This window comes from Magnolia sinica, chromosome 19 (genome assembly GCF_029962835.1).
Source record: "Magnolia sinica isolate HGM2019 chromosome 19, MsV1, whole genome shotgun sequence".
NCBI classification, from domain to species: Eukaryota; Viridiplantae; Streptophyta; class Magnoliopsida; order Magnoliales; family Magnoliaceae; genus Magnolia; species Magnolia sinica.
The window spans coordinates 43099483-43171571 of record NC_080591.1 but is presented as its reverse complement, the minus strand read 5'-3'; the positions used below and the strand labels follow the sequence as shown (position 1 = coordinate 43171571).

The following is a 72089-nucleotide window of genomic DNA, read 5'->3' as shown; positions in this document are numbered from 1 at the left end:
GAACACACAGGCGAACCACTATAATTCTTTGTGTATTCTGTTTTGGATGTTTGCTTAATTTCTATACCATTTATCATTCAAAATGTGGGATGTATGTGTGGATGTGAATGTTGTAATATTTACATTTCAAGCACTGTGGGGAATGTTGTAATAGTTTAGATTTCAATTCTTGCTATTTCCTTTCTGTTCCTTTACATTTTTAGCTTTTAATTCTCTAATTGTTCTGGTAAAGTTGTCCTGCCATAAACCCTTGGTTTTTATGGTGAAATGTTGTCCTTAGAACAACTAGATTTTGTGATTGCTTTACATTCTGTATTATGAATAATTATCTTTCCTTTTCTTGACTATAGTATTATTTTATTCCACTGTTATTATTTTAAATTTGGCATAGCCCTATTCACCCCCCTCTAGGACATATAGCTAGGCCTTTTCAGATCCTCTTAAGGCATCGAGCCTTGTAGTGAGCTGTGCCATTACATTGGCATCTGTGTTATGTTCCCTAGTGACATGCATCAACTCCACTTCTTCTAAAATGTAAAGCATCTAGGTTGCTAGGGAATAATATGGAAATAAAGCCATACTACCACATTTAAACATCCCTACCATTTGGTTGATCATCAATTGTGAATCCCCTATAACAATCACGGTCCTTATCCCCCTATTCCAACAATAACTCTAGGCCGATTATCGTGGCTTCATACTCGGCCTGGTAATTGGTACAACTAAATTCCAATTAAAATGCAAATTCCTATCTATTGCCATTAGGAGCAATCAAGATTACACCAGCCCTAGTATTGGTAACCCCAAGTGCAGGGTTGCGTTATAACAATAACTCGGTGAGACTGAGGTTGAATTCATAGGGAATGGGGAACACGACCTAGAACTAATCTAAGTCTAATGAAGTATTTGGATTTTTAATCTGGTGATTTAGAAAACAAGTTTTAAATAATAAAGATAAAAGACTAAGGATATAGGAATCTACTCATAGAAATCTCGATATTCAATTTACTTGATTCGACGATAACTCGATTAGAATCAAAGTCATATCCTATCCAATTGGATGATGGAGCAATTAAAAATAATCTGAACTTTTCATTAGTTCACTCATAAGGCACCAATGTGATGATTGCAGGGACATCAACCATCTACCATGCCTAGGAGACAATGGTAAATCATGAATTTTATAGATCATACAATTGCATAATAGGTAAGAAGATATTAAAAGCTTCCCGAGCATCTATTGTAATTGGAGTCATAATAAACCAGAAAAAATTGAAAGCATTCCTTTAGTCAAACTAGAAATCAACGAAAGTTCAACCATAAACTTGAATCAAAGTAAAATAAACTACAATCTTCATCCCTTAGCCTTACCTAAGAGATTAGACTAACAAGACTAACTTCATAGAAGAAAACTAAAAAGATCAATTAGAACCCGAGAAGAAATCGAAGTGGAACAATTTTGTTGGCGCTCCACCAAGGCCTTCTCTCCCTTTCAAAGCCTTAGAAGATGCTTTAAAACATCTTAAGGACTCCTATTTATAGTTGTGGAGCTCCAACTTTCACACTGACTTTGATATTTCACAAATCGACCTTAGATTTATACACTTCTGTTACGCTTCGGTTGCACTGAAGTTGTCTTTGGTCGCATTGAAGTCACATTTGAAAATTTTGTGTAGACTGTTTTATGCAATTTTGGTCGGATAGAACCGACCTTAGGTGGGACCGAACAATTTGTTTTTTTTTCTATTTGACTTGTGATTTGTTCAGTCTTTTCTCCATCCTTTACACTTAGTTTTCTTGGATCTTTGGCATGTAAATTCTTCATTAAATACCTCCACATCTCTAATTCTTCATTACCTTCTTTTGAGCTATAAATCCATCCTTTTAAGTGCATATTCATCCTAGTCTTTCAAATTACCTCGCATGATAAAAACATATATAATTAAATCAAATTAATACTTAAATGCTAGGAAAACTAATGTGATTAAAGGGTTAAATATGCAATATTTGAGTCTTAACACCTAGATGCATCATGTGTTTTTGATCCATTGAAGATCAATTTCCATGGTGTTAATTGCACACAATATAAATCTAGGATGCTCGGGGGTATATGTTCCTCCGGATCAGAGGGGTGGTCAGCAAAACAATCGACTATGGCCCGACCCTTCACTGCCTTCTGTAGAACATATCATAGATCGAACTTAGATAACGCTAGTACCCATTTTCCAATTCGGTCATTTAAAATCAGACAATTCAACATAATTTCATTGAATCAGTTATAACTATTACATTCACTCTCTCGGCCAATAAATAATGCCTTAGTTTAGTGGCCATGAAATATAATGACAGATAAAATTTTTATAGCAAAATACCATCTTTCGGTGTTGAGTAATGTCTAGCTTAAATAATAGATAGCACGCTCCCTTTACATATCATCATCATGGTCTAGAAGAGCTCCAATCACGTCTGCTGAAGCCACAATGTATAGCTTAAGTAGTCGACCCTCGACCGGTGGCATCAGAACATGTGGCCTCATCAGATATTCCTTGATTTTGTTAAAGGCCAACTGGTACTCCACCTCCTAATTGAACTCGAATCCCTATTTTAGTTTTATTAATGGAGAGAAGATATTAGTCTTACCTGCACAATTAGATATAATCTTCTTATGAAATTAACCTGACTCATGAACCTTTGTAACTCTAATTTGTTCCTTGGAGGCCGAGCGTTGATGATAGCTCGAGCCTTATTTTGATCGACTTTGATTCCTCTCTAGTGTACAAGGAATCCTATAAAATTACTAGTCGAGACCCTGAAAGAACATTTCAAGGGGTTCATTTTCAAATCGTGGAGCCTCATTCGCTCAAATGAGTTACCCAATTGGGCTAGATGATCTCCCATATCAGACGATTAGATTACTACATCATCCACATAAACCTCTATGAATCGGCTGACAATATCATGGAAGATGGCATTCATTGTCCTTTCATACGTGGTGCCTATATTTTTAAGTCCAAAAGGCATCATTACCCAGTAGTAGGTTCCTGATGGACTAGGACATCTGAATGCAGTTTTTGGCACACCTTCCATTGTAACGTAGATTTGATTATACCTAGGATGCCCATCCATGAAGGACACAATTCCATGGCTAGTAGCTTGATCGATTAGTTGATCGGCTATCAACATAAGGTATTTATTCATACTTCTACGTAGCCAAATTCAAATTCCTTAAATCGATATAGATTCTCAACTTACCATTCTTTTTTATCACTGGCACTATATTTGACATTCATTTGGCATATTTGATAAGCTGAATAAAATCAGCTTTCAAGAGTCATTTGATCTCTTCCTTGATCTTGTATGTGACTTCAGCCATCATCCGCCTAGGCAGATACTTGTGCGGCCGATATCCTTCCTTTATGGGAAACCTGTCCTCAGATAAACACTAATCGAGCCTTAGCATTTCATGATATCCCATGCAAAATAATCAACAAATTCATGGTAAATCCGTCTATCGTTCATTCTCACGAGGCTTCAACAATCGCTGATGAACGTAGGCTTTGGATCCCATTTAGTCCCTATATTGACTTTAACCAATGAATGTTGGGCTTGGGGTCGAGAGTCTTTCATTTCATTAGTAGCTTCCTCAAGCCTGATGCCATCTTCTTTGGCTAGATCCTCCATATTGGCCAGATTCACAAGGCAACCATCATCCATTTCTTTCAGACTCTCCTTAAGCCTTTTTATTCTGGCCGTGAATTCGACCTAATTAACTTCATTCCTTAGTATTTTGATCATGGAATCTCTTCAATTGTACAACGTGGAACCAGCCAAAAAGGAACAATGTCCCTTGGCAGGGTGTCACTTTCTCGCGTTACTTCTGAGATAGCCTGCATAATACTCTCTGGGTTCTTTTTCACTGATATTCTAGTTGGGTGGCTGAACTTGTTCCTTCTAGTAAACCTAATCAGCCCCACTTCTTCCCCATAATAATAAGCCTAATTGGCATTCAAAGTTGCTAAGAAATGTTTGTTGTCAGTAAAGACTATCTTGACCTTGTCATGATTCTAGAAAATCACGAACTGGTGTAAAGAGGATGGGATGCATGGGATGCATGCAAATGAATGAATCTAGTCCCTCCCTAACAATGCATTTTAGCTCAATGAGGTATCCACCACGAAAAATGGTGCTAGGAATGTCTTAGTTCCAACAGTCAAATTAACTGGTAAAACGCTGTGGGTATTCATGATAAGACCAACGAAATTACTATTGGTAACTTATGATGGAATAAAATCGATCAAGGACTTTCCCAATTTTGCCATCATTCTTAATGGCAATAGGTTAACTGTGGCCCCATTATCAACTAAAATTTTGGTAATGGGGCACCCTTCGAGGTGAGCTGATATATATAATGGCTTGAGTGTTGCATCATACCATGGGTAGGTTTGTCAATGATCACCCTTTCAAACGTAGTCCCTACCTCTACTGTGATGGTGTTAATATGCAAGGTTTCATCGACAATGGATTCATTTCTAGTATCTTCTTCCATTGGAAAAGAAGCATGCTATATTATTACTGGAGGGGTTATTCTTCCATATTGCTCGCCATCCTATTCGACTGAGTTGGTCTAGCTTGGAAACAAGACGTCAATGTGAGAACCATATTACAATGGAATACAACTGGTGGTAATGTCCCAAACACAATTTCACCATTTGGACATTGCCTCCTTAGTGTTTCAAGGTCTGCCTATTTTAAGACATCCTCTGTCTGACTTGTGCATTCATCGGCTACAGGCTCAGCCAAAGCATCCACAGGTGAGGCGATTTTTAGCACTTTAGTGGTTGATGATAGCTCATTGGACAACCATTCATCTGTTAGGAAACACTCCTTGCTAAGGTAGTCCGACAAGTTATCACAATTGTCTACCTCTTTAAGACTCATTGACTGATCAGTCTGGTCGAGAACACTTGAGTTCCGGTTTTCTAACACGTAAGATAGTATTTCTCCTACTGTATTCACTGCCACCTGGCCCTCGAGTACTGGGATCCTCTAAAAAGGCTTAAGCAAGCTCACTTTTAACCGAGGATGTTGTTGAGACTCAAATTTGCATAATTTCCCCATTTATATCTTGGTTTTATGAACACGAATCAGCTTAATGTTCTATTTTACTTATGTATGTGTTGCAAGGAAAATATAAGAGCTTGAATTGAAAAAAGGGTGGTAAAAGCAAGGATTTGATGCTCAAGAATTGCCAAGGCAAGGGATGGATCTTAGGAGACTAAGATTGGAGAATTCACATGCCAAAGATCTAAGAAAACCAAGTGAGGAATGAAGAGAATCGAAGATTTGAAGTGAAGAATCCTGAAATCATCCTGAAAAAAAAATGTATTATGAAACTATGAAGTCATTTCGTTTGTTTAGTTTTCATTACTTATTAATTTTTCATTTGATTTTCTCATTCTCATAATTCATCTCCCTGTGGGATCAACCCTGTATTCACAGGATATTACTTACGAACCTCTGCACTTGGAGGCAAGTAATCAAGTTTTTGGCGCCGTTGCTGGGAGAGACTGAGATAGATTAGATCTGTGTAAGATAGTTAAGGTAAGTTCTTTTGTAAGGTAAGTTCTCTTCTAAATCCTCCAAATTTTCTGTAGATTTTCTGTTTTTTTTAAAGTAAATTCAATTGGGTCTTTCAAGTACTAATTATGATATAAGGTTGCCCTGCTTGGGATTTTATCACCCAAGTATTATAGTTGTCCTATAGTTGCTGTTTAATCACAAAGATCATCCACTGAATCTATTTTCCATTTTAGCATAGTTTAATTTTTGCATTAGTTTTGCTTTTGTTAATTTATTTTTTATTTTTTTCTTTGTGGTTTGATCCTTTATTGTCAACCCTGCCACCTAGGTTGTTGAATTATTTTGCTTTGTGGATTGAAACCTCATGGTCAGCCCTACCACCTAGGTTGTTGGTTAAGTTTTTGTTTTTATTTTAAGTATCATACTTGCTATTTGAATTAGCGGTATTTGTTATGTGGTTTATGTCCCGTTGGAGTAAGGATCAAAACAATCGACTCTCCTCCGAAGGTGGACTAGTTCTAGGCCTTGATCATTCACTTAAAAGAGACACTCAACATCACTTGGATTCCATAGTAGACCCAGTTGATAATCCAAATCTAAATCTGCCAGATCCAACTATAAATCAAATTAAATAGAGAAAATCAACCTAATCCTCCTCTTGAGGATGAAAATGAAGTTCATAGGAATGTGTTAAACCAACCACGGACTTTACGTGAACGTCTACACCCTGAGAGATCAACTTTACCATCTTGCATAGTGTTCCCTACTCACATAGGGAACATTGATTTTAAACCAGGTGTGATTCAATTGATTCATAAATTTCATGACTTGGATTATAAAAGCCCTTACTTACACCTTAAGGACTTTGAGGAAGTAATTGCAACATTACAAGTAAACAATGGCAATAGGGATGCACTTAAGCTTAGGTTATTCTCATTTTGGGCCAAAGCATGGCTCAACTCTCTAAGACCTAATACCATTACTACATGGCAAGCCTTAAGTAGAGAGTTTTTGAAAAAGTTCTTTCCCGAGCATAAAGCAAATGCACTAAAACAAGAAATCATGTCATTCTCCTAAAACGGGAATAAACTATTTTTCCAAGCTTGGTAGTGTTTCAAAGACCTTCACTTACTTGTCCACATTATGGTTATGAACCATGACACGTGATTGATGCGTTCTGAAAGGGGCTCACCGTGGATACCCGCCAGTTCATGGAGATGATGTGTGGTGGAACCTTTCTTGATAAAGATCATAATGAGGCTTAGGATTTTCTAGATATGTTAGCAGAGAATAAGCAAACATGGGATGTCTCTACTAAACCAGACCAAACTAGACCCATTCCTAGAGAGAAAGTGGGGATGTATGTCCTAAGAGAGGAAGACGACCTTAATGCAAAATTCGCTGCATTAGCTAGAAAGGTCGAAGCCTTGGAAATTGTGAATGTTGATATAGTTAAAACAAACACTTTCTTAGGCAATTTTTGTAACATTTGTGATGGTGCAGACCATAACATAAAGGATTATCCAATAATCCTACTTGTATAAAATATCATGCATGAGCATGAGCAAGCAAACGTTATAAATAACTACTAAAGGTCAGTTATGCAACCAATGGGAAACACGTATAATCCAAATTGGCGTAACCATCCTATTCTTAGTTGGAGGAATGGACCACAAATTAATGTGCCCAATGCACCTTAAGGCCCTTCATAAAAAAAAACTTCTTTGAGGCACCTAACAATGCACCATATGTGCCCCCACCAAAGTGATCATCTGTGGAAGATGTATTGACCGTATTTATGAACTCTCAAGCTTAAATGAATCAGTCTCTAATCCCATCAAATCAGAAATTAAAGCGGTCGTGGCTAGGGTTGAGACTCAACTAAATGCTGGGGAAAAAGGCACCCTTCCTTCTCAACCTGTGCCAAACCATAGAAACACATATTTCATTGGAGACTTAAATCCAAGTGAGATACATTATGAACAAGCTAAGACCATCATTACCTTGAGAAGTAGAAAAAGATCAATAACAAGATAATCTAACTGGTAGAAATACCGGATGATGAGCCACTATCTCAAGAGAATGATGAACGGGCCATGGTTCAAGAGTCACAAAAATAAAAGGATAAAGAGACTAAGTCACATGAGCCTTTAGTTCTATTCCCATCTAGACTTCAGAACTTGAATGTCCCCATGAAATATTAAGAGGTGTTGGATGTGCTCCAAAAGGTTACTGTTAATATTCCTCTGCTTGATGCCATTAGACAAATTCCATCATATGCTAAATATCTCAAGGATTTGTGCATTATAAAGAGGAAATTAAATGTGCATAAAAAGACCTTCCTTATTGAGAAAGTGAGCACTATCGTTCAACAAAGGGCCATACCTAAATACAAAGACTGGAGAAGTCCCACTATTCCTTGTATTATTAAGAATTTCTAAATTGAGCATGCTTTGCTAGATTTGGGTGCAAGTGTCAACATAGTACCTTATTTGGTTTTCAAACAAATGGGGTTAGGCGAGCTTAAACCAACCACGATTTTACTCTAACTCGCTGACCGCTCCATTAAGATACCAAGGAAAATTTTAGAGGACGTGCTAGTCCAAGTGAAGAAATTCTACTTCCCCATGGATTTTATTGTACTAGACACTAAACCATGTGTAAATGCTAGTGCTTAAGTTCCCATCATTTTAGGCCACTCATTCCTAGCAAATTCAAATGCAATCATAAATTGTTGGAATAGAATGATGAACTTGTCTTTTGGTAACATGACTCCAGAGCCAAATATTTTCAATCTATGTAAGCAGTCTATTAATAATAATGAGATCCATGAGCTGAATTTCATAGACTGTTTGATAGAAGAAGATGAATTGGAACCTAGTCTGACTATGGAATTGATTCAAGTCTTTGGGGACTTGAAAAATTCTGATTTACAAAAAGCGTTTGCTGCAATTTGTGTTGATAATGGAAGCACTACCACCCAGGACATTGGTATGTAGCAATGGAGACCGCGCACTCAAGTCTTATCAATCGAGGACTTGCAACCTCTGCCATCACCAACCAATGTTTAAAAGCTTAATCTAAAACCACTACCAAATAAGCTTAAGTATGTATACTTGGGTAAAAATAAAACTTATCCTGTGGTGATCTTGTAAGTGCTATGGTTTCCTGCTCCTTTGGTTGTCAAATTTTGTGGTGCCAAAACCTCAATCTATGTCTTGTGTAGCTCATAGGTATATATGTTCAAGACATTACGTCACCTCTCTAAACACTTTGCTTCAAGTCAAGAATGAAGAACTACTTCAAACCATTTCAAGAAATACAAGTACAAGATACAACAAAAGAAGTGATCTTGTTTAAAGACTCAAGTTAGTGTACAACACAAGATGAAGAGTAATTCAAGCTCTAGAAGATCTCAAGCTCATGGTTACATCAAGTAGAAAGATCGCAAGCTTCACAATCTTTAAAGGTCAATTATCATTTGAAGAAATGAAGTCTCAATGTTCATACCTCACTTTCAAGGTATGATTGACCTTTGATTGACCTTAGGGTAGGTCGTTTTATATATATAATTCAAATTGAATCATTTTATAGATGTTTGATATGTTCTAAGACTAGCCCTGAACTCTGTTCGACTAGTCTTAGCTCTGGCTCGACCAGTCTAAGAAATTCTTAGACCGGTCCTAAGTTGTTGCAATTTTTTAAAATTTTTTGGTTGAGCTACGACCAGTCCTGGAGACTGCTCGACCGGTCGTAGGAACAGTGTCAACTCGTTCTAGGACCAGTCGTGCACCTTCGACTCAAACTACAACGATCAAATCAGGTGCCTCATGACCAGTCGTAGGATGCTCACGACCAGTCGTGGAGGGCTCACGATCGGTCGTGGACACCCTACGACCAGTCGTGAAACAGTTTTATCTGATCGCGCTTAAAATTTTAAAAATTTGTTTAGTCTACGACCAGTCGTAGTGTTCTCAAGACCAGTCGTAGATACGATTTCTGCAACTATAAATAGAACACGAATTTTAGAGTTTTATAAACGCAATTCAAGTAAAATCAAGGCATCACTCTGAGATAAGTCTGTGTTCATTCTTAAGGTAATTGTGCAATTTAATATTCTCTTTTGTTAGCGTTTTCTTATTTAATTTTGTTCCTGCATTCCAATCTAATTTGAAAGAGGAATTGGGATATTCCACTTCTTGGAATCAAAATCAAATAGAGCTAGCCCTAATTGGATTTAATTTAAAATCAATTAGAACTTAGAACCATTTCAAAGTGAGTATTGGACATTGAACTTCCACATTCGAACTTCTACTCCGATTGGTTCTTTCGGGCTGCTACAAAAGGAGAAATCCAGGTATTTTACTGTATTATAAATTTCCTTCATTTTTGGTTTTTGTTTGAGATTAAGCCAGAAAAATCTCAATCTATTGGTTATCTGAGGAGAGCCAGGAAAACTTAGAAGTTGGGTTTTTGAATTGTGTATGCCCATTGAAAGACACATTTGTGAAGGTTTTAAGTGAACCTGTGAAACCTATTTTCATAGTGAACGTTGATATCCCATGTGTGAGGATATTAGGAGTGGAGTAGTAATCTATGTGGCTGTTGCTTAACAGTTGGTGAACACACAGGCGAACCACTATAATTCTTTGTATATTGTGGTTTGAATGTTTGTTTAATTTCTATATCATTTATCATTCAAAATTGTGGGATGTATGTGTCGATGTGAATGTTGTAATAATTACATTTCAAGTACTGTGGGGAATGTTGTAATAGTTTAGATTTCAATTCTTGTTATTTCCTTTTTGTTCCTGTACAGTTTTAGCTTTTAATTCTCTAAGTGTTCTAGTAAGGTTGTCTTGCCATAAACCCTTGGTTTTTATGGTGAAAGGTTGTCCTTAGAACAACTAGATTTTGTGATTGCTTTACAATCTGTAATGTGAATTATTATCTTTCCTGTTCTTGGCTATCTTATTGTTTTATTCCACTATTATTATTTTAAATTTGGCATAGTCCTATTCAACCCCCCCCCTCTAGGACATATAAATAGGCCTTTTCAAGTTGTATCAGAGCCTAATAGCTTGTTCTAATTCTTTATATTTGGATTTATTTCCTAAGATAATCAATTTAAGCTATTAATAAGATGTCAAAATTTGATAGCCTTTCAGTCACTAGGCCTCCACCATTTGACGGCTCCAATTATGCCTATTGGAAAGCCAAGATGATGATTTTCCTTAAATCCATGGATAAGAGCACGTGGCAAGCCACAGTGACTGAATGGAACCCCCTACCACTGAAGTAACTGGTATCGATGGTTCAAAATCAATAAAAGTTTCACCATATTTCACTTGGACTACAGTTTAGAAAAGTGAGAGTAGTACCAATGCAAAAGCACTAAATGCAATTACTTGCGCACTATCACCGAATGAATTCAAAAGAATTATATCCTATGCTACTGCAAAGCAAGCTTGAAATATTTTAGAAATGACACACCAGGGTACTTTAATTGTTAAGAAATCTAAAGTCCAACTCCTGACAACCAAATTTAAGGAAATTCATATAGAAGAAAATGAAATGTTTATGGACTTTTATATAAGAATAAATGACATTGTAAACTCTATGTGGGGTCTGGGTGATAAAATCCCAGAAAGTAAAGTGTGTGCAAAAATACTACGCTCACTTCCTGAGCGGTTCAATTCTAAGGTAACCGCGATCCAGGAACTTCGTGATACGGACAATATGAAGGTAGAAGAACTAGTTGGTTCTTTATAGACCTATATGTTAAACTTTAAATCTCCTAAAGGTAAATCTATCGCTCTTAAATCTTCTAAATGTATTTCTCAAGAAAATTCTGATGTAGAAAATTTTAAAGATTATATGGCTCTTTTAGCGAAAAAGTTTTATAAGATTTTCAAAAGTAAAAAGAGGGTTGACTTTCAAAAATCAAATGATAAGAAAAGATCTAAAACCAGAACTTGGAAATCTTTAAAAGATAGTCAATGTTACAACTGTCAAGAATATGGGCATTTAGCAAACAAGTGTCCTAAAAAGGACAAACCCAAAAAGAAGAGTATGTTGGCTACTTGGGATGAATCCTCTGATTCTGAAGCCTCTTCTGAATCAGAATATTCTGAAACCGAGTCAGGCAGTGAAGTTAAAGCCCTTATGACTCTAGCCAAATTTACTTTTTCAGATAATGATGATTCAACAAGTGAAGAAAATCTGAACAGTGATTGTGAAAATGAAGAAGATCTTTAAGATGCTTACAATGCCCTATACAAGAAAAGTTGTAAAATTGTCGTAAAATTAAACCTTCAAAAAGAAAAGTTTTTAAAGCTTAAAGAAATTTTTGAATCACTTTTTTTAGAAAAATCCCACATTTCAGATTGTTTTGAAAAATCAAAATGTGATTTAGAGTTCAAAACTTCCCTGATTGAAAACCTAAAATCTGAAAATGAAAAACTTAAACTTGAAGTCTCTTCTCTTTTGAGTTTAAAGGATACATGGAGATATGCCCAAGGTGATCCAAAATTCGAAATACTTTTGTCTGGATCAAGAAAATGTGGTGGCCAATCTGATTTGGGCTATGATAAAGTGTTCTTCCTAAATAGAAGAATACTTTTCCTAAGTTTGTGAAAGGAGAATCTTCAAACTCAAAAGGAAATAGTTCAAATTAAAAGTTTTCTAAAAATGTTAAAACTTTTCAATCATTCAAACCTAAAAGTAATTGAATCAACTATAAAAATCAGAATCAAAACCCTTTGGCTGAAAAGATAGTTGATTTGCTTAAGAAGCTCTTAAAATCTAACTCAGTGGGTCATTCCTACAACAATTATAAATACAAAAAGACCAACTATACTCCTAAACCCAAAACAGTTATGAAATGAGTTCCTAAGGTTACTTGCTTGGTTGCTCACATGGCTTTCAAAGCTTTAAGCCATTCAAAGTGGTACTTAGACAGTAGATGTTCAAGGCATATGACTGGTAATAAAGATCTATTTACCGATCTCAAAGACATGGCTAATGGTTCAGTCACATTCGGTAATGGCAGCGACTGTAGGATTATTAGCCAAGGTATGGTTCAACTTTCTAACCTCCCCTTATTTGAGAATGTTTTATACGTTGAAGGGTTAAAACATAACATGTTAAGCATTTCTCAAATATGTGATAAAAATCATAGTATTAAATTTTCTAGCCTAGGGTGTGAAATTGTAAACAAAAATGGTTCAGTAATATTAACTGGTCGTAGAACGTCTAAAAACTACTACATCGTAAGTGATTCTAGCTCATCTAATCAACTATGTTACATGGTCCATACCGATGAGACCGAGTTATGGCATAAATACGCTGGACATGTACATTACCGCAATCTCTGTAGATTGAGTGAAAGAGAACTAATAAGAGGTCTACCTAAATTGTAAAAAGTAGACAAAATATGTGGCGAATGCTAGATTGGCAAACAAACTAGGAGTGCTCACAAAAAGGTGGACTCTAATGCCACATTTAAACCTCTCGAACTTCTCCGCATGGATCTTGTAGGACCAACTAGGATGGAGAGTCGAGGTGGCAAAAAATATATATTGGTAATTGTGGATGATTTTACCAAATTCACTAGGGTAGCCTTCCTAAGGGATAAATCATAAACCCTTGATGAAGTAAAAATGATTATCAAATGGATCCAACCGAAAAAGGTTCTCAAGTCAGTAAAATCTGTAGTGATCATGGATCTAAGTTTGAGAATAGCAGTTTTGAAAAATTATGTAACGATCAGGGGACATTACATGAATTCTTTGCACATAAAACCCCACAACAAAATGGAATTATTGAAAGAAAAAATAAAGTGCTTCAAGAAATGGTTAATGTAATGTTAAATAGTATGAAGCTCCCTAAAAATCTTTGGGCTGAAGCCGTAAATACTGCATGCTATACTATTAACCGAGTTTATGCAAGTAAGTCAAATAATAAATCTGCTTATGAACTGTGGTTCGATCAGAAGCCTACTGTCAAATACTTTCGAGTTTTTGACAGTAAGTGCTATATTTTACGTGACCGTGAAACTCTGGGAAAGTTTGACACTAAAAGTGATGAAGGGATATTTTTAGAATATTCTTTAAACAGTCATGCATATCGTGTATTGAACAAAAGGACCAGTGTTATTTAAGAATCTATTAATGTGGTCATAGATGATCACTTGATTACACTTGCCCCAAGTTCAAATAATGATGAAGTTCTTTTAATTGACAAACCAAATACTTCATCAAATCAAACTGACTCTAAACTAAGGACTGTTAAAGATCATCCAATCACTCAGATTCTTGGAAACCCTCTCACAAGTGTACGTACTTATAGACAACTAGAAGACATATGTAATTACGTATGTTTTATATCCCAGATTGAACTGGCAAACGTAAAAGAAGCTCTTACTGATGAAACTGGATTGTTACGATGCAAGAAGAGCTTAACCAATTTATGAGAAATGATGTTTGGTATCTTATTCCTAGACCTAAAGATAAACATATTATAGGAACTAAGTGGATTTTCAAAAATAAGTCTGACGAACTTGGTAATATAATTCCAAATAAGGCTAAACTAGTTATACAAGGGTACACTCAAATTGAGGGTATTGATTATGATGAAACCTTTGCACCAATAGCTCGTCTTGAGTCAATCAGACTATTTATATCCATTGCTTGCTTTAGAAAATTCAAAATTTATCAAATGGATGTGAAGAGTGCTTTCTTAAATGGTGATCTGCATGAAGAAGTATATGTTGAACAACTAATGGATTTTGAAGACCCTAAGAACACTGATTATGTCTATCGCCTTAAAAAGGCTCTCTACGGTTTAAAACAAGCTCCCAGAGCATGGTATGAGAAATTGACTAAGTTTTTACTAAGTCATGATTTTCAATTGGGAAGTGTAGGTAAGACTCTCTTTGTTAAGAAACTTAATGATCACTTCTTAATAGTGCAGATATACGTTGATGATATTATTTATGGATCTACCTGTTCTAACATGATTGTTGAGTTAGCAGATTTAATGAAATCTAAGTTTGAAATGAGCATGGTTCGGGAATTGAATTATTTCCTAGCATTGCAAGTGAAACAACAATCTATTGGCATTTTTATTTCTCAAACCAAATATGCTCTGCACTTAATCAAAAAGTTCGGATTTGAGAATGGTAAGAATTTTGGTACTCCTATGAGTACAACTTTAAGATTCTCAAAGGACTCTACAGGTAAAAATGTGGATCCTAAATTATTCGATAGTATGATTGACAGTTAACTTTATTTAACTACTAGTAGACCTGATATTGCTTTAAGTGTTGGTATTTGCACTAGATATCAGTCTGATCCTAAAGAGTCACATTTAACAATTGTTAAGAGGATTATGCGATATGTCACAAGTACTACTAAATTTGGTCTCTGGTATCCATATGATATTAGTGTTCGACTGGCTGGGTACTTAGATGCTGATTGGGCTGGTAATATTAATGATAGGAAATCAACCAGTGGTGGTTGTTTCTATATTGGAAATTGTTTGGTTTCTTGGTTTAACAAGAAACAAAGTTCTATATCACTCTCTACTTCCGAGACTGAATACATCGCATTCCTCCACCTAGGCGAGGCACCCGAGTGACCTGAGCGGCCCTTGCTCCATCGCCTAAGGATCCCATTCCTCTACCTGAGGTTCTCATTCTGCCACCTGCAGTTCTCATTCCCCCGCCCGAGCCTCCTGCTCTCACTCTCGAGACCCCTATAGATCATGCGCCTCCGTTCGAGACCAGCGCAGCCCCTATCATGCCAGTTGGTGCCAATCAGTTATAGCAGATGCTCTAAGCTATGACAAAAGCCCTCCAGGAGTAGGGCAGGAACCCAGCTGAGACCCCGGAGTAGATAGAGCAAGAGCACACAAGCTTCCTATTATGAGATTTTCTTCGGCTCGATCCCCCACAATTCTAGGGAGAGCCTGATCCAACTGCATCAAGAGGTGATGCTCCCAAATGGAGAAGATGTTCGAGACCATGAGATGTACAACCCAGAAGTGGGTCCCTTTGGCTATGTATTTGCTTGAGGGAGAGGCCGATCATTAGTGGACCTCTGTCAGCCATGCTACATGAGCTGATTTTGCATGGACATGGGTGGATTTCATTGAATGATTTGACCGACAGTATTTCCTCGACCACATTTGACGACAGCGAGCATTTGAGTTTGAGACCGTGGTGTAGGGAGATATATCCGTGGTGTAGTACGTGGCTCATTTTGTCGCGCGGTCTAGGTTCGCGCCGTATTTGAATGATGATAAGGAGTGAAAGGCCCGTCATTTTGAGAACGGCTTACGTTTTGGCCTTTGAAGCCATGTTATCAGCCATATGCTTCAGACCTCAGAGGGGATAGGCACCTCCCCAGCCAGCTCAGGCTAGGTTCTACGAGGCTCAGCAGGACCTGCAGTCATTCGGAGGAGTCGTTGAGAGTATTCTTCCTATCTCTGCATACATTGCCTGAGTTTTTTTATTTCAGTGCTTCACACTCCTTTATGTCCGAGGGTTTTTATCGTTCAACTGGATTACCAATAGAGTCTGCCCATGAGGGATTTTTAGTATCGACGCCCTTAGGGAAGACCGCAGTGTTAGGTCACTTCTGTTCGTCCTGCCCCGTGTTGGTGAGAGAGACTTTCTTACCTGCCGATTTGTTTATGTTACCGATGTCAGAGTCCGATGTCATCCTGGGTATGGATTGGCTCACTGAGTACTATGCCATCTTGGACTACTCCATGAGGATAGTCACATTTCGTATAATAGCTTGCCGCAGTTCCAGTTCGTTGCTGAGCCTAGAGGAGAGCCGTTGTCTTATTTGGTGTCATGTGCAGTGGAGGAGCCCGTAACAGCGAGCGTTGATCAGTTGCCACTGGTTTGTGATTTTTTCGATGTATTTCAGGAGATTCCAAGATTACCGCCGCCCTAGCATATTGATCTTATGCCTGGTATCGTGCCTATCTCAAAGGCCCCATATCGTATGACACCGATGGAGTTGTGAGACCTGCAGTAGCAGTTGGATGAGTTACGTGAGTTGGGTTTCATTCGTTCGAGCAGTTCACTGTGGGGAGAGCCACTACTATTCGTCAGGAAGAAGGATAGTTCGTTGAGGCTCTGCGTGGATTACCATGAACTTAACCGGGTCACGATCAAGAACATGTATCCGCTCCCGAGGATTGATGATTTGTTTGATTAGCTGTAGGATGCACAGTTCTTTTCGAAGATTGACCTGCGGTCCGGTTATCATCAGATTCGAGTCTAAGAGGAGGACATCTCGAAGGTAGCTTTCAGGACGCGCTATGGTCACTTTGAGTTTTAGGTCATGTCCTTCGGACTGACCAATGCGGCCGTAGTCTTCATGTAGTTGATGAATGAGGTCTTCCATACTTATCTTGGTCAATTTGTTGTAGTTTTCATTGATGACATTCTGATCTATTCAAGGACTTGCGAGGACCATGAGCAACATCTGGAGATTGCCTTACAGACCCTTCGTACCCACCAGCTGTATGTGAAGATGGAGAAGTGTGAGTTTTGGCAGGAACAGGTGAAGTTCCTCGATCATGTGGTGACAAGGGATGGTATCGTAGTGGACCCCTCAAAGATAGATGCAGTGCGTCAGCGGGGTTAGCCCACGAACGTGTCCGAGATCAGCAGTTTTCTTGGTTTATCGAGATATTATCGACGCTTTATTGAGGGATTCTCTCGTATCGCAACACCGCTGACTAGGTTGACCCGGAAGGGTGCAGAGTTTGTATGGAGTGATGCGTGTGAGCGAGCTTTTGTGGAGTTGAAGGACTACCCCACATTCACTCCTGTCCTCACTCTTCCCTCTAAGAGTGAAGGATTTGTTATATTTACCGATGCTTCACATGTGGGTTTGGGTGCTGTCCTGATGCAGCATGGGAAGCCAATGGCCTTTGTATCTCGCTACCTTAAAGTCCATGAGCTAAACTACCCTACGCATTATTGGAGCCGGCAGCAGTCATCTTTGCACTGAAGGTGTGGAGGAACTATCTCTATGGGGTCAGGTTTGAGCTATTCTTTGACCACAATAGCCTGAATTATCTCCTCTCATAGTTCGAGTTGAACATGCGATAGAGACGTTGGATGGAGCTCCTAAAAGACTATGATTTTAATCTTCAGTACCACCTAGGCAAGGCGAACGTGGTGACGGATGCCCTCAATCGTCAGCCACAAGGCCTGATAGTAAAATATGATGATTCAGGAGTGGAAAATGCTCGAGGATATTACAGCGTATGACTTCGAGTTTGACTTGCAATCTTCTATCGTTCAATTATCAAGCCTGTCGATTCAATCCTCTCTTGTCGTAAGGGTGATCGAGGCTTAGCAGTTAGACGAGTCACTTCAGAGTTATCGAACAGATGTGGCATCTAAGAGTTAGTCAGATTGGTAGATTAGTTTCGATGGTGGACTTCGCTTCAGTGGCCGATTATGTGTCTCAAATATTCAGAGTTGTGTAGAGATCTTATCACTAAGGCACATCGATCGAGGTTTTTTATCCACCCTAACTCAATGAAGATGTACTGTGATATGTGGTGTCAGTATTTTTGGGTGGGAATGAAGCGTAAAATCACCAGTTTTGTGGTCGAGTGTGACACATGCCAGCGTGTCAAAGCCGATCATCAGAGAGCCCCAGTTCTGTTGCAACCATTGAGCGTCCCAACGTGGAAGTGGGAGCATATATCCACCAATTTTATTATAGGCTTGCTGAGGACTTAGCGCAGTCATGACGCCATCTATGTTGTCATGGATCGTCTGACGAAGTCGACACATTTTCTCATGATTTGTGTAACTTGGCCCTTAGACCAGCTTGCTAGATAGTTTATTGATAAGATTGTGAGACTTCACGGTGTTCCAGTCTCAATTGTTTCTGACCAAGACCCACAGTTCATGTCTTAGTTTTGGAGGAGCTTCCAGAAGGCTATGAGGTCTGCCTTTTAGTTCAGTACCACGTATCATCCGCAGACCGAATGGGTCAACCAGATCCTTGAGGATATTGTCAAAGTTTACATGATTGACTTCTCAGGTGGCTGGGATAAGCATTTGCGCCTGGCTGAGTTCACATATAATAACAGCTATCAGGCGTTAATTGGTATGGCTCCTTTTGAGGCCTTATATGGCAGGCCATCTAAATCTCCTAATTATTGGGATAAGGTTGGAGAGCACCGTCTCTTAGGCCCCGAGCTTGTGCTATAGACGTCAGAGATTATCGATATCATCAGGCAGAGGATACGCACAGCTCAGAGCCAGTAGAAGAGTTTCATTGATCGCTGACATTGTCCCTTGGAGTTCACTATTAGGGACAGAGTGTATCTCAAGGTCTCGCCCATATAGGGCGTGGTTCAATTTGGAGCGAAGGGCAAGCTTGCCCCGAGATTTATTGGACCTTTTAAGATCACTGGGCACATTAGCACCATGGCTTATAAGCTTGCCTTACCTTCTCATTTGTTTGATATCCACAATGTTTTTCATGTTTTGATGCTGTGAAAGTGTGGGTCAGACACTATTCCCATGATTGATTGGTAGCCTCTTGAGGTCCATGAGGATGCTTCCTACATTAAGCAGCCAGTTTGTATCCTTGATCGGAAGGAGCAGGTCCTCCGGACTAAGGTCATTCCTTTAGTGAAGGTGCAGTGGGGTCATCATAGTGCTCGCGAGGCTAGGATTAGAGAGCATTATCCTCATCTTTTTGTAGATTAATTGTGCCTGTATCATGCCTTGTATTGTATTGATTGATATATCTGTATATGCGATGCCATGTTTTCTCTTCCTTCTTATTTTGTTCTCTGTGATAGTAAATTTTGAGGATAAAATTTTTATTAGGAGGGGAGATCTGTCAGGCTTGTGTCCTAGTATCTCGCTGTTCCATAGGATCCCACTGTCCTCCCGATCAAATTCTAGTGACCCGCGACCTTAAGTCGCATCCTGTAAATCTGAGCTGACTCAACCTGATACCCATGCCATTGTGACCGCGCCATCAACGCGGTTCCGACACTGTGTCTTGTGCGCCAATCTGACGCTTAGATCATAAGTTACGGCCTACGCATTATCATGGTAATTGATCGCTTATTTGCGGAACGCACCTATTCCAGTTGTTGCTTTTTCCTAAGAAATCCATCATTAGGATGATGTCACCCTCATCACCCTACCCTACTGATAGTCCCATGCCTCTTACAAGATATGATGGCTTGCTAGCCATGCATTCTTACACCATCATCATTACCTAGCTAAGAGAGCCAACAATCATTTCCTCTCTCTCCCTCTTATCTCTCTCCCTCCCTCTTTCTTCCTCATTTTCATCCTCCATTGCAAGACAGAGAGCTTGGGACGTCCAAGCAAGCTCCCAAAGTCCAGCCCTCTTCCACCTAATTTCCCCACCAATCTAACCATCAAGAGGCCATCTCCACCATTAAAAGAGCTTCCTAGGAGCATTGGTGCATAGGGAGGAAGAAGTTTAGGTGGGTGCTTCTTAGGACTTATTTCTTTCATATTTTCCATGGATCTTTATTTTCTTTAGCATGGGGCAAGTGGGACCCACCAATCAATGGTTGGGATCCCATCTTGGTCCCTAGAGATGGCCTAAGGCCCATCACATCATGCATGTATCGACCCATGGTGGGACCAATCTCCATGGATCCTACCATGAAGTTTTTATGTTATGCAATAGGGTATGGTCACCTAGGCCCTGATTTATGTGGTGGAAATGACATTTTCCCACCAGAATTTCTAATGTATGGCCATCCATGTAAGGCCCACTTAATGTACACGTGCATGCATGAAGGGAGCTCATAGTGGTGGAGCTCCTCCCACCACCACCGTTCTCTTCCTCTCTCTCTCTCTCTTATTTTTTGTGATGATGCGTGTGACCCACCTGATGTTGAAAAGGCTAAACTTAAAGTCCTATGGGGGGGGGGGGTGAATAGGACTATGCCAAATTAAAAAATAAATGCAAAATTAGAACGATAAATAAAGATAGATAACGCAATTATAAGCAACCTCAAATGCACAACTATTGAGAGGTTGATACAAACTGAGTTCTAAGGACAACCTTACACCAAAAACCAAGGTTTATGGTAAGACAACCCGATTTCTACAATGTTTGTAAGTATCAAAAACTCAAACTTAGATGGAAGCAAATGAAATAATCTAAATTATTACAACATTCACCACAAGTGTATAAAAGGAAATTATAACATTCAGCACCACATATATATCACCATAAGCATCCACCAAACATCGAAAATTATAGTGGTTCGTGTGTGTACACCAACTGTTTGAAAAATAGCCACACAACTACTCCACTCCTAATATCCTCTCTCAAGGGATATTGGCTTTCACTATCAAATAAGGTTTTCCAAGGTTTGCCTTAAAACCTTCAAAATTGTGTTTTTAGATGGGCTCACACAATTACAAAAACACCACACTTTGAGATTTTCTGGTTTATCTCAGACAAAACCAGAAATGAGATTTTCCTGGTAGAATCTCACAAACCATGAAAGATACAAAAAATTAAATTGTACTTATTTGAAGATTCTCCTTCTGATGAAGCCAGTAGAACCAATCTGATGTAGATAAAAATGTTCAATGTCCAGTCTCACAAATGAAAGGGTTCTAAGTCTAAATGATTTTTAGATTAAATCAACCTGGGCTAACTTGATTTGATTTTGATCTCAAAGAGGGTAAAATCATAATTCCCTTCTTTAATGAAATAGAGTTGAATGGATATCATAAAATCAAATACAAAACGTTATTTAAGAGAATCTAAAATGAACACAATATAGCTTAAGAAATGCAGGAACTTATCTCTTAGAGTGATGACTTGATTTTACTTGAAATGAATGAAAAACTCTGAGATTCGTCCTCTATTTATAGGTGAAAATATTGTTCACTCTACTGGTCTAAGGGTCGGTTCGACTAGTTAAAGGACCAACCACATTTCAAAATTTCTATCGCAATAAGATAAGATTGTTACTCGATTGATTGAGTGGCCTGCTCGACTGACCAAGCAATGCACTTAACTAGTTGAGTGGGACCAGAAAACCTTGCTAGACTTTGAGTTGAGCTTGCATGACTGGTCAAGCACTGTTCACTCAACTGGTCGAGTAGTCTCCACGACTAGTCGAGGGTCTAACAGAAAATTTTAAAAATTCACAATAAATCTTAGACTGTTGAGAAACTTCTTGTTCTGGTCGAGCCAGTGCTTGGACTAGTCGAACAAAGACTAGGACTAGTCGAGGAAATGACCTATAAACTTATGTAATGACCCATATAAAATATGTCATGAATATGACCTAACATATGGTTAATCTATCGTCATCCATACCTTGTTTGTGAGTTTGAACTATCGAAACATCATTCACACCGGTAACTCATTCTCTTAAAATACATGAAGCTTGTGTTCCAAATCTTGAACTTGAGCTTGAGCTAGGGCTTGAGTTCTTGATTCTTTAAAGTAGTAACAATGATCTTTCTACTTGAACTTGAGCCTTAAACTTTTGTTCTTGCACTTGAACTTGTAATCCATGAACTTCGACAACGTTCTTCAACTTGAATGCATAGAAAAGTTTGGCGATGACGAAGATGACTCACAATACATGAAGTTGATCTATCCATCTCATCAAAACAAGATACAGATTCTAAGTAGTTTGACACAACAAAATTTAACAACTCCGAGTGCTAGATTTATAAGATGGCATTTACAATCTCCCCCTTTGTTAAATTTGTGACAAAACTGACTAAAGAATCATGCACCAGTTAAATAAAGAATCATGCACCAGTCATGCTACAACAACTCACCCTCAATCTAGGCGAGGTGATTTGTAGAACCTGTATTAATCAAATACATATCCCCCCAAAAAATACACTCCCATAAATTCTACAATCACATATCTCCCCAACGATCATCATATAACATTAAATATATCCATACCACATTCTCCCTCTTTTGTCACAATATGACAAAGGAAAGAAAAACAAATAGATGATTGAATTAAGAAGATATGAGAAGAATATGAGATAAGAGAGTGAATAGCATAAACATGTCTATAAATTAACATCCAAATATCATTGTTAAGCATACTAACATGTTCATCAAAACACACATGTTCAAGAATTATCCAAGCACAAGAAAAGATAAGAGTTATTACAAACCCAGCATTGGCAATAAAATCTAGTCATAACCAGAAGATGAAGCAGGAATAGATGGATTAATTTGATGTAGTCACTTGTTAATGCGCCGAACGTATTTGCGCATATATTTGAATTAAGTCTCTTGGGACACATACAAACCTTTCACCTTTTCCTCTAAGGTTCTCAACCGCTCATCAAAAACAGATGATTGATAATCAGGATCAGCCTCAAAATCGATTCTAATTTAGCCAAAATATTATCCATAGTCACATCATCAGGAGGAAAAGTATCTTCATCTCCACCTCCTTCAGTAGCACCTCCAGCATCCCTATCAACTTGGTCAGGAGCCAACTTCAGATTCAACTTGTTAATGTTGGAATTGTTGAAATGAATATGGGTAATAGGAGCTTCTCCAGTAGGAATGACCACAAGACAATGAATAGCAAGGGTGGTCATCAAATAAGCAAAGGTATATCGCTATGGCCCGGATGGAGACGAAATTGAATTATCATATAGCAAATTAGAGATGGAGGACACACTTAAATACCAGAAACAACATAGCAAAGAATTCATACCATGAAAGAAGTTAATTCAGTCTTGTTATCATATCTCGGGTAAACATTCGAGATAAAGATATGACGAAGAACTCTATATCTGGGTAACATATGATTAGATCAGAGCGCAATCCCGGAATTCCAATCCGAGTTCATCTTGCACAAAACTCTAGTTAACATTCATTTTTCAGATTCATTTAATCTCTTAAACAATGTGTTAATTGGAATCCCTTCATCATTAATAGGAATATCCATTAAGTTAGAAATCAAGTGACGATCTACTAGAAATGTACCTTCTCGAAACAAAATAATAAAGGTTAAATTTTCAATAGACACATCACTAATGCATGCAAACATAGCCTGGGCAATGGACCGATATGTGGGTCTGCCTCAATTCAATATGTTAGCCCATCCTATAGCCTCAAGGAGGGGAATGATATTGAAAGGACTCAAATGGTTGGAATTGACAATCCGCGTAACAATAACATTCCAGAGCCAAATATCCCAGCACATATTCCGGGTCTTCTTTAGGTGGTTGAAGAGTACACACCAAAATAGGTATGGAATGGGAAGAAGAAAGACCACGAGTGGTTCTCTTCTTACGTCATGCACCAAACTTAGAAAATGGGCTCATAAAATTTCTGATCACCGAATCCGGCGCTGACAGCCTCCATAGTGCCCCATTCTCGGATCCCGGCACTCACATGCCCCATTACGATCCTGGGATCCTACAAGAAGGATTTTTAGTATGATTTTTTTTGTAATGGAGCATAACCACAAGCATAACCAAGTCACAAAATAACATCACCACATATTCACTATATCAAAAACTTTAAGTACAATGCGAAAAGGGAAATACATGGTGGTTAAAAACTCCAAAATGATCTAATGTGAGCTCCTGCCTCAACGCTACTGCGATCCAAGGCCACCTGTGCGCAATGGTTGTGCATAAGCTTATAAAAACTTAGAGGGTGGTGTAACTGTGTATGCAAGGCAAGCACCAAGTGTACAATATCAAAGTAATACAGAATATGCGGTAAGTCCATGAATGCTATCAGCTGTACCAAAGCTATGTGATGCAAGGCATGAATGCTATCAGTCATACCAAGGCCATGCAATGCGAGGCCTATGCAGCCAAATGTCATATGCGAGATACAAAACAAGCATGCCAGTACTCATCAAGTACACATATTAGTACAGTTCTTCTCTGGGATATTACCGGGGTCTGGTACACTCCACACTGAATGCCGCCTCACTAGCCACACAGCCCAGCGAGCAGAATAGACCTCACTATTTGCCTGACCAGTAGTCTGCCAACACCTACTCGGCTCATCGATGGTGGACTCATTTGTGAGCTGGTCAAACTCAGCCTAACTTATAACCCCCTTACTCAGGCAGATAAGGCCACACCCCCTTCCAACCGACCATGACACAGTGGGAGATGCGACCTACTGGTATTTGGCACTCGGGTGCTCGTGTATCTACTCTGTCTAAATGTTGGAGTAGCTCCTAGTACTAAAAAGGTTCTGGAATTTTCACCCGAAGACATCCTAAGTGCCCACAGTGCTAGAACCAAGTATTTTCGGTATCCGATATGGCCATCAACGATGTGCATGTGCAGCCATGGCCTGATATCGCTAGGGCGTACAATGATCAAGTCACACATATGCAATATGCATGAGTCACACCGTACAATCATGCAGCAATCTCGCCTATACCACGCGATCATGTGAGGCACTCCGTCTCATAAGGAGTCTCGTAAATGTCTCAGCCCAACGACTTATGCTATGATCAAACATTCCTCATATCAAGCATACATATGATGCGTATGGGCATGAATCATGGAATTATACTAAGCATGTTATAAATTAATGAACTATCCTTACAACGCAGATGGGCCTAGACAGCCTACACACAATAAGTACGGGCCTATCAATGGGCCATAGGGAGAGTTATAATGTGGACATTTAACCAACATTATTCTTATAATGTGGATGTCAAACCAACATTGTTCCCAAGGCACAACCCGCCATAAACATCATTATATATACCACGATGAAATCAGACATTGCAATGGACCTATATACATCTCTCTGGGCTTCGACCCATGGGCCTTAGATACATCAAATGGGCCACATCAATGGGCCTTATGTACATTGCGATGGGTCATATCCCATGGGCCTTTGAATACATCACAATGGGCCCTCATATGGCAAATGGGCCACATGTATATCAAATGGGCCACACCAATTGGGCCCCATGCACATCAAATAGGCCACACCAATTGGGCCCCATGCACATCAAATGGGCCATGCCTAAGATAAGTGGTGACAATGATTCCCACCATTAAAATTCCTAAGGCCCACGATAACATTTATTTCTCATCCAATCTGATCATAAGGTCACAATGACCTGAAAGGGGTTTTAATGGTGGATGGTCAAACCCACTGATTTCTATAGCGTGGTCCACCTAATCCTAGATTTGCCTTATTTTTAGTCTCAAGCCCTAAAATAAGCTTTCAAAATGGTTGGACAGATTGGATGCAACACATGCATTATGGTGGGTCCCACCGTCCACACCACGGGATGGTGGTGTGAATAAAACACACATCATTGGGGGTCCCACCATCCATACCACTAGATGGTGGTGTGAATAAAACACTTGCATCATTGGTGAGTCCCACGTGGGGCCCACTATAACGTTTGTTATCCATCCAATCCATTGACGAGGTCACACAGACCCAGATGAACAGGAAAAATAAATTTCAAGTGATCCAAAACTTCTGTGATACCCAAAAGGGTTTCAAAGGCAGACGTCCAATCCCATTGTTTCCTGTGGTGTGGGTCACCCGAGCTCCAAATACGGCTGATTTTTGGAGGGGACTTACTGCCCTAAAGGGGCCACCAAATGCACGATGTGGGTGATAAACATACATCATTGTGGGGCCCACGACTGGGACCGTGGGTCCCTACCTCTTTGTCCACGGTGCAGCAGCGTCCTGCGTTGCTGCTTATATATGTTATAAATTTTTTTTGAAAACTTATTTTTCTGAAGTTTTTCACAGGTGGGGCCCGCATCAGCAAAATTCACTCCAGTCATTGCATTTCATGGCTCAAGACAGACCAATCAATCCCAATATGTGGTATGTTTTGGCATATAGAAAAGTCGGAGTGGCTTTCAATGGTAACAATATTGTTTCCTATACTATGGCCCACCAGACAGTCAGATTGGGTTCATTTTTTAGCACAACGTCTAAAATCAGCTGGGGAATAGAATGGATATTGCGGATTAAATCCATTCATCAAGGTGGGGCCTACATGGACAGCCCTCTCCAAGGCTTCTGAATCAAGTTAATATTTCTGGTTTTTTTTTCCAATTCACGTCCAACGTCCTTGGATGCTGGATGATTTGGGCATAACACATACATTTTAAGTGGGCTCCACTTATAGACGTGGGCCACACCAAAAAAATGGTTGGGTGGTGTAGGTAATACATACATCAAGATGGGGTTCATCCAGGTGGGCCACACAGCCACATCATCACACCAATAAAAATAAATGAAAAAGGGAGGGAGAGAGAGAAAAAGGGACACGTGTGATGGAGGGCTACGCCACTATGAGCCCTCTCTTGCATTCAATCATACATCAAGTGGGTCCCAATATATGTGGGCCCACCATATTAAAGATCAACGGTGGAGATTTCTTCTCCACCAAAATGGAAGGTCTAGATAACCTCTATTTATGCCAGGAATATAAACATCATGATGGGGTCTAGGGAGAATGACTCCATTATGGAACAATCATGAGAATCAAGATGGGCCATCAGCCACACCTAGGGTCTAAAATGAGATCCATACCATCAATCGATAGGCCTCACTTAGCCCATCATCAAAACATGAAAAATCTAGCCTATAAAGCACCCACCGTTCGATCTTCTTAGTTCGATGGAATGCCGGTCTCCTTGTGCTTCACTTTGATGGTGGAAGATAAGAAATGAACGGCTAAGATGAAGGTTTTTGGGAGAGGAAGTGGGCTACACAACTCACTCTTTTCTCACATGGAGGCTTGGACGTTCACTCTTTTGCTCTCTTTGTTGCTTGGAAATTGTGAAGAGAAAGAGAGAGAGAGAGAGAGAGAGAGAGAGAGAGAGAGAGAAGGGTTGTAAGGAGAGAGAGTGATGGGTGATGGATGTGAGGTGAGTGATGGATGTGAGGTAATGGTGTACTTAACTTAAGAGTTGACTTGGTGGTTGCTTGACTTGAGGAGAAAGAAAGCAAGGGTGTGTGTACTTAACATGGGGTGATTTATTGATTGATTGATTAATTGATGATATGTTGTAAAGATTCTCTTGGGATTGTAAACTCGCGGTGTTTTCTTCTAAATAAACACTGACCCACATCTCCCTGCTAGGGTATCAGATTGGTATGCTAGACACGACGTTGGAACCGTGGCGACAGTGCGGTCACAATGGTATAAGTCTCAGATTAAGCTGACTTAAATCTACAAGATGTGACTTAGGATCATGCGTAAACATCGATTATAGGTTGTAGGTTGTCGAAATTCGATGGGAAGGATCGCGGGAGTCGACGGAACAGTACGGACTAGGATACGGTTCTTACATCTTATTTCAAGCTTTCATTTCAAGATGCACAGAAAGAATACAAGAAAGGAATGGAGGGTTTCACACAAATTAGATTTTTTCCAAGATAACCAAAGAAATCACTAGAAACCTTGAAATAAACTTCAAAAGCAAGGAAATGGAAGTGCAAAAATCCTAAATTCGAAAGGAAAGTGAAAAAGATGCATTAACCAAGTTGCAATCGAAGGTGGGTTTGACCGATCGTGGAAGGGTGAGTTGGAGAACATGAGATAATGAAGAAAAAAAATACTTTTTCCACTTTTTAAAACCCCAAACCCGAGCTACTGACTGGTCGAGTACATACTTGACTGGTCGTACCATGACTGGTCGAGTGTGTACTCCACTGGTCATGCAACCTTAAAATTTTTCAGTTTTCAGCAACTTTTGATTTATGATTTTTTTTTTTAAAAAAATCTGTAAAAAATAAAAACATGCAATATAGTACAAGCAAACACAATTAACTCAGATCACATTACACATACTAATATCCAATTTCAATTTAGCGAACCTATTTCTGTCAAGTGGATGTAGCCCAATCAGCATCCGTATAACTAGTTAATTGAACATTAGTATCTTATGGATACCAAAGGCCAAGATTGGATGAACTTACGACATATCTCAAAATACATTTGACAACAATCAAGTGGGATTCTTTAGGATTAGATTGATACCTAGGACAGATACTTATGCTAAATGCTATATCAGGTCGGCTCGTAGTTAAATATAATAACTAACTATCATACTGCGATATAACTTAGGATCTACACTTTTACCTATTGAATCCTTAGAGAGCTTAAGTGTCGTACTCATAGGAGTATCAAAATTTTTACCGCTCTCAAATCCAAACTTTTTCACCAAGTTTAGAGCATAGTTGGTTTGAGAAATAAAAATCCCATCAGCAAGCTATTTCACTTGCAGACCTAAAAAGTAGTTTAATTCTCCTACCATGCTCATTTCAAACTTGGATTTCATCAATTCTGCAAACTTAACAGACATGTTAGAACAAGTAGATCCATAGATAATGTCATCAACATATATATGTACTATTAGAATCTGATCATTGTGTTTCTTTACAAACAGTGTCTTATCAACACTCCCCATTACAAAATTATGACTTAGTAGAAACTTAGTCAACTTTCGTACCATGCCCTGGGAGCTTGTTTTAATATACATAGTTCCTTTTTCAGGTGATAAATATGATCAGTATGTTTAGGGTCTTCAAAACCCTTAGGTTGTTCTACATATACTTCCTCATGCAGATCACCATTCAAGAAAGCACTCTTGACATCCATTTAATAGATTTTGAAATTTTTGTAAGCAATGGATATGAATGGTTTGATAGATTCAAGATGAGCTATTGGGGCAAAGGTTTGATCATAATCGATGCCTTCTATCTGAGTATACCCTTGTACAACTAGTCTAGTCTTATTTCTTATAATATTACCTAATACATCAGACTTATTTTTAAAGATCAACATAGTTCCAATTATATGTTTATCATCAGGTCTAGGAAATAAATGCCATACATCCTTGCATAGCTACAATCCAGTTTTCATCAGTAAGTGCTTCTTTTACATTGGCCGGCTCAATTTAGGAAGTGAAGCACACATAGTTACATATGTTTTATAGTTGTTTACGAGTGCATACACTAGTGAGAGGGTTCCCAAGTATTTGATCAGTTGGATGGTCTTTGACTGACCATAGTTCAGTGTCATTTTGACTAGATGAAGAGTCCGGTTTATCAAATAAAGAGACTTCATCATCTTCTGAACTAGAGACTGGTGTATTCAGGTGATCATCTATAACTACATTAATGGATTTTTGAATTACACCGATCCTCTTATCGAGAACATGATATGCTCGACTATTTAGCGCATATCTTAGGAAAATACCCTCGTCACTTTTAGTGTTAAATTTTTTTAAATTTTTTCGATCATGTAGAATATAGCATTTGCTGCCAAAAATTCAAAAGTATTTGACTGTTGGCTTCTTATTAAACCACGGTTCATACGCAGTCTTATTATTTAATTTCCTAATATATACACAGTTAATAATATAACAAGCAGTGTTCACAGCTTCAGCCCAAAGATTTTTAGGAAGTTTCATGCTATTTAACATAACATTAGTCATCTTTTGAAGCACACAATTTTTTCTTTTAACAACTCCATTCTGTTGAGGTGGCTTAGGAGAAAAAAATCATGTGATATCTCATGATTGCTATAGAACTCATTAGAACTACTATTATCAAATTCGGATCCATGATCACTTTGTATTTTAGTAACATGTGATTCCTACTCAGTTTGGATACGCTTGAGTATCCTTTTCACTTCATCGAGAGTTTCAGATTTCTCTCACATGAAAACTACCATGGAAACCTGGTAAAGTCGTCCACTATTACTAGAATATATTTCTTACCACCTCGACTCTCCATTTTAGTAGGTCCAACGAAATCCATGCGGAGGTGTTCAAGGGGTTTGAATGTGGCACTGGAGTTCACTTTCTTGTGAGCACTCCTAGTTTGTTTTCCAATCTGACATTCGCCACAAATTTTATCCATTTTCTTTAACTTGGGTAGACCTTATTAATTCACCTTTGCTCGGTCTATAAAGATTATGGTACTGTACATGTCCTAGGCGTTTATGCCAAAGATCGGTCTCATTGGTTTGGACCATGTAACACGATAACTTAGACGAGCTTGAATTACTGACTATATAACAGTTCTCAGATATTCTTTGACCAGTGAATATCACAGAACCTTTCTCACTAGATATCTCACACCCTTGATTGGTGAATTTGATGCTATGTTTATTATCACAAATTTGAGAAATGCTTAAGAGATTATGCTTAAGGCCCTTTACAAATAAAACATTCTCAAATGGAGGAAGATTAAAGAGTTGAACCGTACCTTGGCCAACAATTCTGCAATTGTTACCATCACCTAAAGTGACTGAACCATCAGTCATATCTTTGAGATTGGCGAACAAATCTTTGTCACCTGTCATGTGTCTAGAGCAACCACTGTCTAGGTACCACTGTGATTGACTCGAAGCCTTGAAAGCGATGTGGGCAACCAGACAAGCAACCTTGATTTCATTACTGTTTGGGTTTTGGAGTATTGTTGGTTTTTCTATGCTTGTAGTTGTTATAAATTCTACCATTCGAGTTAGATTTTAGAAGCTCCTTGAGTAAATCTACAGTTTTCTTAACTAAAGGGTTATGATTTTGATTTCTATAATTGATATGGTTGCTTCTAGTTTTCATAGCCTTAAAAGTTTTAGAATTGTTAAAACTATTTTGATTTAGACTTTTCCCTTTTGAGTTAGAAGACTCACCTTTAACAAACTTAGGAGGAGTAGTCTTATATTTAAGAGGCGTACTCTTATTGTAGCCCAGACTAGATCTATCACCACATTTCCTTGATCCAGTTAGCAATTTTCTAGTTTAGGATCACCCTGGGCATACCTCTAAGTATCCTTCGAACTTAAGATAGAAGAGACTTCTAGTTTTAGTTTTCCATTTTCAGATTTTAGATATTCAATTTGGGATGTTTTGAAATCTAAATCATACTTAGCTTTTTCAAAACAATCAGAAAGATGCGATTTTTCCAAAACTAGATTATCAAAATCTTCTTTTAGTTTTAAAAACTTTTCTTTTTGAAGTTTTAGTTTTACAACTATCTTACAACTCTCCCTGTATAGGGTATTATAGGCATCTTGTAAATCATTATAGTTTTTAGGGTTGCTTCTTAGATTTTCATCATAAGTTGAATTACATCTGTCTGAGGAAGTGACTCTGGGTAGAGTCATTAAGGCCTTGACCTCATTAGTAGACTCACGTTTAGAATCATCTAACTCAGAAGAAGCTTCAGAGCAAGACGATTCATCCCATGTAGCCAACATACCTTTCTTTTTAGGTTTGTCCCTCTTTAGACATTTGTTTGCTAGATGCCTGTATTCATGGTAGTTGAAGCATTGGCTGTCTTTATTAGATTTCCAATTTTTATATCTACTCTTTTTCTTTTCAGGTCTTTGAAAATCTACTCTCTTTTTACTTTTAAAATTTTTATAAAACTTCTTGGCTAATAGTGCCATATCATCTTCAGAATTTTCACAATCAAAATTTCCAGCATTATCTTGAGAAATATTTTTAAAAGACTTAAAGGCTATTGACTTACCCTTAGGAGCCTTAAAATTTAACTTGTAGGTTTATAAAGAACCAACAAGTTCTTCAACATGCATGTTATCCGTAGCATGAAGTTCCTGAATGGCAGTCACCTTAGAATTGAACTTATCAGGCAGTGAGCGCAGTATCTTTGCATAGACTTTACTTTCTGGGATGCTATCACCAAGTCCCCACATAGAGTTGACTATATCATTTAACTTGGTATAGAAGTCCATGAAAGTTTTACTTTCTTCCATACGCATTTTCTCAAACCTAGTGCGGATTTGAAGTTTAGATTTCTTGGCACGTAGCCATACCACTATACATTCTTGTGTTTAGAATTGTCATTTATGCATCTATTTAATCATGCTTATATATGTTTGAATGTTTAAATTCTTATACATGATTGAAGAATGCTATTGATTGATAGGAAGCTCTTTTCACACACAAGTATACTATGATATAGGCTAGTTGCTTTATTTGTATATCTTGAATAGCATTTGTGATTGGACCCTCTATTAGCTTGAAAGCCTTTAGAGTTATATTGCCTTACTTTCTTTTAACTGAATGATTGTTTAAGTTAGGCAATTAACTGCAATTTCAATTGGTATCGGAGCGAGGTTCTTCTGAAAAAGGTCTAACAACCTAGAGGAAGATCTTGACTAAAGAAAGAATTATGGGCAAAGGAGAGGGACCATCCGTCTCACGACCACCCATCTATAACGGTACAAACTATGCATACCAAAAGGCCAGAATGATATATTTTCTCAAGGCCTTAGATGATGATGTACAGGAGATTGTTGAAAATGGATATATTGCACCAACAGAACAATTTGTTCTCGAGGATGGCACAACAATCACCAAACCAAAACCAGAGGCCAAATGGACCCAACATGACAAAGAGATGAGGATGTGTGAAGCTAAAGCCATGAATGCAATTTGCCATGGAGTTTCACAAGAAGTATTTCATCAGATAAGTATGTGTGAAAACTCTAAGGTAGCATGGGAGTTATTAGAAACTACCCATGAAGGAACTAATACAGTGAAATTGTCTCGGCTTTAACTCTTAACATCTCAGTTTGAACATATAAAGATGGAAGAAGATGAGACGTTCATGGAGTTTTTCATAAGACTAAATGGTATATGCAACTCCATGGGAGGACTTGGAGAAAGAATTTTGGTACCCAAAATATGCAGGAAAATTTTGAGATCCCTACCGGAACATTTTAAATCTAAGGTCACTACCATTGAAGAGTGTAGGAATATAGAAGAAATAAAAGTAACAACACTAGTAGGTTCCCTACAGACTTTTGAACTACACTTCAAACCACCCACGAAATCCAAAAATATTGTTCTTAAAACCTCTAAAACCATGAATACAATAGAGGAAGAAGATAGTGAGAACAAAGAGGGAGATGAGAAGGTTGCCTTCTTGACTAAAATTTTTAAAAGATTCTTTAATAGGAACCATGGAAGGCCATACAACAACAAGGGAGCTCAATTGGACCATAAGTGTCAAACTGGAAAATCCAACAAGTCCAAAGAGCTTCAATGCTACACTGTAAAAAGTTTGGTCACATCTCCACGGAATGTCCTACAAAGAAGTCCAAAGGAATAGCTATGGCAGCCACTTGGGATGATACTAACGACTCTAATTCAGATTCAAATAAGTCAGATAGTGATGAAGACACAAAATCACTGAAGATTCTCATAGCCTTTGTGACACCCCGTCACTGTGGTCACATGTGGGCAGGCACACGTGGACGGACACTGATGTGGGCAGGGCCTGGCAGGCCTGGGCGAGCTACCAATGGTTGGCAGGCTATTATACCCACAGTGAAGGTGAAACTTTGTCCCACATCGGAAGAGTTGTCTGAAGTTGTGGTAGTTATAAGTTGGGTTCCTCCCTTAACAAACATGACGTGTTTTAAAGCCGTGAGCTTCGGCAAAGCGAACAATATCATGTGTTGTGGGGGTGGGCCTTACAAGTGGTATCATAACCAAGGACGGCTCTACCCTCGGTGGGGGATATTGTGACGCCCTGTCACTATGGTCACATGTGGGCGGGCGCACATGTGAGCGGACCCCTAAAGGTGGTTGGCAGGCTACTGTGCACACAGTGAAAGTGAAACTTTGTCCCACATCGGAAGCACTGTCCTAAGTTGTGGTGGCTATAAGTGGGATCCTTCCTTAACAGTCAAGACGCGTTTTAAACCCGTGAGTGTCAGTAAAGCAAACAATATCTTGTGCTATTGGGTCGGACCTTATAGCCTCTATCATTACAGTCATTCCCAAAAATTTGGATGAGGAAGATGAACTTGATCTTGAGAAAATTAAAAAGGGAAGAGGAAATACTGTTAGAAGCATAACTTTTGATAATCTAATCAAGAAAATTGAACTTCTAGAATTAAAAGCTAAAAAATTAAAAAGAAAAAACTAAAAACTAAAAATGAAAGTAAAACATTCTGATCAAATAACAGAACTAACCTGAAAATTTACTCAAAGCAATGAAAAATTTGAGAAACTTCTAGGCATGGGTAGAAAATCCAAAAATTTGACAGGCATATGATATGAATCAAAATCCTTCTCTACCTCGTCAAAGATGACAAATTCAATTACTCTAAATCAGAAAGATCCAGTTGAATGCCATCGCAGTGGAAAGATAGGACACTATAAATGGGAATGTCCTATGGTAAAGAAATCTGATGTTACTTCCAAGACAAATCACAAAGTCACATCCAAATCATTTGAAAGTCACTCAGAGAAATACTCTTCTGGCTCAAAGAAAATGGTTACCAAATGGGTAACGTAAAACTGACACAAGTGCCCTGGAAATGACTTGGGCCTGTGTAACATCTGGTCCATGTAAATCAACAAGTTACCTTGACCCATGTTTTGATATATTTTGTAATGGGTCAAGTAAAGGTGAGCCATAAAAATAAAAATAAAAATAAAATTGATTGGTTAGGAAATAAATCACAATTGGTTAAAATTGATTCTAGAACTTTGAAAAGCATATTCTTTTTTAATCATTTCACAAAAATTCTTGACTAATAATTTCTTCATCCATGGAGTTTAATAAAAATACTTTCATGATAAACAACTCCATATATAACAAGTATCATACATAACTCTTGAAATATTCATAAATAATATGAAACTTATCTTGAACCAGGAAAGGTTGATAGACATACTACAATTAAATGTTTATTACCTATTGATCAATCATCTCAAATGAATGGTTATTGGTTCATTTGAACTAAATTGGTATATCTGCGGATCATACATCCTATGAAAGCTTTAGAGTCAAACCAAAGGATTAAGCCTGATGATTGGTTTAAATGATAATTCTAATGATTCTTGACCTATGAACAGTTTGAATATTCCATGGAAGGGCTTCATTCTCAACCATATCATGGAATCCTATTTTAGAAATGTGCATAGTAGGGATATCAGTTTTAAAAGATCTTTTGCGTTCCAAGAACACTTCGATAACACCGAACTTTCCTTCGGTGCTACCGACAATGAGCCGCGTCAAGTAATTTAACATCCCTCATTACTCTGTTCTGATTAAACTATCTCTTGTTTCTTCCAAAGTTCGGTCGAAGGGCTATGCAATCATAATAAGTTAAATGTAAGGTATCTTCTAGTGCTTTCTCTTTACATCAAGAAAACTAGGATTATTTGTCTTAGATTTATCTTCTCTTGATAGGTCCTTATCATTCCACTTCATTTTGCAAAATGGAGTCATCTCCACTTAGAGAAAAGTCTATCCAAGAAGAAACATGACATTGAAGAATCAACTAGAACTAGGCATAAACTCTGCATTCCAAAATGAGGGCGATCATCTAGCCAAACCTATAAACTCTCATCTTCCTAAAACCCCAATCCTTCCATGCCCATTACTGTAAAGTTTTTACAAAAGATTATGTTTGCAAAAATGTCAATGAAAACTTGGCCCAATTAAGTTTGTCCTATTACACACTATTTGAGGGGTTTTAATGTTGATTGCGATGGTCGAATAGTTAAATCACTTCATATCGCATATCAACTCTTATACGGATACCATTGTGTTCCAAACAACCTACTAAATTACAATTGCATAGAATAAAAAAGGGTAGTTTTTTAAAGCAACTCACTATATGATATAAATGCACTTGATTGAAAAATCAGTGACTATAACCTCATTCTGTCAGAGGATACAAGAATCTTTTCAGATTAGTTATTATTGTATTTGTACTTATTATTTAAACCTATGATTTTAGCACAACATGGTCAAGAACAAAGGAAAGGAAGATGAAAAGGAGAAACCACATCTAGAAAATCAGAACCTATACTACTTATCTGTATTTTACTACCAGGGCAAATGAATTTACCTTTAATTGATTTATTAAATCTAGTCTTATAGAGCCATATGGGATAAACATTTATCTAGGATCAATGGGGTGGGATAACGTCCTCTACTTATGAGGAGAAATACAATATTACCTTGTTTAATAATTCTTGAATTCTTGTCATAATACTCAAGATGATCCTCCATCGATCAACAACAATTACATGAACCAAACCATGGAGATCACTCCTTTAATGTTGGGACAACTTTTGAATCTTCCAGTCACACATACCTCACCAATTGACAATTGCTTAAATGATCTAAGTATTTGGAAACAAGTAACCAGAACACTGTGTGGTGACTCAATGATACCCAGAAACAGAAGAAACTACATGTCTTCATTGCATCTGGAATCTACCACAAAAGTGCTTCATGAGATATTGAGTACCAATGCATATCCTTGTGAAGTTTCTCAAGATATTCTCTCACCAGTTGTTCTAAATACCCTATGTGATATCCATCGGAGAACTGAAATATGTCTACCCATTCTAATTTTGAAACAATTAATATAAGTTGTTAAAGGTATTCACCACACAAATATTCCTTTTCCAAGCATCATCTGCAAACTTTCCAAGTTTCTAACTATGCCACCTACTTGTGATATATTATATCCTGTAGTATACCTTACTAAGAAAACACTACTAAAAGAACTTAAAGTAAATCATGAATGCAAGGGTAAATAAGAAGCTCAAGACACTCCCATGACCACTAGCTGGGACTCTTGTCGCACCCCAGTTCCTGCACTTAAAGTAAATCAATAAGCACTGGGCATCTTCTTTGCCAGAATGATCCAATTCGTTAACTTCTTGAAGGGCAGTCAACTATAGAAGATCACCTCCGGCAGTGCGAAAATTGACTCTCGGGGATTGAAATACGCCTTGACGTTCGTCAACATATTGAGGAGCACATCACTGAATTACTTCTGACTCGTCATTCTTATATCCCTCCGTATGAGGGTGGATTGTCTAGATGATTTTTATTGTGTTGCTGCTAAATCATAGTACATTTTCTTTTTGGTTAATTATATCGTTAAGGGCTTCACTTTTAAATTTTTGGATGATGGATGAATCTACCCAATCTTAGGATAGTAATTTTGATGAATTTACGGTGATATCTATCCTGCTCATGTTAAAAATTCCTTTTATGATTATCTTTTCAATTTAACATATGATTTGACTGCTTATGATGATATATTTCATTGTTTGGATGATGGTCTTAATGCTTATATCATTATATGATTTATATGTTCTATTCGTTTACCTTTTGGATTATCATCTCTATGTTATTGGATTATTTCTTGGTAAATCCTTTGCCAATAACTGACAAAAAGGCGGAGAAGAAACCTACCCACCATAACAATGTTTGTTTTATGCAGAAATTGCTTTTTCCCTTGTTGCAGGTTATTCTTAGAAGACATTAAGGGGGAGCAGCATGATTTTGTATTACATGTCAAGTCTTGAGTTGTAAATTTTACTTTTGATATGTAATCTTTATTGTTTTGGTATATCATTGGTATAGACCATGACACGGTCGTAAGTTAGGTTATTTTTTTTGTCACGTAATTGATAAAAGGGGAGATTGTTAGTGCACCCACCTTTGCACACTTGTTTGTCAATCACATGATTACTTGTGTCAAATAGTCGGATGAGTTCTTGGCAAATGAAGACCGGCGATGCAACTGAATCAAAAGCACCAAAGCTACATTGAAGACAAAGAACCACTTCTACAATCTTGATCTTGCAAATAGATGGTCCCAACTCGAATAGGAAAACCTACTTAGGTCATCTATTCAAAGGCAATTCTAACTTCATGTTTTCTATCCTTTAGTCTTGGCTTTAGTAACTTCCAAGTTGATGAATGATTTAATGGACAAGGAATTAAAATGGAAAAATTTGTCCACATTCAGTAGGAAAAGATACCACCAAATAGCACTTTTGGTATAACCGAAGATACCTTCAGTGTGTTACCAAAAGCACTGAAAATAGTCCAACAACATTTCAAAGGTAATTCGGTACCACCAACTGGACATTTCGGTAACATCGACTACCACCGACGAACAAATTTTGGTGTCACTGAAAGGGATCTTTTACATTCAACAACTTCGGGATTTAATACAGTACTACCGATTGATAATTCAGTACCACCAAGTTCGGTGATACCGAAGCTAGCTTCGATAGTACTATAAACTAGCCGTTTTTTTATCCGTTAGAACTTTTTCTCTATAAAAGCTACTTGTAAAAACTTGTAAAAATAATGGATTAAGGCATCTTAGAGTCTCTAGTGTATCCCAAGCTTATCCTAGCCTACCTAGACTCTATCTATACGAGTTTCATGTTTTATTCATTGTGATATTTCACTTTTATGAGCATTCAAAGCTCCTATTAATGAAGAACATGAACTCATGCCTTCTCTAGAGTATAAAGACTAAACCAATACGAAAATCTTTTACCTTTTTGATACTCTAGAGTATTAATAGGTTGAATCCCTTAGGAAATCCACTCACTATCCTAGATAGGAGATTCAACCAACTCCCATTACCTTGGTCACCTTAATAGGTATATCTTATGCAAGGTTCTTGATCGTGAAGCTGAACCAACAGGAAAATCCAAGCTATGCGATCAAGGGAGCACCAAGAAGGTGATTCAAGCATGAGAGCGTGAAAATCAAGCAATCAAAGACGAGCTACACAAGAGGACTCAATCCGACAAGTAAGTGTCATTATTATGAATCCACAGTTTAGTCTCTATCCTCATGTAGGATTGAGGCTAAGAGTTTGCTAGCAACAAACTTGATTAGGTGCCTAGTGAGGGACCTTGGTAGGTGGGCCTAAACATAGGTGCCTAGTGTGGGGCCTTGGTCAGTGGGCCTAAACATAGGTGCCTTGTGTGGGACCTTGGCCAGTGGGCCTAAATGGAGGTGCCTTGTGTGGGACCATGGCCGGTGGGCCTAAACGGAGGTGACTTGTGTGGGACCTTGGCCAGTGGGCCTAAACGAGTGTTCTAGGTGTAGAACCTTTGCTCTTGCGGAGAGCATAAATTGGTATCCTTAGTGTAGGACTGTAAAGGTTATTAGTGAACATGTTTTAAAACCATTAATAGAGAAATCTGGTGCAATCTAGGATTTAGTTTGGATACCGGGAGTGGAGTAGGCATGTAGATGAACCACTATACATGCTTGTATTTAGAATTATCATTTGTGCATCTGTTTAATCATGCTTATATATGCTTGAATGTTTAAATTCTTATACATGATTGAATGAATGCTATTGATTGATAGGAAACACTTTTCACACACAAGTACACTATGATATAGGCTAGTTGCTTTATTTATTTATCTCAAGTAGCCATTATGATTGGACCCTTTATTGGCTTGGAAGCCCTTAGAGTTATATTGCCTTACTTGTTTTTAACTAATGATTGTTTAAGTTAAGCAATTAGGATTTTTAAATGGGCATAATATTTGAAAAGTCCTATTCACCCCCTCTAAGACCTTGTCTCATATTCATTCTTCACTATCAACAGTATAAACCGCAATTTCAAGCTAAAGGTTTTGGTGTAATCAACCGTTGGGGGAATGGCGCAATCAACTTCTCACTTTTCCTAGTTCTTCCTTATGTGGGGCATTACTAAGTCCATCATTCTTAATTTCCTCCAGGTCCTTAGGCTTTTCATCCCTCACTGGAATGGTTTTGTTAATAATCCTCCCACTCCTAGGAGTGGTGATAGACTTAGCCTGCTCCATTTAATTTGAAGAGCTTAGGTCACGAATTTCACATTGTGGTTTTAGATTGGGGAGGGCTTGGGCTGGAAGCATGCCTTTCTCCCCACTTGCTAAGTGTGACTTAATCCTTTGAATGGATGATGCAAACATTCTCATTGTTGTTTTGAGATCCTAGAATGCTTGTACCATATTCTGGTTGAATAACTCTTGTTTTTGCATGAATTTTTGAACCGTGTCCTCTTGAGGCCTCTTTTGATTCAAAAATTGAGTAAGGGCCTCTGTGGGTTAGTCATTTGTCCATTCCTCCAACTAAAATTTAGATAGTTTCTCTAGCTGGAGTTGTATGTATTTGAGGTGGGTCCTCTGAAAGGTCATTAGTAGTTATTTACGACATTTGATGGCTTATTCAATATCTCTTGAAAAGCTAATATTGTTGGGCAATTTTTAGTTGTATGTATGTTACAAGCACAAATACCACAAACAACTTCCATAACCTTTTCGGGTTCTGCCTTCTTAAATTCCATGGCCTCAAATTTTCTTTTGAGTGTATCCACTCTTGCATTTATATCATCTTCCGCTTTTAAAACATAAATTTCTCCCCTTTTCTTTGATTGAGTAAACTTAGAAATGGTGGTTCTTGAGGAGGTATCCACTACCAAAAAAAGGGGATAGGGCTACAGACCACGTTAGTTTTTTACTATGGATTTAAATCGCAGCTATATTTGCTACGGTTTTAATCCGTAGCTAAAAAGGTGCCACACCATTAATAATTAATGGTGGTGTAAAGGGCTTTATAGGGTCTAGAAAAATATATGTGTTCTATCTAAACCATCCATATATTTTGAAATATTATTATAGGGCATGAAACCAAAAATTAGTTAGATCGAAGGGTAAAGTGAACCACGCAGTGGGAAACATGGAGATTAAATCACATGTGCAGCATATGGTGTGGTTCACTTGGGCCTTCTATCTACTTTATTTTTGGGATTATTTACTAAAATTAATGGATGGAATGGATAAAGAAAATACATCATGGTGGGCCCCACAGAGCCCCTTCCAGGACTGTCCATGGGTCCCAACGCCCAAAAATGGGTGTGCGCTCAAAAGATAGCCGCATCCAAAACTCCCCCCATTTCTCTCTCTCTCTCTCTCTCTCTCACTTCATTCCCTAACCCCTTCTGTCATCTTCCTCCCTCTCTCTCTCTCTCCCTTCCTTAATCCTCTCACTCTCTCTCTTCCCCAACCCTCTCTCTCTCTCTCTCTCTCTCTCTCTCTCTCTCTCCCCCCCCCCCCATGGTCATATCTCCAAATTCGCTCGAAGCGGTGGTGGGGAAGATGAATGGTAGTTCTTCTATCCCGTCTCCCACCCATCGGATCCCTCAATCTCCTCTCCAGTTCTTGGGATTTCCACACCGATCAGATCCTCCCTGTAAGCTTCCTTCGGCCAAACCCTAGAACCCCCCAAAACACTAAAAAATAAAACCCCTAAGTCTCATATTTCTCTCTCTTCCATTTCAATTTTGTAGTTCCTGACCGAAAATACTGATTTCATGGTCATCAGCATCATTAGTCCGACCAGTGTTGGCAAATCAACGATACTAAGCAAGCTTTATGGATTCAATGATAGCTCGCCCTGTAAATACATTGAAAACTTCTCTGTTTTCTACTCAGATGCAGTTCGTTTGTTTTAGACTAATTGATGGTTAGGGTTATGCTAATGTTATTTTAAACTAGTGATTAGAGATTTGAGTTCTTAGGTTTGATTAGAGATAAGTTTGAGCTATTCTGATTTGCAGGAATGCTCCCACCTTTTACATTGCAGTCGGAAGAAACACGAGCATTGGCTAGGCATTGTACAATGGGAATTGAACTTAGGATTTCTGTTGAAAGGTTGATTCTTCTTGATACCCAAGTTCCTCTTACTATCCTTTTTGTTATTGCATTTCCCCCACCTTGGATTGATTAAATTTAGACTTAGATCCTTACTAATGTATTTTGAAGTCTTTCAACTTGCTTGAATAATATTTTTCTTTCCTCAGAACCCCGCTTCAAAAGTTTACACCATTGCATTTTCTTTTAATTCCATGGCTCTAGAAGTGTTTTGCTTCTTCTCATCTAGTCCTTACTTTCCAAGTTGTTATTTGACTATTGTTTTTCATTTTCATATGACAATAAAATTCTTCATGACATGCAGCCTTTATTCAGCCCTTCTATTTAGCTGTGATGATTAGACCTGATGGCTTGTCTTCAGTTTCTGTATTAAATGGTGAATCCTTGTCAGCTAACTTGGCTCATGAATTGATGGGTATTTAGGTACTTGTAAAGAAAAAAGAATCGCATTACAATTCTTTTTTTAAAGATTCGCACACTACTCACGCGATTACAGTTTTTAAGATTGTTTTAGAACATCTGATCTGGCATTATCCTTTTTGTGGTGGTGCAAGGAGCCGTTCTAGCTTGGTGTTTTCCTGGTATCCACTAGTCATGTTTTACTAGTGGTATCAGAGGGAGTTCATGATATTAATATGTGGCATCTGATGCGATGGTATGCCTTCCTCTTGGGATTCTATTATTAAATGTCATTTGTCCATTTGTCAGTAACATGCTTTTTGACAAAGTGAACTAGTATTTGTGCATAAGCAAACAAAAAATTTATGATGCCCATTAATGTGGAGACCACTGTATTGAAGCTTTTAGAAGCCACAATTTGCAAGCTCTGATAATCTGTCTCTCCATAAAGTATCAACCAGTAGTGTGGTGGCCATGAGATGTTTTTTCTGCACCATATTTTCATCGTGACTGGTTTATCTCTCTTCGCAGCCTTTATTCATACCAGTTCTGGAATTAGTTGCTGAGTTAACTCAATTTAGATGGGAGCTCAGTATCAGTGAACAAGTTTTCCTTTTTAAATAAAATCAAGAAGTTGACCTGGCAGGGGCCAAAGTTGGAAAACAAATTGTAGTTTGAGATTAACTTGAAGTTTTTAGCATTTCTGAATCCTTATGTCGGTAAGACCATTCTAACATCATGAAACCACCACGGCCAATAATCATGTGAAACCACCTAGGGGTGTGCTTAAGTAACTTGATTGGATGACTCCCATCCCTATAAAAGCTTGTGATAGCCTATAATGCCAATGGACTGTTGAAGCCATACAATAATTATGGCAGGCATATGGAACACCTATAAATAAGCTGTAACAAAAACTTGATCATGGTTTTAAGTCATTGCATAGAGTTCATGCAGTAGAATGTGTTAAATGTTACCTCCATAAAAATCATGGGTAGATTAGTTGAAACTAGGTTTATCCATGGCTGATGAGAAACCTAAAACATCTTTGTCACGCCCCAAATCAAGGGACGGATAGCTTCCATGATGCCCCGAATCTGGCACTCGACTTCCATACACCAAGTCCCAAGTTCGACGCACCAAAAGGAAGATTTTTGACTGATTTTTTTTTCTATATACATATAATAATATCTAATCATGAAGATCCATGATCAAAATACTAACCAACACTCTCCTTTATAAATCTTGATGGTTACAAGTATAATGCTTTACAAAAGGTACATAATGTCAACATTGCCAAATCAAAAAATAGATGCAATGTATCGAGAAAGCTAAGTTTTCCAAGCTACTCCAGCCCTGAAAAAAAGGGGAAATATGAAGCTTAGGCAAAAAGCCTAGTGAGTACACTCGTGTGTGCAGTGTATCCTACATGCAAGCAAGATAAATATGCCACGAAGAAATCATGTATGGTGAAAGGCGTGTAATACGTAAGCTATGATGTCAATGCCAATGCAATGCATATGCATCATAGTAATACTCTGAATCAATGCTACCAACATCACCAAGTCATATTTTCATTTCTCCTATACCACAGCCATAACTGTATTACATGCATCTACAATCACATCATCATCATTATATTGTTATACCATATCATAATTGTATATCTCGGGAAGCACTATGATCGACACCCATGCACCATACATTAGTAATCGACCTTGCATACCCGCCCTGCTGTGGACTTCCACCAATTGTATATCATGGGAAGCACTGTGGTCGACACCTATGCACCAGACACCAGTAATTGACCTCACATACCCGCCCTGCGGTGGACTTCCACCCGACATGCCAGTAGCGGACTTCATTCGTGCTTCTCCTCACCGGCGAGTCAGACCGATCGTTGTTTGCACCTCAGCCCTTAAGCAAGTTCGACCCACCTCTTCTCAACCTAACCTTGTCAGTGGGAGTCAAATCTATGACTCATGTATCCACTCGACCTGACCGTGAGGCAACCCTAGCTAGAATCGGGGTTTAGGGACTTTCAACCCAAGGGGCACAACATCCCCTACTATTTCCACACTTCCGGTGTCCCATTCATTTTCAGGGATAACCCAAGTCATCATCATAGATGTACATTTCATCATCAAGATCCAACTCATGTTATATGGCACGACTGTGGTATTTCGATCATCATGTATGTCATGATTATACATGAATTCAAGCAACCATGATAAGGCATACGTTCAAGTGCATGTGGTATGCATATAATGTCATGAGTTTAGGGTCTGCTTAACCTTTAAGGCAAAAATGATGTATAATCATCATATGCCACTATCAACTATATCAATCTATAATCATGTGACTAACCTGAAGAGGACATGTCTTACACATGAACAAATGTATTGAAGTACACTTGCACATACCATCATTCCATAGTACATGAATATGATCAATATCAACATGGTTAAGTAGATGAATTTAGTATACGAGGGAGTGGATCAACATTAATCAAGTATTAAATCACATGCTTTTATTAACCACAATTACTGACATCACTAATATCATCCATAACCATCATAATTACGAGCATTAATTGTAATTAGAGTTACACCATATCCTTCGCAAGATAGATATTCCATTAGTGGCTTTGGCCCGATATGATTTTCTTCTATTGGGACCATAAGGTTATACCTTAACTGGGCCTTATGGTTAATGAGTGGTGGTGACGTAAAGTACATGCACCAAGTGGTTATGAGATGAAAGGCTTAGACATAACATATGGTAAATGAGCCACAGGATGAATGGTGCTGGCGAAACTCATATAATGTAGTGAACTTCATCTTCACATGGGTTGTTAGTACATTGAATTTACAAATAATTATTGTAGTAGTTCTACAATGGTTTGGAAGGCACATGTAAACTTCATAAGATATAGTGAGCCATAAGTAGAATGACTTGGTATATAATATACACATAAGAGTTAGTTACGGTTGGATAATGCGGGTTTGTCTTATATAATGTAGTGGGTCCTATTTCCAAATGGTACTACAAGCAGATGGGTCCACACATAAACATTACAGTGGGTCCCAACAAGTAGATAGTATAGGTATTTCACATAAATTAAGGTAGTACAAGGAAAAACAGTTCAGATGCACAAGGCACATGTCAACGGGCTCCATCATCAACCTATTTGGTTAGTAAAACAATTGAACAGTGTGGATAAAATACATACATTGAGTGGGTTCGTAAGTGTTTGAAAGTTATACTATCGTCTGACTTATTTAGGAATTGGATTTAGGTCATTTTGGAATCATGTTCTAGATTTAGTTAGCCTAGTGGATAAATGGTGAAATATGCAATACTTACTTCAAGGTAGGGTCCATAATCGATCTAACACACGTCCTAAATTTACATACCTAAGAGGTTACACCATCAACGTAGTCCACGAGTCTGAGTAATCACACAATTCTCATATGCCCACATGGTCTTATGGCCACTCCATTATCAGAAGTCCATGTGGTTGAGAGGCCATGCAAATGTCACTCTACTAGTCATAATAAGGGACTTAAGGTTAGATGGTTATGTATTTTCATTACATCATAGTTCACATAATGGGGCAACCGCTTTACTAAACTTTCACATGGTCAGGCGATAAGTACCACAATTTCACATAGTTTAGTATGTATACGATTACTATCATGATCTAGTGTCCACACTTCAGAACTTCCAAATATAATTGAGCAATCATAATCCTATACATGAATATAAGGCTACACCAATTATGATGAGTCTTATACTATAACCACTTCACATGTCATATAGTTAATGGCTCATATTTGGTGTCACATGGTTAAGGGCTAAGAGCCACATTTCATCATACCATTTACAATTTAGAGATCACATCGCATAGAATCTAGGACCTTGATAGCATTAGCTTGGGTAACATAACCCAACATCACATTCGGTGTAGTGTACAACTTGATCATACATGATTCAAGTGTCGGTATCTATATCGATAAGCACAAACCTACATCATTGAATGACCATTAATGCCACTTGATTTCATACGGTTAGGTGTTTTTGTACGTATTTCACATTCATACAGTTAGATGACTACATATACTACATATACTCCACCATTGCCTATGATTAAGTGGCTATACATACATCAAATACCCACATAATTAATAGGCCAAACAGGTATATCACACCCTCACACCACTAGAGTCTAGATATTTGTTATAATTAAACATGTTTAAGAGTTTAAACACAAGTCACATGATCCTATTACTTGGGGCCGCACTCTAACCAAAGTTCAAAGTGATCAAGGACTGCCCATAATCAGCCCATTTGAGGGATTAATCATCATTACTTCAAAAATTACAATACCGGTTCATCATACATTCAACACATGGAGATTACAAACTCTTGTCGAAGAGGCCCAATTGTTGGCCCAAACAAGGCTACCACTGATGGGCCCACATGACATTCACTTAAAATGTCCCTTAACATTCTTGGGCCCACACACCAATGGAATTTACAATGGGTTCTATGCAGTAGACTCATAGGGCTTTTCCATGAAGTTATGTTGTGTGTAACCCACTTAAGACTAGGTTTGCTTTGATTTTAGTTGAAATCCTAAAATAATATGAGGAAGTGGATGGTCTGCATGGATTAAATAGATACACCATGGTGGTCTTAGGCTGGATTCAATAGTTAGGTACTTATTCTCACAGCCTTGTATTGTACGTCTATTTCAGGTTGGATTGACTGATCTTTGGGACAATGCCCTAAAGGGGACCCGGTACATGGGCTAGATAGGTTGAATATCTAATACATCATTAGGATGGCCCATAAAAAAATTTTAGTGATGAAAGTTCAATTTACATTATTTCATAATGTACGAGTATCTAATCATTGGATGGGCCTGATTCATGGTAACATACCATCAAAAGGGTTAATAAAATAGATAAACAGTGATGATCTTAAATATATATCATATCATAGCCATGGTGGATTAAGTGGCATAACACTTACATCGAAGTGGGTCATACCACACACAAGTTGAGATGGTTATCCTCCATTAAATATTCATAATCATTTGTTGGGCCCACAGAGATGTGGTCCATGAATCCAGCTCATCCATTATGTGTGTCCCACTTGGTTAAGGGGTCAAACTAAGTTTCAGATGCATCCAAATTTCAGGTAGACCCCAGCAAGTGTTTTATATATGCTCGAGCTCCGAGTTGCACTAACGATTCAAGGAGATCAAAGTTACATGGGTCCCAAAGTGATGTATTTATTATACCTACATTGTTCATCTATATTTAGAGATCATTTTAGAGCATTAAAATGAATCATATCCAAAGATTATTTGGACCTCACCACAAATAGCAGTGATGATAATGATTTCACAGTTAAACAATTCATAGGGCCCAGTATAACATTTATTTTCCATCCAATCTATTCATAAGGGCACAACGACCTGAATTAAGGTGAAAAACAAATTTCATATTGGTCCAAAACTTCTATAACCCAAAATTCAATGGTAGACACTCAATCCCCTATTGCTTTTGCAGTGTGGCCCACTTGATAGTTAGATCTATCTTATTTTTCTTCTCAAGCCTTAAGACAAGCTCGTCAAATGAATGGACAGTTTGGATATAACACATACCTCATGATCAGATTGATCCAGCTTCCTATTTTTTTGTATTGTATTTTTATTTATTTATTTTAATGGTGTGGGCCACCTAAGTTCCATGTACGGCTAATTTTTGGGGGTGACCCATTTTTAAAGAGGACCTATCAAATGCACGGTGTAGATGCTCGACATGCATCAAGGTGGGGCCTGTGGTGGGGCCCACTTCCTTCCAGCATCAGCAGCAGGATGCTTCTTACTACAGCATCAGTCACTGACAACAACAGCATCTAATGTTATTTATTTATTTATTTTATTTATTAATTTTTTAGGCTTTTTGTAGGTGGGGCCCACATCATGACGATCTACTCCGTCCACTAGATTCTCAGGCTCGTGACTGATATAATAAGCCTAATATTCGATATATTTTGGTGTATAGAAACATCACAGTGGCTCCAACCATTTATTACTATTAAAATAGTCTTTTTGATGGTGTGGCCTACCAGAGATCTGGATTGGCTTCATTTTTTAGCTCAGGGCCTAAAATGAGCTGGGAAATTGGATGGACGATGTGGATTAAATGCATACATCATGGGTGGGTCCTGTTGTGGTCCCACAGCCCCTTCCCTCATTTTTTCTTTTAAGCAGCAGCAGGGACGCTGCTTGCTACAACGTCCTCTGGACGTTGGCAGAACAACATCCACTCCTCCTTTTATTTTATTTTATTTATTTATTTATTTATGTATTTTTATGGTGTGGTGTGCACATGTGTGCATGGGTGTATGTGTGTTTGGCCAACAAAATGGGCCACACTATAGATGATTTGGATGGCTTACAAAATTCTAGTGGGGCCCATAATCAATGGGTCCCACATTAAGTCTAAAAAAAAATCCACACCATTAAACACATTATATCATCACCATTATTGATCATCATTATCACCATTAGACACATCATACTCTCCTATGTATCCGCACCATTGATCACATCATTATTATCAAATTGTCACCACTAATAATCATAAAAATAATCAAAAAGAAAATAAACTAAGAGTGGAGTGGGTGTACTCACCTTAATGAATTAGATGGATGGAAGGGATGGAATTGATGGTTGAGATCGATGGAAAAGGATGGGATTGATGGAGTTGATGGCCCACCAAGATCACTCCTCTCTCTCTCTCTCTCTTTTATGTAGAAAAATGGTGAAATGTTAAGGAATAAAGGGATATATGTAGAGAAATTGTTAAAATGTGGTTAAATTCAATTAATGTGATTTTAGTTACCTTAGACTAAGATTATGACAATTAATTCATGATTTGTAATTAATGGTGGATTAAAGGAGCATGGGATGGCATGGTGTGATGATGTCATACATAGGGTATGGAATGGAGAGGTGTTGACTTCGGGGAGCACATGAGAGATGGGAGGTATGGGTGTGTGACATCACACACATGGGTAGAGATTCTCTCACCCGTGTGGCATGTGCATGTTTGTATGACATGTGTTGTGCACATGTGTGGAATGGAGTACATGGTGCCTTACGCACATGATACACTAATGATTCTTCGCGGTGTATCTCACTAACGGAGTATCGTACAGATGCACGGGTTGTACCTTCATGATCGCGGCGATGGGGCGGTCGATATGAAAAAGGTTTTGGGGTCTTGAGGTTCTGGTCAGTTGGGTGTGTACTATGGATGGCCAATCCAGGTCTAGCTAAGGGTGCTGATCATGTATACATAAGCATAGAAAGTCATACGGAAAGTCTTACAATCTCTTCTTCTTTTGGTCCCTATTTCGTGTGTATGGTGCAACGTTTAAACACTTGTTTGTTTTTTCTAAGATAGCTCTGTGTGATAGTTTTTCTTTTCTTTTCAAGTCATATCCAGTTAAGTTAGCTAGTCAAGCATGTATCTGACCAGGAAGCTTTCCTTTGTGTAACTATGGAGACCCACAAGTGGGGTATTCGCAAGTTGGCAAGATACATGAAGTATAACTATGGAGACCCACCAGTTCTTATAACTGAAAATGGTATTGTCAAATTTGCAGTTTTAGGCGCATTTGTAGGTATGATGGATTTCTTTGTTTATATTGAATGAATAAGCCATTGTGTGATGCTTGTTCAGATAAATCCTGATTTTTCTTTTATTAATCCATTTTTCAAGTTGTTTCAAGTATTCTAAATTATCTAAAGTACATAAGTAAGATTGTATTTTTTTTTTATCTATTATAGATATTTTATTTTTAAAGAAAAAACTTTTATTGATGTTCTAGTACATGAATAGATTCAAGAAGCGATTTTGGTGTACGGATTTGTCTGGCATAAGCAATCACAATTGAAGCCGATGGATGAGAAGATAGTAGCTGTCGCGCTACAAGGTGAAAGATGTGTATTTACTTCAGTTGGATAGAATGCTCCTAAATAGTAGCTGTCACACTAAAGTTCTTTATTTTCTAGGATAGGTTATGCTCCATTTGAGTTTTTATTTATATAGATTGTCGATAAGAATTCTCCTAAATTTTTTGGAAGCTTTTTTTGTGCCAATTATTTCAAGTGTCTGATCCTACTTCAAATGTTCTTACTCCAGTTCAGATACTAATGCGGTAAACCAGAAACTTTCTTTAAATCATTTTGGTGACAGAAGTCTTTGCATGTGTACATGCTTCCACTTTAGATAACTATTACTTAAAGCATGGTAAAAGATGTTGCTTATGCATCATTGAATTAATAGAGATGACCTTTTATTTTTCTTTCTCTAACTTTTTGGTCCATGCAAACTTATTTTTTGGTGATCTTGTATAGTCTGGTTTGACCAAACCAATGAACTTGCCAATCCATTGACTAGTCTTTCTTTGAAGACACTTATTTTTTTATGCATGTCTACCATATATCTTAGTTGTTGTCTTGTCAGAAAAATAAAGTCACTGTTATTACTAATTTTCTCATTTTAGTTTTTTACTTTAATAGGCTCAGATTAAATTTGGTTTTGTTTTGTGCAACATTTCAAAAAGTAGCATGTATCGGTTGCTAGAGCCATGACTTTACACGTTTCTTTTTTAGATTATTTTTCTACTCATGTGCTTCAAGCGTGACGACTAAAAGTTATGGAATGAAGATTTGCATGAGTCTATGTGAAAAGGTTATGGTGAATTTTAAAATCCTTCGCACCACGTAAAATAATTCTATTATTGTTTTGCTTATAAGTTTTAATCAGTTAAGGTGGGGAACATCCATGTTGAAGTCCTACACAATGTCGACATGCAGTATGTGTACCCATTTGCCTTAGTTCTTGGGCATTTCATGCTTATGCAAGACCTTGGGTTCAAGTCAAAATGTGAAGATGGATTTCTAGCCTCTTTTAACTATTCTCCTTTTGACTGAAAATTTTGATTTGTTCTATGAATGTTGTGTTTGATTTGCAAGAAATGATAACAAATTATACATTTCCTGAAGCTCAAGATCACATAATTCCTCTACATAGAGTTCATAGGTGTGAAATAATCAGATGATGCATGCATGCATTTTCTGTATGTAGCAGGTTCTCCATTGGTCCAAGCCTAGAAAACCTTTCTATATGCGACCTTTTATCTTTTCGGTGGACTTGAATTAGATTTTGAAAAGGGTGTAGGGTACCGTTGCATTCTCATTTTGGATGGTGAACATGCATGTCTACCTTTTTCCCAAACTGGCAGTTTTATTTTTATGTAATTTAATTTTTTTAGGATGGGGTCTTATTGATTTGGCATATGTACTTGAGGATGAATGCTTCTTCTTCTTCTTCTTCTTTTGTTCTGAAATTCTGTTTCCTTTCAATTCACTTTCATTGCAGTTGGTGCCTTTTGATCTTTGTTGTCATTTTCTTGTTGCTGAATGTTGATGGTAAGTTCAATCTCAACATGTTATTGCTGAAGTTGATAAATGGTTAGCTTTGGATTCTTAATTGAATAAACTTCCCTGGATCTGTTCATTTAATTGGGTTTTCCTTTTGATTCTTCTTAAATTTTTTTTTTTTTTTTCAAAATTTTCTTCTCCTTTTATGAATGTGTGTTTTGTTGATTTGGAGAGATGGGTGTCTCTGGATTTTCTTTAGATTTTAGGGAATTGCTGCTTTCCATTAACATGAGGGCTATTTCTTGACTTAGAATGCTACAGATTTTCATTTTGTAATTCTCTTGATTAAACTGAATGTTTCTAATTATGTTCACTTATGCATCCAAATGCAGCCTTAAATGTTTTTTCCCTCTTAGATGCTTCTTAACTTCACAACCTGGAATCTGGATTCAAGCTGCACGAGATCCTTGAAATGTTGAGTTTTTTGTTTTCAATTTTAGTAAGAAGGGACTGATATCTTGATGTCCTGTTCTTAGAAATTTGTAGTTTTCTGAGTCTTCCATCAGATTCTACATGCAGCTACTAAGAACGAAGAGTTCATGCATTATTATTTATACACAAATCTTCTACTAATAAACTGGTTTATTGTAGGATGTTCATGATAGACACTTGTTCTACTAGTGGCTTTTACGCATCTAACTGAAGGAAGAAATTAGAGTTCCTAGCAATAACGATTCTGCATACAGTGCTCATGACTTTGATGCTTCCTCTACATCTCTGGCCAATATGCAGATGCCATCTCTAACAGCATATTTAAGCTCCACTTTACCAACTTACGCACCACAAACCAGCTCAGGCATTAATGATCTACCAGGTTTGGGTCTACCTACTCCTGCTACTCCTTCACCGCCTCTGTTGAATCTTAATGGAAAAACAGTCCTCGATCCAAGCTCTTTACAGAGGAAATGGGGCCAACTGCCAATATCTTTATCACATGTTGTTTCATCAGCATATTGCATGATATTAGCGCCTATTTGAAATGATTGTGAAATGTGGACGGGATGCCTGCCCTCTTACCCGAAATGATACCAACCTTGCCTTTCTAAACACCTCGTCTAGCAACCTATGTTAATTATGAAAGCGTCTATCATTTCTCTCTGCCTAAATGGACCACAACCCCGCTAGAAGGGACAACTTCCACAAAATCTTTCCTTTTTGGCCGACACTAGCCTATGGCATGCTAGAAGTTATGTATGACACCAGCTTATTAGAGACCCGAAAAAAGTGGCTGACCACCCATGAAGTTCTGTGTGAGTTTTTTTTTTTTTTTTTTTAGCTATATCATGGTTTATAATTTAGAGATCTTGACAGTGGTGAAATATCAATAAAATATAGAGGCATGGTTGATGGTATGTTTATCTTTTTGGGATGCTTCCTTATCCTGTTACTTCAATTCTAATTAGGTGCTTATGGATTGTGAATTTTACAAATTGTCTATTGTTTTGATCAATCTGCACTTTTTTCTTGTTTTTTATTCTCTTCCTTTATATTGGGCTTCTGCATTTTGGAATTTGGGGGTGTCTTTTTCTAACAAGGTATTATATGTACAATGCTAGATGAAAATGATGAAAATACAAAGAAAGCTCAGGGAAAATGTTATATTTCAAGTGGCTTTGACATGCATTTTTTATAAGATAATGATAAAAATACAAAGAAAGCTAACGGAAAATGTTATATTTCAGGAATGTTGTGTCACAACCATTTTAGTTTTGTGTTGCTCAGTATAGAATTTCATACAGTTGGGAATAACTTGGATGATCTAATTCATGAAAGTTGTGCATGTTTCTTTTATTATTGAATTCAAAAATTTTAGATGAGTTAATCTATCAAGGCATGCACTAGCAATGGTAAGCCATTATTTTTTTTTAAAAAAAAAATAGAAGCTAGCTACGACTAATAACTATAGCCTTAGATCTAAACACCGTAGCCATTTTTCACTTTGGCCAATAGCTAAGGATATAGTCATACTTTTGGCTACAAATATTATCCATAGTTGTATGTAGATTTTGCTACAGAGAGTATAGCTACGGATTTAATCCGTAGCTATTAGTGTATATGGCTACGGATTAAATCCGTAGCCATAGCTTTTTGACCTATGGTTACTCCACCTACGACTACAGTCGTGCTACGGACAATAACTATAGCCATAGGTCTTTAGCTATGGTTTTTATCCGTACCCTTTGCCCCTTTTTCTAGTAGTGATCCCATGATTGCACATTTTCAGAAAGTTTATCAAAATAATCCCACGCATCGTCGGCTTCCTTGTTCATGAATTCCCCATTACACATCAGCTCTACAAATTGGTGCATGGATGAGGTTAATCCTTTATAGAAAAAGCTCATTATCTGCCATGTTTCATAGCCATGTTGTGGACATGAATTTATGAGATCCTTAAATCGCTCACAACATTGGAAGGTCTCATCCTCTTTTTGCACAAAATTCATAATTGTTTTCCTTAAGATATTCGTTTTGTGTGAGAAGCCTGGATAGATGGCTATTGGAGAAGAAGAGTAAGGAATGAAAGTGTAAGAGGGAAAAGAATTCAAAATGACGCTTATATCGACTAATAGAGTGAAGTATTTATTAGGGCATCATTATAGTTTTGTTAGAAACAATGTAAGTACACACATTAGCACAGGGTTCATCCCAGTGAAGCCATCGCTAACGAGTTGCGATGAGTAGGCCGAAATCGGTTAATGCCCTACTGACATGTGTAGGCAATAAATGCTACATTTATGAGGGGTCGCACAACACTTTCATCTTTTTCTAAAGGCAAAGCAATGTCGAGGGCAATGTTCATCCCTATTATCGCATTCCCTGTGAGAACCAATCAGGGGGAACTACATGTGATCTATACGGTCCACATAGTGTATTTGAAGATCTACAGATATGTACAGAGAATATTTTTCAATAGTCGCAGAAGTAGCATATTAGATGGTGTCGTGTATTGCTTAAGCGGCCAATGAAGAGCAATTGTGTGAAAGTGGTTACAGGACAGGTGGCAAGAGGAGAAGCAAAAAAGTTCAAACTGGTGGCGAGCGGTTATGATAACCATCAAAATGTGGGAAGGATTTAGATGGAAAAATAAAGGCTATAAATAGCAAAGGAATTCAGCAAGAAAAGCCGTCTCATACCAACATATTCAAACCAATCAATTATCTTTCAATTATTATTTCAAATTATCATTCAAATTACATTCCATAGTGTAATCCTTTACTTTTCATGTCAAGCAAATTACATTCCATAGTGCAATCTTTTACTTTTCAACTTATTGTTTACATTCCATAGTGTAATATGTAGCGTTAACGAAGTAGTTGATAATCTTTAGCTGTAATTTGAGTTTACGCTCACACGTTGGATTCAGTAACCCATCATCATAAAATGAACCCCATCCTCTGAATATTGCCAGATCCATTTTTACACATTGAGCGAGTGGCTAAATAGGCGACCGATCTCACTAGATCTCGGTCATACACTAAGTGTCTGCCTATCTTGGCACTTGGGTTCATTGTTATTCGATTTGAATTGAAGTTGCAATTTCAATTCTAGCACTCCCGCACACCTAGTACTGAAAATAATGCCAAAAAATACAAAACTTATGACCCTAAGAAGTTTTCAATAATAGGTGTTCAATACACTATTTCCTAGTGTAGTCCATTTGAACTTTGGATATACTTTACTTTTGAGATCATGCGCTAAAATGAACCTGTCAAATAGATGTACGGCGTAGAAGAGGCAGTAACCAGTAGATTAATAATTTGCATTTCTTTCATTTTCAACTAATTGCATTTTTCACTTAATTATAATATATATTGTTTATGTAGAAGTAAATAGCTTTAATTTAATGATGCTTGTTTCAAAGTTCGGTCATGTAAATAGGGGCCTCCATTAAGGGATTAAAACCAATAATATGGTGGGCCTCACCTTTAATGGCCATCCACTAAACATCTCTTTTGTTGATGCTAAGATCTGGTCATCCTTGCGAGCCCATCGTGTACCTGTAAAACCAAATGACAATGGGGGTCATGGTTGTAGCTGGGGACCCTCCGATGCCTAAGTTAGAATAAGTGCACTCTAGTTCTTGTCGAATTAGGGAAATAGTGCTTACCTTCTCCTATGAGGTAGGGTTCTTATTTATAACCTTTCATGACCTCTTTAGTGAATGACAATGAGTCTACAGTGTAGATACATTTCATACAAGGGATCTTCCCCTGTGTCACACCCCAAACTCGGAAACCGGGCTAAAAAAATTTTCGATTGTTGAATCCGGCACCGACAACCTCTGTAGTACCCCATTCTCGGCTCTAGACACCCATACACTAGGTTCCAATCCTAGGATTCTACAAGGAGGATTTCTAACATGATTTTTATTCTTAATGAGCATAACCATAAGCATAACCCACGAACAATAACCACAAGAACACCATCACAAAATCCACTATAATAAAAAACTTTAAGTACAATGCATATGAAGGGAAATACAAGATAATAATGGAAGCTCCTGAAGCTCGACAGCACGCTCCCATTGCTCCGAGGCTACGATTACGTCCTGACATCGCCTGCACGCATCAATCGTGCATAAGCTTATAGAAAGCTTAGAGGGCGGTGTAAGTGTGTGTGCAATATGAGCGTGCTTAGAATGCAATATTAGAGTAATGTGGAATCATATTAATGAGTACATGAATGCAATTAGTTGTACCAAGGCTATGCCGTGCAAGATATGAATGTTATTGGCCATATCAAGACCATGCGATGCGAGATGCAACTCAAGCATGCCAATCCTCATCCAAATCCACATATCAATGCAGCTCATCATTAGAGCATCAAATATCAGTACAGTTCTCATTCTGGATATTTATCGGAGTTTAGTACACTCTAAATGGCACTGCCCCTTTCCCAGGCGCACAGTCCAAGTAAGTGTAAGAAACCTCACTATCCACCTGACTAATAGTCTGCCAATACCTATCCGGCACGTCAATAGTGGACCCATTCATGAGCTGGTCAAACTCAGCCTAGCAATACCACTTAACCTCGGGCGGGTAAGGCCACACCCCTTTTCAACCGACCATGACATAGTAGGAGATGCAGCCTCCTGGTATTCAGCCCTCGTGTGCTCATGTATCCACTTGGTCTTAATGTTAGAGTCATCCTCTGGTACCATCGGGTTTAAAGATTTTCACCTATGGACATCTATGGCACCCCAATGCTAGTAACAACATTTTCGGTGTCCGATCTTGCCATCTATGATGTGCCTGTGGAGGCGATAGCCCTGATGTCGCTAGGGCGTATAGTAATCACAATCACACAAATGCAAAGTGCATGAGTCACGCAATCCAATCATGTATCAATCCTATGCATACCGTGCACTCATGTGGGATAACTCCGCTTATCAGGGAGTCCCGTAAGCCACCTACACTATGACATATGCAATGGTCAATCACATCTGATAACAAACATACAGATGATGCGTTTCAACATGTATCATGATGCTATGCTATCACAAACTCATAATCGTCAATGGTAGCTGGTATCGACAATCAATAACTAACCTTGACATAAGGCAGGGTCCATAGATGGACGGGCGATGATGGATCAATTAAAATCAACGGGGCTGAAGCGATTGGGTTAACCCGCTAGAGAATGATGAGGAAGGGCATAACAAGGCCTAAGGGAAGGTCACAATATGGACGTCCAACCATCATTGCCCATCAATGTGGACCTTTAACTAACATTGCTCCGAAGGAATGACGCTCATAGGGCCAATCGTATAATAGACTCATGGCCTCACAAAGGGCATAATATACAACACCATGGGCCTCACTCAAGTCGAGCATAATATAGCAGGCCCACGGCCTCATATAAGAGCCTCACATACATCAGGTGGGCTACATATACATCACAATAGGCCTCTGACACGGGCCTAATATACATTACAAAGGCCACATCCCATGGGCCTTAAATATATCACAATGGGCCTCTACCCATGGGCTCCAAATACATCACAATGGGCCTTACCCCGTGGGCTCCAAATACATCACAATGGGCCTTACCCCGTGGGCCCCAAATACATCGCAATGGGCCTCAACCCATGGGCCCCAAATACATCTCAATGACTCCCAACCCATGGGCCCCGAATACATCATATTGGGCCTCATACAAGGGCCTCTTATACATCACATCGGACCTTGTCAAATGGGCCCTAAATACATCACAACGGGCCTCACCAAATGGGCCCTAAATACATTACATTGGGCCTCACCAAATGGGCCACAAATACATTGCATCAGGCCTCAATGAATGGGCCCAAAATACATCATATGGGCCACATTAACAGGCCATACCACTACACCATTCATTTATTGTTAGAGATCAATTTAGAGTATTATCCAAAAAATGAATCATATCAAGAGATCAACTAGACCATATCACAAATAATAGTGGTGATAATGATTTCCACCCCAAAAAATTACCAGGGCCCACTATAATGTTTATTTTCCATCCAATCTGTTCATATGGTCACAAAGACCTGAACCAATAGGAAAAACAAATATCATATTGATCCAGAACCTATGATCCCCAAAACGGTTTCAATGGTAAGCATTTAATCCTCCACTGTTTTTTACAATGTGGTCCACCTAATAGATCTACCTCATTTTTAATCTCAAGCCTTAAGATGAGCTCACTGATTTGAGGGACGGTTTGGATTAGCACTTACCGCATGTCAGGCCCACACAGCTGCTGTCCAAATAGATGGACGATTTGGATTATAACAATAACCGCATGATCAGACCCAGATGGATGGTCAGGATGTAATAGATGCATCAGAGGTGGGTCTCACTGTCCAGCACGCTGGACGGTGTAATAAGACCCATACATCACGCGCGACACCACTTGGCACTGTCCTTAAATGGACGGTGTGGATACAAACTACATCATTATGGGCCCCACCCCCACACGTGCAGCACGTGTGGGATGGGTCCCACCCTACCAAAATGGATGGACGGTGATGGATAAAATCCATACCTTAGGTGGGTTATCCACCGTCCAATCCACTGGACGGTGGATGGAAAGGATGAAACACATACATCTGGTATATACCAGAAAATAGATTGGATCATCCTATATTCCCATCAATGGATATCCTCATGGAATTTGGATTTTATATATATATATATATATATATATATATATATATATATATATATATATATATATAATGGTGGTCCCATGCGGGTGGGCCACACGTTTTAGATCAATACGATATTTGTGTTTTCCTTCAAATAGGAGTGCTGGAGGCTGGACATGCCGGCCCCAGCAGCTAAGCCCCAATCAGATCGAGCCCACTGATGGACGACCTGGCCTGGTAAGACATAAACATTAAGGTAGGGTCCATGCCAGTGTGGCCACCTACTGGATCAAAGCTGATATTTATATTTTTCTTCATCCATGCCAGCCCAAAAATGGGCAGCAAGGTGAGTCCATTCATGGATAGCGGGTTGGCCCACTAGATGGATAGTGCGGATAAAACTCATGCATCATGATGGTGGGCCATCAACCAAAAAGAGAGGGAGAGAGAGAAAGAAACGAGTGGTGGAGGGGAGGGACCCCGCTACTATGGGCCCTCCCTTATTACAATGCATACATCAAGTGCGTCCCATTGATTGTGGGCCCTCCAATCATGAAATCTACGGTAGAAACCAAAGATCACCTACCTATCAGCCTTCTTCTTTAGCTCCTTGGACTCGTATGCTCCGTGCCTTTAATTTTAATAGAGGTTGATGAAGGATGAATAGTTGAGATGGGAGATGAGAGGGTTGGAAAGTGGGCCACACTTGTTTTTAGGAGAGAGAGCTTGGACGTTAGAAGCTCTCATGGGAGTTAGGAGATTACTTAGAGAATGAGAGAGAAATAGAGGAATGATGGATTTATATGGGATAAGTGTAATGGGTGTTGTAAGGAAGGGGATAGAGAGGTATGGGTTTGCTTGAAATTTTGGTAAAAGACGGATGGGTAGGGAGAGAGAGAGTTGACTTGTGGAAAAGAGGGAGTGGGTGTTTGTACTTGGGATAGGGTGAGGTGGCATAGGGTAAGGGTGGTGTACTTGACTTAATTTGATGTGATGTGTCGTAGAGATTCTCTCGAAATTCGCAATGCGTGGTGTTTCTTTGGAATGAACGCCAGCCCACATCTCCTGACCTGGGTATCGGATCGGTGTGCGAGTCATGGTATTGGAACCGCGGCAATGGTGTGGTCGCTAGGGTATAAGTTTCGAGTCGAGCCGACTTTAATATGTAAGACTCGGCTTAGGATCACGCATAAATGTCGGATACATGTCGGGGGTTACCGAAATTCGACCGGGAGGACCACAGAAGCCTGTGGTACGATACGATCTAGGACACGGGTCTTACACCCTGGATATATGGCATTTATCTCGACATGATTCTTAATGAAGATCTCAGGGAGGTAATCTTTTCCATATACGAAGCGGATATCTCCTAGTGCTTAACATTCAAGGAGATTGTGGTCGATAACCAAGGATGACCTCTGAGTTGCTTAGTCGAGGTCCTACAGACCAAGCTTAGTTGATAATCAGGGTCAGGGTCAAGTTTTATAATTAGGTCGGCGTCCATAGTTGTCCCTTGGTCGAGATAGTGAAATATTGACTAAGCGACTAAGGCCACCACTCATAACTAGTGCCTGGATTAGTCGCAGAGGTCATGGTCGGCATCTGAGGCCAAGCTCTTTCCTGATCCTCATTCAAGAAGTAAATGGACTTAGATTGACGCCTAAGCATGAAGACCCACATAGGGGAGGTTGGCTTGAATAGGGCCACCAGTCATTATAATGGAAGAGAAAAATGTGGCAAATGTGGGAATCGTGGAGGATTCAGTAATGATAACGATGAGTCATATGAGGAGGTGTGTGTGGAGCACCTCTTCATCTATGGGGGAATGGTAGATAGACACCTGTCTCTACCTCGATAGTGGGGTCTACTGACGAACACTCGGTCGCCATGTGGATGGAGGAGTGTACTGAGGTTCCTCTTCGGATGGCAGCATTAAATGCATGCATTTAATGCTGCCACCAAAAAGGCTATATATAAGGGAGGGGAGTGCCCTAAACCCCTTTGTTTACTTCATTCATCTCTCCTGCCTTCTCTTGTTGCCGAATTAGGCGATTTCAGTAGTTAGAATTCCTCTTCTCTCTGCTTCTCCGGCTAGTCCTCTAGCCCTTCTCCATTCTCTCAGTCTTTCTTTCTTCTTCCTTATTCGGGATGTCGAAGGGTTCCAGCAAAATGTCTGTGTCTGGAGCCTTTCACAGGGAGTCCATCCCAAAAAGTGTGGACTCCTGGTTGGGTGCACCCTCAGGCGTTCCATCTCTGGTGATAGAAGATCAAGAGGAGGTAGTGTCGGCCCTAACAAGGTCGATCGGAGCTAGTGTCTGTTGAGGGGTCATCTTCGAACGTCAGTCCCTTTAGGTCAATGTTATACGATGCAGACCTAGTCCAGATCAGGTAAGAGTTCCAGATCTCTAACTTCATGGTGCTCCAAGTTCCTGAAGTTTAGGAAGATCTGAGCCATCCTCGCAAGGGAGATGTGGAAATATATCTCATGGCCTTGTAATATTGTCTGAGACTACCTCTCCACCCTGTCGTGCGAGAGGTCATCCATTGCCTTAGGCTCGCCCCAAGCCGGTTGATCCCAAACATCTGGTGAGCCATTTTTGACACTTTCATTATGTGGCATAAGCTCGAACATGCCAAGCTATCCACAAATGAGCTCTTGTACTTGTAAAGAGTGAAGGCTAGGATATTTGGGGCTGGTACTATTTCTCTACTTGGGTGAACAAGGGCTAGGCCCTCATTACTAACAACTCGTCCTCCAACAAGGGCTGGAAGCACAAATGGCTCTTTACGTCGCGAGAATGAGAGGCCACAATGGCTGAGGTGGTTAGACTATGATCCCAGTTCCCCACAGAATTTACCTTCCCGGGTCAGAACTTGTTGAGCTGCAAACCTTGTATTTTTTTTTATTATTTTTGTGATCTCCTTTGTTGACTTTAGTCGTGCCTCTTTATAGCTCTTCCTCAGAATCATCCCAAGCTCACTTTGTTGTAACTTCGTCAAGTCAATCATGTGAAGATGCAAAGCGCTACTAAGAGAAATTGGAGGAGGCTTATCACTCCTTAGTTCTTGTATCAAGCTGGCATGTCTATGGTCAAGCCAACAAGTATATTGTAGCTGGTCAAATTTTTATTAGACTTTTTATGCTCAGACTTTATTTCTCCATGTCTAACCCTTGTAAATTTTTTATAGAAATGGTAGATCGTCCTTGCCCCTTAAAGAGGATTAAGATTCCCTCCACGGCCGAGCTAGAGAAGCTGAGGAGGATAGTTAAGAAGGTTCATGCCCCTCCTTTGGCTCATCGAGGGGAGTCCTCCAACGCTACTGGAGATTGGCCTAAAGGGGCTTGACACTGCATAGCCAAGGTCGGCTGAGGTAGATAAAAGTGGGGGAACTGGGGTAGTTCAAGGGGTTTCTCTAGGTGCATCGACAACGGAAGTCCTCTTTGGACAATCCACGATAAAAGTCATGATTTTAGAGTCATCCCCAACTCAAGACGAGGCTCACCAACCTGGAGGGGCCACAACTGCTCACGACCAACAGGCGGAGGAGGGTGGTGTCTCGAGGCGTCAAGCTTATGGGACCACTACTACCGGTCGGTCTCTCTCTCTCTCTCTCTCTCTCTCTCTCTCTCTCTCTCTCTCTCTCCCCCCCCCTCCCCCAAGTCATCACATGGCCCTCCTAGCTCAATGAAGGACCTGACATGTGCTCGAGGAGGATATCTCGGCACTGTTGGCGCTCCACCCGATGACCCTCTTAGGAGAGTTGGCAGCCTCCTTCCTTAAAGTGAGGCTTCATCCCTTCTCTTTCTGATATGTTGTTCTTATGGTCTTCTAGCCCCTCCCCTTTATTTTTTGCTTTTGTTTTTGTTTCATTTTTTCCAGACCGCCTCTGGGCTCTTAGCTTCTCATCGAGCATTTCAGGAGTTGGGGTGCAGGCTTGACGAGGTGAGCGCGAGTCTCCAGACCAAGGCTGCTGAGTTTGAGGCCTATGTCGCGGCTAGGGGCATGGCCTTCATCTAGGCCGAGTCTCTTCAGGAGGCCTTACGGATTGCTGAGGAGTGGGCAACTCTTGGGAATCAGCTGGCTGAAGTATAGTGGGAGAAGGCTGTGTTATGGACCGAGTCAGAGGGCCTAATGTTGCACATGTCCATCTCCGAGGTTATGTGGGAAGAGGCGAAAACCAAATCTGTGTGGGTGGAGGCCAGGTTGGCTAAGGTGGAGGCTAAGTTGGCAGAGGTTGAGGCCTTTATCCTAGCTGTGCAAGCAGTAGCTATAAAGACCTATAAGGCATTCGAGGAGCAGGCTGATGAGCTAGAGGAATACTTCAACATCAGCTATAGGTAGTGCAGAGTGCATGTCATACAGAAGTTTCCGAAACTCGATATAGACTGCTTAGTAAATGAGTCTCTCAAATATCCTACCCCTACTGCAGCCAAAGTCGAGAAATCCCCCAAAGAGTAGACCAAGCCTCTCCTCCCTCCAATACTTATAAAAAAAATTAGTTTTTTACATTGTACTTCCCTTTTCCTTGTTAATGAAAAGACATTTTTTTTGCAATGATTGCCCATGAGTGTTGTGTGTATGATCTTCTTAAGTTAGTAGAATTAGTAGGTCGAACGAGTAGAGCTACTACGTCGAGCATTGTAGGGCTGATAAGTCAATTATGTAGTGGTAGGCCGTGCACGATAAAATCGATAGGTCGAGCACTTAGAAGGACTTTCTTCCCTTAAACTAAGGGAAGTCCATAAGACCCCATCCATTCCATACCATTTTCTATGCCTATATGCATTATGATCAATACCCTTAGCTAGACCTAAATTAGCCGTTCATAGTGCACGCCCAGCTGACCAGAGCCCTAAGACCTTGAAACCTATTTCATATCGATCGCCCCGTCACCGTAATCGTGTAGGTACCACCCGTGTGTCTGTACCACACTCTGTTAGTGAGATACGCCGTGCAGAATCGTTAGTGTAGCATGTGTGCATGGCGCCATGTACTCCATTCCACACATGTGCACAACACATGCCATGCACACATGCACATGCAACACATGGGTGAGAGAATCTCTACCCATGTGTGTGATGTCACGCACCCATACCTCCCCTCTCTCATGTGCATGCAAGGTCAACTCTTCTCCATACCATATCTTATGCATGACATCATCACACCATGCGATCCCATGTCCCTTTAATCCATCATTAATTACAAATCGTGAATTAATTGTCATAATCTTAGTCTAAGCTAACCAAGATCACATTAATTGAATCTAACCACATTTTAACAATTTCTCTACAAATAGTCCTTCATCCCTTAGCATTTCACCATTTTTCTACATGAGGGGAGAGAGAGAGAGAGAGAGAGAGAGAGAGGAGTGATCTTGGTAGGCCATCAACTCCATCAATCTCATCCCTTCCATCCATTTCAACCATCTGTCTAATCCATCAAGGTGAGTACACACCCTTCACTCTTATGGTTTGTTTTCTTTTGATTATTTGGATGATTAATAATGATGATGATTTGATGATAATGATGTGATCAATGGTGTGGATGCATAGGAGAATACATATAGAAAGATGATTAATATTGGTGATGATATGATGATAATGATGAGATTAATGGTGTGGATTCATGGGAGAATACATATAAAACCATTGATAGTGGGCACCACCAGAATTTTGTAGGCCCTCCAAACCATCCTAAGCATGGCCCATTGGGCTGACCAAACTCACACACACCCAAGCACACACGTGCACACATCATGTAAAAAATAAAAATAAATAAAATCAATTAAAAACACAATGTCGCTGCTGCCAACGTCAAGCAGCGCCCCATCTGCTTGAGAAGGGGTTGGGTCCATGAGTTTAACTACATGCTCCCCTGCCAACCCCCCCCCCCCCCTCCCACGTGATGTGTGTTTCTGATCCACACCGTCCATCCTATTTTCAAAGTCATTTTAGGAGTTGAGCCAAAAAATGAAGCTAATCCGACTTTTTGGTGGGCCACATTGTAGAAAACAGTAGTATTAGTGATATTAATTGTTAGGGCCCACTGTGATGTTTTTATACACTTAAATATATCAAATATTGGGCTCATTAAACCCGTCACAAGCCACAAAACCCAGCAGATGGACTGGATCATCCTGATGTGGGCCCCACTTATGAAAAACCTTAAGAAAACAAAAATAAAAAAATTCAAACAGCATTAGATGTTGTTGCTGTCAGCATCCAAATGATGCTGCAGCAAGCAGCGTCCTGCTGTTGGACGTTGGAGAGATAGTGGGCCCCACCACAAGCCCCACCATGATGCATGTCGAGCATTTACACTGTGCATTTGATGGGCCCCCTTTAGAAAGTGGGATACCCAATATATATATATATATATATATATATATATATATATATATATATGAAGCTGAATAAATCAGCAATATTCATGTGTCTGATCATGATGTATGTGTTATATCCAAACCGTCCATCCATTTGGCGAGTCATCTTAAGGCTTGAGAAGAAAAATAAGATAGATCTAACGATTAGGTGGTCCACACTACAAAGAGTAACAAGGGATTGAACGTTTACCATTGGAACCCTTTTTGGGTCATAGAAGTTTTGGACCAATATGAAATTTGTTTTTCCTCTTACTTTAGGTCTCTGTGACCTTATGAACAGATTGGATGGAAAATAAACGTTATGCTAGGCCCTATGACTGGTTTAACAGTGAAATCATTATCTTCACTACTATTTGTAGTATGGTCCAAATAATCTTTGGATATAATTCATTTTTATTTGGATAATGCTCTAAAATGATCTCTAAATACAGATGAACGTGTAGATATAATAAATATATTACTTTGGGACCCATGTAACTTTGATCTCCTTGAACCATTCGTACAACTCGGAGCTCGAGATATAAAATGATGCGCTGGGGTTCACTTGAAATTTGAATGCATCTGACACTTGGCCTAACCCCTTAACCAAGTGGGACACACATAATGGATGGTTTATATTTGTGATCCACGCCTCAGTGGCCCAACAAATGATTATGAATGTTTTAATGGAGGGTATTCCCCTCAACTTTTATGTGTGGTATGGCCCACATGCGCCACGGATTGACTTAATTTTAAGCCCCAGGCCCACCATGGATTGGTGGCCCATTAATTATGCAAATTGTATTGTTTGTGAATGTGATATGTGAATGGTCTAGATCTTTGTTAAAATTTCTATATCTTAATGGTGTACAATCATGTGACCATGTAGTGTGTGGACAGCCTACAATAATACAAGTATGATGAATGCATAACCCCATAAGCTCCATCGCATAGAACCCATGTGAATTCCATTGATGTGTGGGCCCACGAATGTTAAGGCCCATTCTGAGTGAATGTCATGTGGGCCCATTAGTGGTAGCCTTGTTTGCGCCAACCATTGGTCCACTTTGGCAAGAGTTTGTGATCTCCATGTGTTGAGTGTATGCTATCTTGAATCATGTGAAATTATGTTGTGTGTATAGCCCTTCACCACTTGGCATGTGATATAGGTTGTATTATATTGCTTGCCTAGATTACCTAATTATATAACGAGTGCACAACCCTTCACCACTTGGCACTTTGGTTAGAGTGTGACCCTAAGTAGTAGGATCATATGACGTGTGTTTAAACCCATAAACGTGTTCAATTATAACAAATATGTAGACTCTAGTGGTGTGAGGGTGTGATATACATGTTTGGTCCCTTAATAATGTGGGCATGTGATGTATGTATGGCCACCTAATCATATGCAATTGTGAAGTATATGTAGTCGTCTAACTGTATTATTGCGAAATCCACATAATGCCAACCAACTACATGAAATCAGGTGGCATTGGTGACTACCCAATGATATGACCACATGCTTATGGGCATAGCCATAGTCACCTAAACCATGAACAATCGGGTTGTACGTGTAGATTTTCTTAGTCATGAGAATTATGATATAGGTAGGATTATGCAACTTAATACTAAAGTGGCCCTCAATTTGGTGTCATGTGATATAAATACAACCCTTACATTATGATCATAAGTGAGGCAGATGTGGGGACCACTAAACTATATCTGATGTGATGGAAGCTAGTTCTTGGCCTCTTGATCATGTGACACTGAATCCGAGTCATTCTCCATATGAAGTATTGGGCGGTTATAGTTTAAGAGTTAGTGTAACCGGGAATGGTGGGTATGCTTGTGATTGTGCCTTGGATGCTTTGAGATGCGGTCACTAGACCATGATACTAATTATATGTCCACTCAACCAAGTGAAATTATGGCATCGACAACCTGACCATGTGAGAGCTTAATAAAGTGGTTGCCCATAGATGTATGAGTTATGATAAGTAACCATGTGACCTCAAATCATTTATTAATGGCAAGTACAGTGACATTTGTTTGGCCACTCAACCATATGGACTTCTGATAATGGAGTGGTCATAAGACCATGTGGGCATGTGAGAATTGTGTGATTACTCAGACTCATGGACTATGCTGATGGTGTAACCTCTTAGGTATGTGAACTTAGGATGTGTGTTAGATTGGTTATTGACCCTACCTTGATGTAATATTGCATATTTCACCATTTATCCATTAGGCTAGCTAATTCTAAAACATGATTCCAAAATGACCTAGATCCAATTCCTAAATAAGTTAAACGATATGAAAGTGTTAATGTATAACTTTCAAATACTTGTGAACCCACTCAATGTACATATTTTATCCGCACTGTTCAATTGTTTTACCAACCAAATAGTTTGATCATGGAGCTCATAGACATGTGTCTTGTGCATCTTCATTTATTTTTTCTTGTACTATCTTAATGTATGTGAGTTACCTATACTATCTACTTATTGGGACCCACTGTAATGTTTGTGTGTGGACCCATTGCTTGCAATACCACTTGAAAGCACTACGTTGTATGAGACAAACCCACATCATCCAACCTTGATTAACTTTATGTGTATATTATATACCCAAGTCGTTTAACTTAGGGCTCACTGTATTTTATGAGGTTTAATTGTGCCTACCAAACCATTGTAGAATTACTATGATAATTATTTGCAATCTAACCTACAAACAACCCACTTGAAGGTGAAGCCACTACATTATATGAGTTTCACCAGCACCATCCAACCTGTGGCTCATTTACTATATGTTATATATATGTCTTTCATCTCATAACAACTTGGTGCATGTACTTTGCCTCACCACTCATTAACCATAAGGCCCAGTCAGGGTATAACCATGTGGTCCCAATAGAAGAAAATCATATCGGGCTAAAGTCGCTAATAGAATATCTATCTTGCGAAGGATATGGTGTAATCTTGAATACAATTAATGCTCGTGATTATGATGTCTATGGATGATATTAGTGATGTTAGTGATTATGGTTAATAGAAGTATGTGAATTAATATCTTGATTAATGTTGTTCCACTTCCTAGTATACTAAATTCATCTACTTAATCATGTTGATATTGATCATACTCATGTGCCATAGAATGATGGTAGGTGCAAGTGTACTTCAATACATTTGTTCATGTGTAAGATATGTCCTCTTCAGTTTAGTCACATGACCATGGATTGATGTAGTTGATAGTGGCACATGATGATTATATGGCATTTTTTGGCTTAAAGGTTAAGCAGACCCTAAACTTATGGCATTATATGCATACCACATGCACTTGAACATATGCCTTATTATAATTTCTTGAATTCATACATAATCATGACATACATGATGATCGAAATACCATAGTCATGCCGTATAACATGAGTTAGATCTTAACGATGAAATGTACATTATGATGATGACTTGGGTTATCCCTGAAAATGAACGGGACATCGGAAGTGTGGAAATAGTAGGGGATGATATGCCGCTTGGGAAAGTCCCTAAACCCGATGCTAGCTAGGGATACCTCACTGTTAGGCTGAGTGGATACATGGGTCATGGATTTGACTCCCACTAACGAAGTCGGGTTGAGAAGAAGTGGGTCCAACGTGCCTAAGGGATGAGGTGCAAACAGGAACCGGTCTAACTCGCCGACGAGGAGAAGTGTGAATGAAGTCCGCTACTGGCATGCCGAGTGGAAGTCCACCACAGGGCAGGTATGAGAGGTCAATTACTGATATATGGTGCATAGGTGTCGACCACGGTGTTTCCTATGATATACCGTTGGTGGAAGTCCACCACAGGGTGGGTATGCGAGGTTGATTACTAGTGTCTAGTGCATGGGTGTCAACCATAGTGTTTCCCGATATATACAGCCATGATATGGCATGATAATATGATGATGATGATGTGATTACGGATGCGTGTAATATGGTTATGGCTGTGGTATAGGAGACATAAAAATATGACTTGGTGATGCTGGTAGCATTGACTTAGAGTATTACTATGATGCATATGCATTGCATTGGCATTGGCATCATACCGTACATACTACACACCTGTCACCATACATGATTTCTTCGTGGTATATTTATCTTACTTGCATGTAGGACATACTGCACACACTAATGTACTCACTAAACTTTTTTCCTAAGCTTCCTATTTTCTATTTTTTTAAGGCTGGAGTAGCTTGGAAGACTTAGCTTTCTCGATGCATTGTAATCATCGGGATTTATAATAGAGAGTGTTAGTTAGTATTTTGATCATGGATCTTCATGCTCAGGTATTATTATATATAAAAAATTCAGTAAAAAATCTTTCTTGTGGTGTGCCGAACTCGGGACTTGGTGTATGGAAGTCGAGTGCCAGATTCGGGGTATCACGGAAGCTATCTGTCCCTGGATTTGGGGTGTGACAAAGTCCTTGTGGTCGGTTATATAGCTCAGGTAGTCGGGATAATGATGTTAAAAGAAATTCTCCTCCCTTGACTTGAAAAGTTCTTTTATTGTAGAATTCATAATAGAAAAAAAATAATAGTAGTATCATGAGCACCTTTTTCCCTTTCAAAAGAGAGGTTGCTCTTAGTTGATCGAGCACTCATCAAGTCAATTAACATGGTCAACATATCTAGAACTTTTAGATTCTTTTTTATGAATAGTAGATCTTCAGGTGCTCAACATTCCATGGATGAGGCAAGGGCTATCCATTCACGTCCTCAAGTCATATGCACTGGGTCATGTTATGCTTGTTACTTTGTAGGGTCCTTCCCAGCTGGACCCAATGTTCCAAAGCCGAGCTCCTTGGTTCTCTGGAACGTTTCTTGAAGGACTAGGTCCCCTACTCAAAATTTGTGCATCTTGACCCTGGAGTTATAGTACTTGGCAGCCCACTGTTGATAGGTGGCAATTTTCAACTGTTCTCGTTCCCTTTCTTCCTGAAGGAGGTCTAAACTCAGGGCCATCTGCTTGGCATTTTAACTTTCGTTAAATGATTCAATGCACATGGTCAGAAATCCTACTTCGACTGGTATCACGACTTCTACGCCAAAGGCTAGGAAGAGGGAGTTTCCCCAGTTGAAGTCCGAGCGGTTGTTCGGTATACCCAAAGGACATGTGGTAGCTCTCAGCCCAAGCTCATTTGGACTTCTCGAGCTTAGTTTTGAGATAGTTTTTTATCATCTTATTAACCACCTCTAATTTTTCATTAGCCTGGGGATGTCGAGGTGATGAGAAGGCATTGCGAGTGCCAAGTCTTTCGCAAAGTCCTCAAAAGCACGCGTTGTCGAATTGTTTGTTGTTATCGGTAACGATTGTGTGTGGGATGTCGTATTTTCATATGAAGTTCTTCTAGATGAAGTCAGTGATCTTTTGCTTGGTGATTTTGGCCAGCGGCTCAACCTCGGCCCACTTAGTGAAGTAGTCGACAACTACGACATCAAACTTGGTCTGACCCCTGCCCATTGGTAGTGGTTATATGATGTCAACCCCCCACTAGGCGAATGGCTAGGGGCCAGTCATCCAGGTCAACTGCTCAAATGGCTATCAAGGTATTATGGTGAACCATTAGCACTTATCGTATTTTCTTGTATACTGCTTGGCACCTCATGAATTGTCGGCCAATAGTACCTATGTTGATTCACTTTATAGCAAGTGCACTTCCACTCAAGTGGTTACCACAGACACCTTCATGGATTTTTTTTAAGACATATTCAGCCTTGTCAAGTCAGAGGCACCTAAGTTATTTTAGATAAACTCTCCTCTTGTATAGGACATCCCCTATCAGGGTGTATTGACCTGCCCTATTTCAAATTCTTCATGCTTGGAGCTTATTGTCGGGTAGTTCATTCCTCTGAAGGTAGCCATGATCGAGTCCATCCAGCTTGGTGTCGAAATGACAGTGAATGCTTCCTTTAGCTCAGGTTAACCAATGCTGGGCTCAAGTAAGAACTCGATCGAGATTATTTTGGTGATATCATCGTCGGTCATTACGGCTAGCTTTGCAAGTGCATCTGCGTAGGAATTTTCTACTTGGGGGACCAAGGTGACTTCGCACTTGCAGAACTTACTGATAAGCTCATTCGCCTTCTGGAGGTAGGCGATTATTTTCCTCCCTTAGCCTGATACTAGTCAGTGATTTAGTTGATGATGAGTTCGGAATCATTGTAGATCTACATGGCTTAGGCTTCCATAGCTTTCACTAGCCTGAGCCCAGTGAGGGGTGCCTTATATTATGCCTCATTGTTAGATGTCAGGAACCTAAATCTCAAGGCGTACTACATGCATATCTAGTCAAGTGCCACAAGGATTACCCCTGCTCCACTGCCCCTTGAATTGGAAGATCCATCAACGTGAACGGTCCTGTTTCGAACAAGAAACAAATGCATTTCATTTGGGAAATTTCATTCATTGAATTAATTACCAGAATAAAACAAGAAAGACGATCACTTTATTTATATACTCTAAGTTCTTTACATCCCTTTCTCCTTTGATTCCAAATAGAATACTTAT

At 39.0% G+C, this 72089-nt stretch overlaps 1 long non-coding RNA gene and 1 other non-coding gene across 2 annotated transcripts; both read left to right on the top strand.

The window, feature by feature from the left end:
- The first annotated feature begins 41962 nt into the window (after positions 1 to 41962).
- LOC131235358 (uncharacterized) lies at positions 41963 to 51052 on the top strand. The gene is made up of 3 exons (XR_009166080.1): positions 41963 to 42144; positions 42427 to 42545; positions 50747 to 51052. It is a non-coding gene; the product is annotated as an uncharacterized LOC131235358 (long non-coding RNA).
- Positions 51053 to 54408: 3356 nt separating this feature from the next.
- Positions 54409 to 54513, top strand: LOC131235896 (small nucleolar RNA R71). Its single transcript, XR_009166411.1, has one exon. It is a non-coding gene; the product is annotated as a small nucleolar RNA R71 (small nucleolar RNA).
- The last annotated feature ends 17576 nt before the right edge of the window (positions 54514 to 72089 follow it).